The sequence below is a fragment of the Triticum urartu genome, chromosome 1A, assembly GCF_056163025.1.
Source record: "Triticum urartu cultivar PI428250 chromosome 1A, HENAU_Tu73, whole genome shotgun sequence".
Taxonomy (NCBI): Eukaryota; Viridiplantae; Streptophyta; class Magnoliopsida; order Poales; family Poaceae; genus Triticum; species Triticum urartu.
The window spans coordinates 9,122,762-9,194,850 of NC_141873.1; the positions used below are offsets into that span (position 1 = coordinate 9,122,762).

A 72,089-nucleotide genomic window follows, 5' to 3' on the forward strand; every position below is an offset into this window, starting at 1 on the left:
TTTGCATGTTTTACGTGGCTGCTATGGGTTTCTAGCAAGAACGTTTCTTACCTACGCAAAACCACAACGTGATATGCCAATTGCTATTTACCCTTCATAAGGACCCTTTTCATCGAATCCGATCCGACTAAAGTGGGAGAGACAGACACCCGCCAGCCACCTTATGCAACTAGTGCATGTTTGTCGGTGGAACCGGTCTCACGTAAGCGTACGTGTAAGGTTGGTCCGGGCCGCTTCATCCCACAATGCCGCCGAATCAAGATTGGACTAGTAACGGTAAGCATATTGAACAAAATCAACGCCCACAACTACTTTCTGTTCTACTCGTGCATAGTAACTACGCATAGACCTAGCTCATGATGCCACTGTTGGGGAACGTAGCAATAATTCAAAATTTTCCTACGTGTCACCAAGATATATCTATGGAGAAACCAGCAACGAGGGGAAGGAGAGTGCATCTACATACCCTTGTAGATCGCTAAGCGGAAGCGTTCAAGAGAACGGGGTTGATGGAGTCGTACTCGTCGTGATCCAAATCATCGGAGATCCTAGTGCCGAACGGACGGCACCTCCGCGTTCAACACACGTACAGCCCGACGATGTCTCCCATTCCTTGATCCAGCAAGGAGAGAGGGAGAGGTTGAGGAAGACTCCATCCAGCAACAGCACAACGGCGTGGTGGTGGTGGAGGAGCGTGGCAATCCTGCAGGGCTTCGCCAAGCACCACGGGAGAGGAGAAGGACTTGGGAGAGGGGGAGGGCTGCACCAAAGGCAAAGGTAAGAAGTCCTCCATCTCCCCACACTATATATAGGGGGGCCAAGGGGGGGGGCGCCGGCCCTAGGAGATCCAATCTCCTAGGGGGGCGGCGGCCAAGGGAGGAATCCCTCCTCCCCAAGGCACCTAGGAGGTGCCTTCCCCTTGTGGGACTCTTTCCTTCTTGAACCCTAGGCGCATGGGCCTCTTGGGGCTGGTTCCCTTGGCCCATGTAGGCCAAGGCGCACCCCCTACAGCCCATGTGGCCCCCCGGGGCAGGTGGCCCCACCCGGTGGACCCCCGGGACCCTTCCGGTGGTCCCGGTACAATACCGATGACCCCAAAACTTGTCCCGATGGCCGAAACAGGACTTCCTATATATAAATCTTTACCTCCGGACCATTCCGGAACTCCTCGTGACGTCCGGGATCTCATCCGGGATTCCGAACAACATTCGGTTACCACGTATATCTATTCCTTATAACCCTAGCGTCATCGAACCTTAAGTGTGTAGACCCTACGGGTTCGGGAACCATGCAGACATGACCGAGACGTTCTCCGGTCAATAACCAACAGCGGGATCTGGATACCCATGTTGGTTCCCACATGTTCCACGATGATCTCAACGGATGAACCACGATGTTGAGGATTCGATCAATCCCGTATACAATTCCCTTTGTCTATCGGTACGATACTTGCCCGAGATTCGATCGTCGGTATCCCGATACCTTGTTCAATCTCGTTACCGGCAAGTCTCTTTACTCGTTCCGTAACACATCATCCCGTGATCAACTCCTTGATCACATTGTGCACATTATGATGATGTCCTACCGAGTGGGCCCAGAGATACCTCTCCGTTTACACGGAGTGACAAATCCCAGTCTTGATTCGTGCCAACCCAACAGACACTTTCGGAGTTACCCGTAGTGCACCTTTATAGCCACCCAGTTACGTTGTGACGTTTGGCACACGCAAAGCACTCCTACGGTATCCGGGAGTTGCACAATCTCATGGTCTAAGGAAATGATACTTGACATTAGAAAATCTTTAGCATACGAACTACACGATCTAGTGCTATGCTTAGGATTGGGTCTTGTCCATCACATCATTCTCCTAATGATGTGATCCCGTTATCAATGACATCCAATGTCCATGGTCAGGAAACCGTAACCATCTATTGATCAACGAGCTAGTCAACTAGAGGCTTACTAGGGACACGGTGTTGTCTATGTATCCACACATGTATCTGAGTTTCCTATCAATACAATTCTAGCATGGATAATAAACGATTATCATGAACAAGGAAATATAATAATAATCAATTTATTATTGCCTCTAGGGCATATTTCCAACAGTCTCCCACTTGCACTAGAGTCAATAATCTAGTTCACATCGATATGTGATTAACACTCAAGGTCCCATCCCCATGTGACTAACACCCAAAGAGTTTACTAGAGTCAATAATCTAGTTCACATTTACCATGTGATTAACACTCGATGAGTTCTGGGTTTGATCATGTTATGCTTGTGAGAAAGGTTATAGTCAACGAGTCTGAACCTTTCAGATCCGTGTGTGCTTCACAAATCTCTATGTCATCTCCTAGATGCAGCTACCACGCTCTATTTGGTGCTATTCCAAATAACTGTTCTACTATACGAATCCAGTTTACTACTCAGAATAATCTGGATTAGTGTCAAAGTTTGCATCGGCGTAACCCTTTACGACAAACTCTTTTACCACCTCCATAATCGAGAAAATTCCTTAGTCCACTAGTTACTAAGGATAACTTTGACCGCTGTCCTGTGATCCATTCTTGGATCACTCTTGTACCCCTTGACTGACTCATGGCAAGGCACACTTCAGGTGCGGTACACAGCATAGCATACTGTAGAGCCTACGTCTTAAGCATAGGGGACGACCTTCATCCTTTCTCTCTATTCTACCGTGGTCGAGCTTTAAGTCTTAACTTCATACCTTACAACTCAGGCAAGAACTCCTTCTTTGACTGATCCATCAGGTGCGAAAATAAACAAAAAGCTCGAAAGAGCTAAAACCCAAAGCCACAACCGGCTGGCAAACACAATAGGAGCACTACATGCCTATCCTATTACATGACCGCCATCCAAACCGGTTGAAAATATCCCGCGCTACCATCTTCCGTCGGGTAGGCGCAGTAACCAAACGATCCCTGGCCTCCGTCGGAGTGAGTAGGGACCACATACGGATGAACGCCATGGCCCTGAAGATAACCTGCAAAAAGTGAATGTTTGTTGATCTGTTAAATACTAAATCATTTCTGCAGTTCCATATTGCCCAAAGTAAAGCACAAACGCCAACACGAATGTGTCTTGCAGTATCGGAATCAACCCCATCAAGCCATGCTCCAAATAACATATTGATAGAGGTGGGCTGATTAATATTAAACGCAATATGAATCGACCGCAACAGAATCTTAGCCAACAGACAATCGAGAAAGAGGTGTTGGATGTTTTCGTTATGATCGCAAAAGCTACACCTAGAAGAGCCCATCCAGTTGCGTTTTGCCAGGTTATCCTTAGTCAAAATGACTTGTTTATGCACAAACCACATAAACATTTTGATTCGTAAGGGAACCTTTACTTTCCAAACGTGAATCGAGGAAGGGACATGTCACGACCGGTTTTCCAATAAAAATATTTATTGAGAAACCAATCTTCTGAGTCCAGTTTGAGAGAAGACCTCCTCACTGGTAGACAAATACTTGATACAATAAGCCAGTAGCATAGAATATATTACAGGGTTGAGCTAGGGCTGCTCAACAAATTATTACAAGCGCGCCAATAATTATACATAATGGCGGATATAACACAATGGTGTGGTGGCATACTACTGACTCGAGGATAAAGTGATGGTGGAATAATACAGTGGGGAAGTGTGATAACATGACCCTCAAACTGTCATCTCATCGAGCATCGAGGTGAGGCTCGGTGAATTTATTCGGGTTGCGGAAGCGGATATAATACAGTGACCAAATCCAGGGTCGCACGAGACTGACTGGGATTCCTCTAGGCGTCGGACTCACTATCGAACTCTTCATCCATGAGATCGCCTTCGTCAGCATCTGGCCAAATCAACAAGCCAGTGAGTACTTTGAAAGTACTCGCAAGACAGTTCGGACGTAAGATATAACAAATGCATGCATGAATGCGTCATAATTAATTTTTCCAATGCACATTCAAAATATTAGCATAACGAAGTAAGTTAAAGAGAATCGGCGGTAGTCCGCCTGAAATCCCATCAAAATATAAATGGAAACTGATCGGGTGTCTGAAGCGACGCCTCGAAAGGTGAATAAATAAATAGAAGAAAATGATGCCACAGTCGGGCGTCTTAGCGACACCACATAAAGGGCTTTAAAAGAAATGCCACAGTCGGGCGTCTTAGCGACACCACATAAAGGGCTTTAAAAGAAATGCCACAGTCGGGCGTCTTAGCGACACCACATAAAGGGCTTTAAAAGAAATGCCACAGTCGGACGTCGGGGCGACATCACAGAAAGGACTTTAAAAGAAATGCCGCAGTCGGACGTCTGAGCGACATCATAGAAAGGGATTTTATTGAAAGTAAATAATAACAATGCCACAGTCGGACGTCTGAGCGACATCGCAGAAAGGGCTTTTAATTCACAAGAAAATAATATTCATAATAAATATTCAATCCATGATAATAAACGGGTTAGTCCATCCACAAGAATAAACATCTAACCGGACATAGCACTCATGTGATTCACCGGAGTCTCTGTCATCAAACTGACACTGTTAGGCCAAGATAATACGAATTTGGACATGGAATAGATGATTCAAAGGAATGTATGACTCTGCAGAGTTTGTACAAAAATTTTCCCACGGCCAACGGATTACCGTAGTCACGAAGGACTAGTTCCGTCTACGGTTTTTCGGAAGAAAACACAGCTAACCAGTACACACCCATTCTACCTCTCGATGCCGGGACTCACCCTAGACATCGTCCAAGAAAAACTTTTGAGACGGGGAGATCACAATCTCGAATAGCATGGGATCAAATTTATATACGCGCGCTCTAAGGGGTGCCCCCCTCTCGGTCCCAACCGGAAACACCCATGCCCCCTGACCGGATGACTGGCTTTAATCCAGGGCCATGGAACCATCATCCCGGCCTCTCCTTTTTGGTGTGTACCAGGAAAGCGGTTTGCAACTTACTAAACCATATCCCTTGCGAGAAACATGTGGTAGTACAGGGAAGAAATTGGGAGGAACTGGAACGATACAGTTTGACATTGAAGTCATATAGTCTGGCATAAGACTGGCATGCTACAACACTGCCATCTTACCCATCCTCATGCCAACACATGGCCATGCATACTCACATCCATCAACGTATGGATCATCGAACTCACTTGCCTCAACAATGCATGAAAATAACGTTCATCGATATGCTCATCAACATGCCATGAAACTAGCATCAAAATGCAAAACATGCCAAGACACTCATCATATCAAAAGTTCAAACATGCTTCCCTGGTTCAGAGTAGTCGGAGCCTAGCTCGGTGAAGTTCGCGGTTCCATCACCTCCTTCGGTATCTACGGTATAAAGAAAACACATGTGCTAACGTAAATACTGAGAGGTGCACAAAAAGTATTCCAAATATTTTTCAAATAAATCTGATAAAAAACTAGACAAAATTTTAAAGAGGACAGAAAAGAATCAATCAAAAATACTTTTCTGTTTAAAAGTTATAAGGGTTTTTGTCCAGGGACTCATCTGTAATGAAACAGAAAGTTTCCAGGGGCTAGCTTATAAAAACAGAAAACGATTCGATTGGAAATACGCCGGCCCAGAGGGAAAACGTATTCGGCAGAAGACGCTTTCAGAAAACGGTTCGTTTAAAAGAACTGAGAGGCTGACGGGCGGGTCCCACCCGTCAGGTTTGAATTTTCAAACGGGGACGAAGCTCGTCGGCGCCCGAGAGCCGCGGTGGTCGCCGGCAGCGATCCATGGCGAGGCAGGGGGATCGGAGAGTACCTCCGTGTTCAGGGCGCCCTTCCGCGTGGATTGGTGGTGGTGGTGGTTGCCGGCGAGTACCACGTCGACGGCGAGCCTTGCTCCGGCGGACGGCGGTTCGGGTGGTCGTGGGCCTCGTCGGAGAGAGCTGTGGAGATCAAATTGGAGTGGGGGTTAGACTCTTAGTTGCTCGAGAGGGTTGTGGACGAAGTTGGGGCGCCGGGGACGGCCTCACCGGAGCGAATCGAGGTGGAGGCCGAGGCGGAACGAGGCGGCCGGAGTCGGGGGAGGAGACCTCCTCGAGGTCCTCCTAGTGGCCTGGCTGGGTGTCTGTGGGGTGCAGTGGTGGTGCGTGCTCGATGGCGAGCTCGGGGTCCCCTTTTATAGGCGATCCGAGGCGGTGGCCGTGAACGGGGATCTCCGGCGATGGTTACGGTGGCGCAGTGCTTGGTCGGGGGAGATTAGGGAGTTGGGCGTCATCGTGTAGGTCCACTGGTTCCACTCCGATGCTCAACGGACTAGGATTAGAAGCTTAGGGCAGGCTTTGTCGAAACAGGACGGCGCGGGTCCGTCGGCGGCAAAGAGCGCGCCCAGCGCTGTCGGGCCACGGCGACGGTGCAGCGGGGCTGCGCTGGCATGCCTGAGGCCACGCGGAGAGCTAGGGAGCAAATGGCGGCGCGGAACGGCGTTGCAATGCTGGTGCTGCCGCTGTTGGCCGCTACGGGTGGCACGGCCACCGCAGAAGCCGCCAGCTCCGGCGATGCTTGTCGCCTCCGACGCCAGGAACCAGCCAAGTGCGCGTGCGGCGCTCTGGACAGCGAGGAGGGGCTGCGCACGTCGCGCCACAGCGCACTGTCGACGCGTGACTGAACCCTGACGAAGAGAAACGACACTGACTCTGAATTTTTACCGAATTTACTGAAAGTGCAAGTAAACAGTGCATGCAAGGTGTTCGACAGAATGATACTGGCCTCTAGGGATTTTTCCTTGAGCTGAAACTTGGTGGAGTGGCTTCTCATTGCTCCAGTAGGCTGCCTGATTTTTGGTGAAATTTTTGGAGAAGTGTAGATATGAATTTCACCAAATTTGGCAAATCTGGTCCAAACTTGCAGAGACTGAAATTTGAAAAATTTGAAAAGGGGAGGAATGGATCAAGATGGTTTTGGGTTGTGGATGCTAAGGACAATCCAGAGGAGTTGGTTTTAGGTCAAAACTCAAATGCAATGGGGTACTTGCTTTGAAAATCACTCAGGCTCCAAATAATAGACAAAAATGATTTGAGAGGTAAAATAATTGGAATAAAATCCAAAACTTGTTTGGATTTGTTGGGACAGAGAACTTAGGTTGTTTACAAGGAGGAGGGGAGGTTTTGGAGGGGTTTTTACCACATGGGCAAAAATACAAAGCCATGGGTGGTTTTCAAGATATGAAAATCCCCAATTTTCATAGAGTTTCTTTTTAAAAGAAAAAGATTAAACTCCCAAAAATATAATTTGAGAAGGGAACCAACAGAGAAGAAATTTTGAATGATCAAACACCATAGTTGAAGGAAATAAAAAAAAGAAAATCCTTGCCAAAGAAAAGGTAGTTTTTCAAGAGGAAGGATTTCTGGAAAAGAAATTTTAAATGCCCTCTTTTAAAATCTAAAAAAGTTTTTGATGAAAACCCAATAAAAATTTTGGAGTGTCACAACACCAACCCCCTTAGGAAAAATCTCGTCCCTGAGATTTCAGCTGATCCTTAAATAAGTGTGGATGCTCTGTCCGAATAAAATCCTCTCTTTCCCAAGTTGCTTCACTGTCGGTGTGATTGCTCCACTGGACTCTAAAAAACTTGATGGTCTTCTGTCGGGTTCTCCTTTCAGACTCCTCTAATATTCTTACTGGATGTTCCCGATAAGTGAGGTCTGGCTGCACGTCAATGTTCTTATGGGATACTTGTTTCTCTGGGTTGCCTACGCACTTCCTCAATTGTGAGACGTGGAACACGTCGTGCTTATCTGATAGTTCCTTAGGTAAGTCTAGCTGGTAGGCTACCGTGCCTCTTCGTGCCACTATACAGAATGGCCCGATGAATCTTGGTGCTAGCTTTCCATTTATCCTGAATCGTTGTAATCCTCTCATAGGGGATACCCTCAGGTATACGAACTCTCCGGGTTCGAAGCTGACCCCACGATGTTTCTGATCATAATAACTCTTCTGTCGACTTTGAGCGGTCTTAAGTCAGTCTCTGATTAGCTTGACCTTTTCCTCGGCTTCTCTGAGCATGTCTGGTCCGAAGATGCGGCTGTCTCCGGTCTCTGACCAATTTAACGGGGTACGACATCTCCGTCCGTATAAAGCCTCAAATGGTGCCATTTGCAGGCTGGCCTGGTAGCTATTGTTGTACGCGAACTTGGCGTATGGCAGGCTTTCTTCCCAACTGGTTCCATATGTGAGGACACATGCTCTCAGCATGTCTTCTAAAACCTGGTTTACGCGTTCCGTTTGTCCATCAGTCTGTGGGTGGTATGCGGTACTGCAGGCTAGTTGGGTTCCCAGAGCCTGTTGTAAATGCTCCCAAAATCTCGAGACGAACTGAGTGCCTCTGTCGGATATTATAGTCTTCGGGACTCCATGCAGACAAACTATACGGGAGAGATAAATCCTGGCAAGCCTCTGAGTGTTGTAGGTTGTCTTTACTGGAATGAAATGTGCCACCTTGGTTAACCTGTCAGTGATGACCCATATGGCATCATTCCCGTGTTGTGACCGAGGTAGTCCGACAATGAAATCCATCCCTATTTCATCCCATTTCCACTCAGGTATTTTGTTCGGTTGCAGTAGTCCGGCTGGTCTCTGATGCTCAGCTTTTATGCGTTGACATGAGTCGCAACATGCAATGAAGGTGGCTATGTCCCTCTTCATACCGTGCCACCAAAATCTTTCCTGAATATCTTTATACATTTTGGTTCCTCCAGGGTGGATCGAGTACGGGGCGGTGTGGGCTTCAGCTAAAATTTGCTATTTAAGGTCTTCTATGTTTGGCACGCAGAGTCTTTCTCTGTACCATAATATCCCTCCATTGTCTATGACGAATTCCGAGGCCTTGCCCATACTCACCTTTCTTTTGATGCCTTTGATGCTGGGGTGACCAGGCTGAGCTCCTTTGATTTCTTCCACAAGGTCGGGTTGTATTTCCAAGTTTGATATGGTGCCTTTTGCTACCATTATCAAGTTGAGCTTGGCAAATTCTTGTTGGAACTCGGGTCTCAAGCTTTGCAGACTGTTTTCGTCGGAGCTGGGGTTCCGACTAAGAGCATCGGCCACTACATTTGCTTTTCCTGGATGGTAATGGATACCAACATCATAATCCTTTACCAATTCCAACCAGCGTCGCTGCCGTAAATTTAGTTCTGGCTGCGTGAAAATATATTTGAGACTTTTGTGATCCGTATATATTTCACATCGATTCCCAAGTAAGAAATGCCTCCATTCCTTGAGTGCATGAATGACTGCTGCCATTTCTAAGTCATGAGTGGGATAATTTTCCTCATGCTTGCGAAGTTGCCTTGAAGCGTAGGCGACAACCTTGCCTTCTTGCATCAATACGCATCCGAGACCCTTTCTGGACGCGTCACAATACACTTCAAAATTCTTGTGTATGTCGGGTACAATCAATACCGGCGCTGTCGTTAATTTCCGTTTTAGCTCTTGGAAACTTTTCTCGCAGGCCTCTGTCCATTCAAACTTCTTGTCTTTCTTGAGTAACTGGGTCATAGGCTTGGCTATGGTGGAGAATCCTTCAATAAATCTGCGGTAATATCCTGCCATTCCCAAGAAACTCCGTATGTCCGTTACGCTGGCGGGTGATTTCCAGCCAAGTACGGCCTTGACTTTCTCCGGGTCCACTGCGATACCGTCTTGGGTCAGTACGTGGCCTAGAAAGCATACTTGTCTTAGCCAAAATTCGCATTTGCTGAACTTGGCATACAATTGGTGTTTTCTGAGCTCTCCTAGTACAATCCTGAGATGTTCCACGTGCTCTTCTGGTGTCTTGGAGTATACCAGAATATCGTCGATGAATACCACAACGAACTTGTCCATAAACTTCATAAATACTTTATTCATGAGGTGAACAAAATATGCAGGGGCATTCGTTAATCCAAATGGCATTACTGTGAACTCATACAGTCCATATCTGGAGGTGAAGGCTGTTTTGGGAATATCTTCTGTTCGCACCTTTAATTGATGGTATCCTGACCTCAAGTCAATTTTTGAGAATACCTTGGCCTGAGCGAGTTGATCAAACAAATCATTTATCCTTGGCATCGGATATTTGTTCTTGACTGTGACCATGTTAAGTGCTCGATAGTCAATACACAATCTCAGTGTTCCATCCTTCTTTTTGGCAAATAAAATTGGTGATCCCCAAGGTGAGGAGCTGGCTCGAATGTATCCTTTGTCTAGCAATTCCTTTATTTGTTTCTTCAATTCAACCAACTCGGATGGTGCCATTCGGTATGGTTTCTTGTATATGGGGGTGGTTCCTAGTGCGAGCTCAATGCTGAATTCTATCTCTCGGTCTGGTGGCATGCCTGGTAGCTCTTTGGGGAATACGTCTGGAAATTCACACACTACTGGAACCTTGTTTAGCTCAGAAACGTCCACCTTATTCAATCTCAGTTGCCGGGGTATTTTTCCTTCCTTGGCTGACACTCTTATTGTCTTCCCTTGGTGGTGTGTAAGAATTACGGTCCGGTTGAAACAGTTGATAAAACCCTTGTTGGTGGTTAGCCAGTCCATCCCTAGGATGACATCCAGTCCTTTATTTTCCAACACAATAAGATTCGCGTGAAACTCCAATCCTTCGAACTCAATGACCACATCCTGACAGTAATTCTGAGTAACTTGCTGAATCCCAGGGGACTTGATGATCATGGATTTCTCCAAAGGAAGCATCAAAAAATTATTTTGCAAAGCAAAACTTTTCGAAATGAAAGAGTGAGAAGCTCCAGAATCAAACAAAACCATTGCAGGTATTGTGTTGACAGGAAACGTACCGAGTACGATATCCGGAGCATTTTGTGCCTCCTCTTTGGTTACGTGGTTCAGATGACCCTTCCTGTGGTTGTTGTTGGGATTGAAATTGTTTCGCTTGGGTGCTGAATTATTGCCGCCGTTGTTCGGCTTTGGGGTTGAATTTCTAGGCTTGGGACACTGCTTGGCATAGTGTCCTTCCTCTCCATAGGCGTAACAAGTAACGCCGGGGCGATATGTGAACTCCTTGTCCCTTGCATGAAAATTCTTGATTGGGCGTGAGACATTGGATGAGGATTTGTGCGTCCCACCCTTTTGAAAATCTGTCTTGCTTCGGTGATTGCGAGCATGGTTAGTCTGGTCCCTTTTTCGCTTGCGGATATCTTCCAGGCTGCGTCTCTCATTTTCCAGAGTAATTGCTTTGTCCACCAAGGTTTTAAAATCTGGAAAAGTGTGCACGACCAGTTGGCATTTAAGCGCGGGTGCCAGACCGTCAAGGAATTTTTCCATCTTCTTGCTTTCAGTCATACGCTCTTCATTGGCGTAGCGAGACAATAGAGTAAATTGACCGTTGTAATCTGACACTGTCATGTTCCTTTGTTTGAGGTCATCGAACTCTCTCTCTTCTTGATTTTAAAAAATACTCTTAGGAATGTGTGCACCACGGAAACCTTCCTTGAAATCATCCCAGGTTATATCATTTTCGTTGGGATGCATGTGCAGAAAATTCTCCCACCATGATGCGGCTGCTCCCGTGAGATAGTGCGGAGCATACAATACCTTTTCGGGGTCTGAACATTTTGCAATAATTAATTTCCTCTCCATATCTCTAAGCCAGTCATCGGCTTCAAGAGGCTTGTCAGTATGAGAAAATGTTTGGGGACGTGTCTTCTGTAGCTCAGATAACTTGGAATGCTGCTGATACTGCCCATGGTGATTCCCCATGTTGATGATTTGGTTCATCATTTCACGATGTTGTTGCTGACTCTTTTCATAAAGGCGGCACATTTGGGAAAGTGCCGTTTCACTGTCCTGTTGACTCGACTGCCCTCGTGTGAAATTGTTGCCTGGTTGAGTGTCATAATTTTCCTCTGGCGGAGTAGGCATGGAGCGAGTCCAAGGACGAGACATTTTCACTCTGGGGATATATTTTGCAAAACTCATAAGAAAAGCGAAAATGGTCGCAAAAACAAATCCAAAAAATGCACAAGGATAGCAAATAATTTAAATGACCAAGATCACTTAGGAAAACAAATCGATTTGCGCACGGAGAAGGATTGCTCATTACATATCTTACACGCGGGCGATAATTATACAATACATCACTCAGGATATGCGTACATGATCCTGACATGTTATTTAGGCTAGTCCACTTCTCCAGTTCCTACATGATGCGCAAACAAGCTACTCCTCACAACCTATGTACATATCTTACAAGGCGGCACATCGCATGACGGGCAAGTGCACTCAGCCGGAAATGTTGACGATCTCCTTGGCCCTGCCAAGGGTGAGGCGCAGTGAGGCTGGGGACTCGACCTCCTCCTCACTAATAGGCTCCATATGTGAAGAGTTGCGTCGAGTAGATGGAGCGGGTGCCAGGGGCGGAGCAACACGAATAGGAGTGGGCACAACGGGTGGTGCAGTGCGCGCCGGAGTGGGCGCAAAGGCCTGGTTGAACTCTTCGGTGGAAGGCAGGCGACGAGTAGGTGCATAAGATGCTGATGACGAGACAAAAGTCAGTGGCGGTGCGGCGGGCAGGAGCTCCCTCCTGTTGGCGGCACAGCCATGGACTGAGTCCATGCCGGCAGCCACGAAGTCGTCCACCAGGTTGTCGAAGGCTGCCTCCAGGGCCCGGAGATACTCAATAAGCATCTCAAAAGCCTCGTCTCGTTCTCCTCTGGGACAGGAGAATGCGTAGTGACAGGTGTAAGGCACATGCCATGGAAGATAGCGGTAACGACGAGTCTTCATCGCGGGAAGGACATCCCTGAGGCGAGCTATCGCCTCACGGGCTGCCATCTGCATAGCATGCCTCTCCGTAGGCATGGCTCTTCCCACGAACCGGAAGCGGCGTAACTCACCACGCCCTCCCCAGAACTGCACCGTGGCCTGGTGCATGGTCAGACTGTCGTTGACCTTGTGCTGGTAGAGTGTGAAGACTGGGCGCACAGACGGCCCCATCACGACCTGAACGATGAAGGAGAGAAGCTTGACGAACCCATCGGGCACGTTGGCGAAGGTCTGAGACTCGCAGCTGTTGTCGGCCATCTACAAAAGTAGGCAAAAATCCTGCATGGTCAGATCATAAATTTATGCTGACTGTCAGAAAATGACTACAATTGCAAAAATATAAATTAGCTCTATTATGCTAATAACCGATTAGCGATCGCACCTAGTGGCTTCCTACAGTCAGCCTGGCTCTGGTACCAAGCTTGTCACGACCGGTTTTCCAATAAAAATATTTATTGAGAAACCAATCTTCTGAGTCCAGTTTGAGAGAAGACCTCCTCACTGGTAGACAAATACTTGATACAATAAGCCAGTAGCATAGAATATATTACAGGGTTGAGCTAGGGCTGCTCAACAAATTATTACAAGCGCGCCAATAATTATACATAATGGCAGATATAACACAATGGTGTGGTGGCATACTACTGACTCGAGGATAAAGTGATGGTGGAATAATACAGTGGGGAAGTGTGATAACATGACCCTCAAACTGTCATCTCATCGAGCATCGAGGTGAGGCTCGGTGAATTTATTCGGGTTGCGGAAGCGGATATAATACAGTGACCAAATCTAGGGTCGCACAAGACTGACTGGGATTCCTCTAGGCGTCGGACTCGCTATCGAACTCTTCATCCATGAGATCGCCTTCGTCAGCATCTGGCCAAATCAACAAGCCAGTGAGTACTTTGAAAGTACTCGCAAGACAGTTCGGACATAAGATATAACAAATGCATGCATGAATGCGTCATAATTAATTTTTCCAATGCACATTCAAAATATTAGCATAACGAAGTAAGTAAAAGGGAATCGGCGGTAGTCCGCCTGAAATCCCATCAAAATATAAATGGAAACCGATCGGGTGTCTGAAGCGACGCCTCGAAAGGTGAACAAATAAATAGAAGAAAATGATGCCACAGTCGGGCGTCTTAGCGACACCACATAAAGGGCTTTAAAAGAAATGCCACAGTCGGGCGTCTTAGCGACACCACATAAAGGGCTTTAAAAGAAATGCCACAGTCGGGCGTCTTAGCGACACCACATAAAGGGCTTTAAAAGAAATGCCACAGTCGGGCGTCTTAGCGACACCACATAAAGGGCTTTAAAAGAAATGCCACAGTCGGACGTCGGGGCGACATCACAGAAAGGACTTTAAAAGAAATGCCGCAGTCGGACGTCTGAGCGACATCGCAGAAAGGGCTTTTATTGAAAGTAAATAATAACAATGCCACAGTCGGACGTCTGAGCGACATCGCAGAAAGGGCTTTTAATTCACAAGCAAATAATATTCATAATAAATATTCAATCCATGATAATAAACGGGTTAGTCCATCCACAGGAATAAACATCTAACCGGACATAGCACTCATGTGATTCACCGGAGTCTCTGTCATCAAACCGACACTGTTAGGCCAAGATAATACGAATTTGGACATGGAATAGATGATTCAAAGGAATGTATGACTCTGCAGAGTTTGTACAAAAATTTTCCCACGGCCAACGGATTACCGTAGTCACGAAGGACTAGTTCCATCTACGGTTTTTCGGAAGAAAACACAGCTAACCAGTACACACCCATTCTACCTCTCAATGCCGGGACTCACCCTAGACATCGTCCAAGAAAAACTTTTGAGACGGGGAGATCACAATCTCGAATAGCATGGGATCAAATTTATATACGCGCGCTCTAAGGGGTGCCCCCCTCTCGGTCCCAACCGGAAACACCCATGCCCCCTGACCGGATGACTGGCTTTAATCCAGGGCCATGGAACCATCATCCCGGCCTCTCCTTTTTGGTGTGTACCAGGAAAGCGGTTTGCAACTTACTAAACCATATCCCTTGCGAGAAACATGTGGTAGTACAGGGAAGAAATTGGGAGGAACTGGAACGATACAGTTTGACATTGAAGTCATATAGTCTGGCATAAGACTGGCATGCTACAACACTGCCATCTTACCCATCCTCATGCCAACACATGGCCATGCATACTCACATCCATCAACGTATGGATCATCGAACTCACTTGGCTCAACAATGCATGAAAATAACGTTCATCGATATGCTCATCAACATGCCATGAAACTAGCATCAAAATGCAAAACATGCCAAGACACTCATCATATCAAAAGTTCAAACATGCTTCCCTGGTTCAGAGTAGTCGGAGCCTAGCTCGGTGAAGTTCGCGGTTCCGTCACCTCCTTCGGTATCTACGGTATAAAGAAAACACATGTGCTAACGTAAATACTGAGAGGTGCACAAAAATTATTCCAAATATTTTTCAAATAAATCTGATAAAAAACTAGACAAAATTTTAAAGAGGACAGAAAAAGAATCAATCAAAAATACTTTTCTGTTTAAAAGTTATAAGGGTTTTTGTCCAGGGACTCATTTGTAATGAAACAGAAAGTTTCCAGGGGCTAGATTATAAAAACAGAAAACGATTCGATTGGAAATACGCCGGCCCAGAGGGAAAACGTATTTGGTAGAAGACGTTTTCAGAAAACGGTTCGTTTAAAAGAACTGAGAGGCTGACGGGCGGGTCCCACCCGTCAGGTTTGAATTTTCAAACGGGGACGGAGCTCGTCGACGCCCGAGAGCTGCGGTGGTCGCCGGCGGCGATCCACGGCGAGGCAGGGGGATCGGAGAGTACCTCCGTGTTCAGGGCGCCGTTCCACGTCGATTGGTGGTGGTGGTGGTTGCCGGCGAGTACCACGTCGACGGCGAGCCTTGCTCCGGCGGACGGCGGTTCGGGTGGTCGTGGGCCTCGTCGGAGAGAGCTGTGGAGATCAAATTGGAGTGGGGCTTAGACTCTTAGTTGCTCGAGAGGGTTTTGGACAAAGTTGGGGCACCGGGGACGGCCTCACCGGAGCGAATCGAGGTGGAGGCCGAGGCGGAACGAGGCGGCCGGAGTCGGGGGAGGAGACCTCCTCGAGGTCCTCCTAGTGGCCTGGTGGGGTGTCTGTGGGGTGCAGTGGTGGTGCGTGCTCGAGGCGAGCTCGGGGTCCCCTTTTATAGGCGATCCGAGGCGGTGGCCGTGAACGGGGATCTCCGGCGATGGTTACGGTGGCGCAGTGCTTGGTCGGGGGAGAGGGAGTTGGGCGTCATCGTGTAGGTCCACTGGTTCCACTCCGATGCTCAACGGGCTAGGATTAGAAGCTTAGGGCAGGCTTTGTCGGAATGGGACGGCGCGGGTCCGTCGGCGGCAGAGAGCGCGCCCAGCACTATCGGGCCACGGCGACGGTGCAGCGGGGCTGCGCTGGCATGCCTGAGGCCACGCGGAGAGCTAGGGAGCAAAGGGCGGCGCGGAACGGCGTTGCAATGCTGGTGCTGCCACTGTTGGCCGCTACGGGTGGCACGGCCACCGCAGAAGCCGCCAGCTCCGGCGATGCTCGTCGCCTCCGACGCCAGGAACCAGCCAAGTGCGCGTGCGGCGCTCTGGACAGCGAGGAGGGGCTGCGCACGTCGCGCCACAGCGCACTGTCGACGCGTGACTGAACCCTGACGAAGAGAAACGACACTGACTCTGAATTTTTACTGAATTTACTGAAAGTGCAAGTAAACAGTGCATGCAAGGTGTTCGACAGAATGATACTAGCCCCTAGGGATTTTTCCTTGAGCTGAAACTTGGTGGAGTGGCTTCTCATTGCTCCAGTAGGCTGCCTGATTTTTGGTGAAATTTTTGGAGAAGTGTAGATATGAATTTCACCAAATTTGGCAAATCTGGTCCAAACTTGCAGAGACTGAAATTTGAAAATTTTGAAAAGGGGAGGAGTGGATCAAGATGGTTCTGGGTTGTGGATGCTAAGGACAATCCAGAGGAGTTGGTTTTAGGTCAAAACTCAAATGCAATAGGGTACTTGCTTTGAAAATCACTCAGGCTCCAAATAATAGACAAAAATGATTTGAGAGGTAAAATAATTGGAATAAAATCCAAAACTTGTTTGGATTTGTTGGGACGGAGAACTTAGGTTGTTTACAGGGAGGAGGGGAGGTTTTGGAGGGGTTTTTACCACATGGGCAAAAATACAAAGCCATGGGTGGTTTTCAAGATATGAAAATCCCCAATTTTCATAGAGTTTCTTTTTAAAAGAAAAAGATTAAACTCCCAAAAATATAATTTGAGAAGGGAACCAACAGAGAAGAAATTTTGAATGATCAAACACCATAGTTGAAGGAAATAAAAAAAAGAAAATCCTTGCCAAAGAAAAGCTAGTTTTTCAAGAGGAAGGATTTCTGGAAAAGAAATTTTAAATGCCCTCTTTTAAAATCTAACAAAGTTTTTGATGAAAACCCAATAAAATTTTTGGAGTGTCATAGGACGACGCTAGAGTTAATGACATCCAGATACATAGATTTAACCGAGAACACACCGGTCTTAGTAAGTTTCCAGTACAGCTGATCTGGTTGCTGGGACAGCCGTGTTGGAAATATGCCCTAGAGGCAATAATAAATTGATTATTATTATATTTCCTGGTTCATGATAATCATTTATTATCCATGCTATAATTTTATTGATAGGAAACTCAGATACATGTGTGGATACATAGACAACACCATGTCCCTAGTAAGCCTCTAGTTGACTAGCTCGTTGATCAATAGATGGTTACGGTTTCCTGACCATGGACATTGGATGTCGTTGATAACAGGATCACATCATTAGGAGAATGATGTGATGGACAAGACCCAATCCTAAGCATAGCACAAGATCGTGTAGTTCGTATGCTAAAGCTTTTCTAATGTCAAGTATCATTTCCTTAGACCATGAGATTGTGCAACTCCCGGATACCGTAGGAATACTTTGGGTGTGCCAAACGTCACAACATAACTGGGTGGCTATAAAGGTACACTACAGGTATCTCCGAAAGTGTCTGTTGGGTTGGCACGAATCGAGACTGGGATTTGTCACTCCGTGTAAGCGGAGAGGTATCTCTGGGCCCACTCGGTAGGACATCATCATAATGTGCACAATGTGATCAAGGAGTTGATCACGGGATGATGTGTTACGGAACGAGTAAAGAGACTTGCCGGTAACGAGATTGAACAAGGTATCGGGATACCGACGATCGAATCTCGGGCAAGTATCGTACCGATAGACAAAGGGAATTGTATACGGGATTGATTAAGTCCTTGACATTGTGGTTCATCCGATGAGATCATCGTGGAACATGTGGGAGCCAACATGGGTATCCAGATCCCGCTGTTGGTTATTGACCGGAGAACGTCTCGGTCATGTCTGCATGTTTCCCGAACCCGTAGGGTCTACACACTTAAGGTTCGATGACGCTAGGGTTATAAAGGAAGTTTGTATGTGGTTACCGATTGTTGTTCGGAGTCCCGGATGAGATCCCGGACGTCACGAGGAGTTCCGGAATGGTCCGGAGGTAAAGATTTATATATGGGAAGTCCTGTTTTGGTCACCGAAAAGGTTTCGGGTTTTATCGGTAACGTACCGGGACCACCGGGAGGGTCCCGGGGGTCCACCAAGTGGGGCCACCAGCCCCGGAGGCTTGCATGGGCCAAGAGTGGTGAGGGACCAGCCCCTAAGTGGGCTGGTGCGCCTCCCACAAGGCCCAAGGGGCAGCAAAGGAGGAGAAGGGGAAACCCTAGGCTTAGATGGGCCTAAGGCCCACCCTAGGGGGCGCCCCCCTCTCCCCCTCTTGGCCGCCTCCCCTTTCCCATCTAGGGCTGCCGCCCCCCCAGGGGTGGGAACCCTAGAGGGGGCGCACCCTCCTCCCTCTCCCCTATATATAGTGAGGCCTGGGGCTGCCCATAACACGCGATGAGATCTCTCTCTTTGGTGCAGCCCTACCTCTCTCCTCCTCCTCTCCCGTGGTGCTTGGCGAAGCCCTGCAGGATAGCCACGCTCCTCCATCACCACCACGCCGTTGTGCTGCTGCTGGATGGAGACTTCCTCAACCTCTCCCTCTCTCCTTGCTGGATCAAGGCATGGGAGACGTCACCGGGTTGTACATGTGTTGAACGCGGAGGTGCCGTCCGTTCGGCACTAGGATCTCCGGTGATTTGGATCACGACGAGTACGACTCCATCAACCCCGTTCTCTTGAACGCTTCCGCTTAGCGATCTACAAGGGTATGTAGATGCACTCTCCTTCCCCTCGTTGCTGGTCTCTCCATAGATAGATCTTGGTGACATGTAGGAAAATTTTGAATTTCTGCTACGTTCCCCATCAGTGGCATCATGAGCCAGGTCTATTGCGTAGATTCTATGCACGAGTAGAACACAAAGTAGTTGTGGGCATTGTTTTTTTCAATATGCTTACCGTTACTAGTCCAATCTTGATTCGGCGGCATCGTGGGATGAAGCGGCCCGGACCAACCTTACACGTATGCTTACGTGAGACCGGTTCCACCGACAAACATGCACTAGTTGCATAAGGTGGCTGGCGGGTGTCTGTCTCTCCCACTTTAGTCGGATCGGATTCGATGAAAAGGGTCCTTATGAAGGATAAATAGCAATTGGCATATCACGTTGTGGTTTTTGCGTAGGTAAGAAACGTTCTTGCTAGAAACCCATAGCAGCCACGTAAAACATGCAAACAACAATTAGAGGACGTCTAACTTGTTTTTGCAGGGTATGCTATGTGATGTGATATGGCCAAAGGATGTGATGAATGATATATGTGATGTATGAGATTGATCATGTTCTTGTAATAGGAATCACGACTTGCATGTCGATGAATATGACAACCGGCAGGAGCCATAGGAGTTGTCTTTATTTATTTATGACCTGCGTGTCAACATAAACGTCATGTAATTACTTTACTTTATTGCTAACTGTTAGCTGTAGTAGTAGAAGTAATAGTTGACGAGACAACTTCTAGAAGACACAATGATGGAGATCATGATGATGGAGATCATGGTGTCATGCCGGTGACAAGATGATCATGGAGCCCCAAGATGGAGATCAAAGGAGCTATATGATATTGGCCATATCATGTCACTATTATTTGATTGCATGTGATGTTTATCATGTTTATACATCTTATTTGCTTAGAACGACGGTAGTAAATAAGATGATCCCTCATTAAAATTTCAAGAAAGTGTTCTCCCCTAACTGTGCACCGTTGCTAAAGTTCGTCGTTTCGAAGCACCACGTGATGATCGGGTGTGATAGATCCTTACGTTCACATACAACGGGTGTAAGACAGTTTTACACATGCAAAACACTTAGGGTTAACTTGACGAGCCTAGCATGTACAGACATGGCCTCGGAACACAGAGACCGAAAGGTCGAGCATGAGTCGTATGGTAGATACGATCAACATGAAGATGTTCACCGATGATGACTAGTCCGTCTCACGTGATGATCGGACACGGCCTAGTTGACTCGGATCATGTAATCACTTAGATGACTAGAGGGATGTCTATCTGAGTGGGAGTTCATAAGATGAACTTAATTATCCGGAACATAGTCAGAAGATCTTCGCAAATTATGTCGTAGCTCGCGCTTCAGTTCTACTGTTTAGATATGTTCCTAGAGAAAATTTAGTTGAAAGTTGATAGTAGCAATTATGCGGACTAGGTCCATAAACTGAGGATTGTCCTCATTGCTTCATAGAAGGCTTATGTCCTTAATGCACCGCTCAGTGTGCTGAACCTCAAATGTCGTCTGTGGATGTTGCGAACATCTGACATACACATTTTGATAACTACGTGATAGTTCAGTTAAACGGTTTAGAGTTGAGGCACCGAAGACGGTTTTTTGAAACGTCGCGAAACATATGAGATGTTTTGAGGGCTGAAATTGGGATTTCAGGCTCGTGCTCACGTCAAGAGGTATAAGACCTCCGACGATTTTCTTAGCCTGCAAACTAAGGAGAAAAGCTCAATTGTTGAGCTTGTGCTCAGATTGTCTGAGTACAACAATCACTAGAATCAAGTGGGAGTTGATCTTCCAAATGAAATAGTGATAGTTCTCCGAAATTATTTCCACCAAGCTGCTAGAGCTTCGTGATGAACTATAATATATCAGGGACATATATGATGATCCTTGAGATATTCGTGATGTTTGACACCACAAAAAGTAGAAATCAAGAAGGAGCATCAATTGTTGATGGTTGGTAAAACCACTAGTTTCAAGAAGGGCAAGGGCAAGAAGGGATACTTCATGAAACGGCAATTCAGCTGCTGCTCTAATGAAGAAACCCAAGGTTGAACCCAAACCCGAGACTAAGTGCTTCTGTAATAAGGGGAACAGCCACTGGAGCAGAATTACCCTAGATACTTGGTAGATTAGAAGGCTAGCAAGGTCAATAGAAGTATATTGGATATACATTGTGTTGATGTGTAATTTACTAGTACTCCTAGTAGCACTAGGGTATTAGATACCGGTTCGGTTGCTAAGTGTTAGTAACTCGAAATAAAAGCTACGGAGTAAATGGAGACTAGCTAAAGGTGAGCTGACGATATGTGTTGGAAGTGTTTCCAATGTTGATATGATCAAGCATCGCACGCTCCCTCTACCATCGAGATTGGTGTTAAACCTAAATAATTGTTATTTGGTGTTTGCGTTGAGCATAGACATGATTGGATTACGTCTATCGCGATACGGTTATTCATTTAAGGAGAATAATGGTTACTCTGTTTATTTGAATAATACCTTCAATGGTCTTGCACCTAAAATGAATGGTTTATTGAATCTCGATCGTAGTGATACACATGTTCATGCCAAAAGATATAAGATAGTAATGATAGTACCGCCTACTTGTGGTACTGCCACGTAAGTCATATCGGTATAAAACGCATGAAGAAGCTCCATGTTGATGGATCTTTGGGCTCACTCGTTTTTGAAAAGTTTGAGACATGCGAACCATGTCTATTGGTGTACATGCATGAAGAAACTCCATGCAAATGGACCGTTTGGACTCACTTGATTTTGAATCACTTGAGGCATGCAAATCATACCACATGGGCAAGATGACTGAAAGCCTCGGTTTTAGTAAAATGGAACTGGAAAGCAACTTGTTGGAAGTAATACATTTTGATGTGTGCAGTCCATTGAGTGCTGAGGCGTGTAGTGGATATCGTTATGTTCTTACTTCACAGATGATTTGAGTAGATGTTGAGTACATTTACTTGATAAATCATGAGTCTAAATTATTGAAAGGTTCAAGTAATTTCAGGGCGAAGTTGAAAGATTGTCGTGACAAGAGGATAAAATATCTATGATATGATCATAGAGATGAATATCTGAATTACGAGTTTTGGCACAGAATTAAGATATTGTGGAAATTGTTTCACGACTAATACAGCCTGGAACACCATACTGTGATGGTGTGTCCGAACATCATAACTGCACCCTATTGGATATGATGCATACCATGATGTCTCTTATCGAATTACCACGATAGTTTATGGGTTAGGCATTAGAGACAACCACATTCACTTTAAATAGGGCACCACGTAATTCCGATGAGATGACACCGTATGAACTATGGTTTAGAGAAACCTAAGCTGTCATTTCTTAAAAGTTTGGGCTGCGACGCTTATGTGAAGAAGTTTTAGGCTGATAAGCTCGAACCCAAAGCGGATAAATGCATCTTCATAGGACACCCCAAAACAGTTGGGTATACCTCCTGTCTCAGATTCGAAAGCAATAAGGGATTGTTTCTAGAATCGGGTCCTTTCTCGAGGAAAAGTTTCTCTCGAACGAATTGAGTGGGAGGATGGTGGAGACTTGATGAGGTTATTGAACCGTAACTTCAACTAGTGTATAGCAGGGCACAAAGAGTTGTTCCTGTGGCACCTACACCAATTGAAGTGGAAGCTTATGATATTGATCATAAAACTTCGGATCAAGTCACTCCCAAACCTCGTAGGATGACAAGGATGCGTACTACTTCAGAGTGGTACGTAATCCTGTCTTGAAAGTCATGTTGCTAGACAACAATGAACCTACAAGCTATGGAGAAGCGATGGTGGGCCCGGATTCCGATAAATGGCTCGAGGCCATAAAATCCGAGAGAGGATCCATGTATGAAAACAAAGTGTAGACTTTGGCAGAATAGCTCGATGGTCATAAGGCTGTTGAGTACAGATGGATTTTAAAAGGAAGACGGGCAATGATGGTAAGTATCACCATTAAGAAAGCTCGACTTGTCGTTAAGATGTTTTCCGACAAGTTCAAGGAGTTGACTACGAGGAGACTTTCTCACCCGTAGCGATGCTAAGAGTCTGTTGGAATTATGTTAGCGATTACTGCATTGTTTATGAAATCTTGCAGATAGGATGTCAAAACATTGTTTCCTCGACGATTTTCTGGAGGAAAAGGTTGTATGTGATACAACCGGTAGGTTTTGTCAATCCTGAAAGATGCTAATAAGTATGCAAAGCTCCAGCAATCCTTCTAAGGACTGGAGTAAGCATCTCGGAGTTGGAATGTATGCTTTGATGAGATGATCAAAGATTTTGGGTGTATACAAGGTTTATGAGAAACTTGTATTTCCAAAGAAGTGAGTGGGAGCACTATAGAATTTCTGATGAGTATATGTTGTTGACATATTGTTGATCAGAATGACGTAGAATTTCTGGAAAGCATATAGGGTTATTTGGAAAGTGTTTTTCAATGGAAAGCCTGGATTAAGCTACTTGAGCATTGAGCATCAAGATCTATAAGGATAGATCAAAACGTTTAATGGTACTTTCGAATGAGCACATACCTTGATATGATCTTGAAGGTGTTCAAGATGGATCAGTCAAAGAAGGAGTTCTTGCCTGAGTTGTAAGGTATGAAGTTAAGACTTAAAGCTCGACCACGGCAGAATAGAGAGAAAGGACGAAGGTCGTCCCCTATGCTTAAGACGTAGGCTCTACAGTATGCTATGCTGTGTACTGCACCTGAAGTGTGCCTTGCCATGAGTCAGTCAAGGGGTACAAGAGTGATCCAAGAATGGATCACAGGACAGCGGTCAAAGTTATCCTTAGTAACTAGTGGACTAAGGAATTTTCTCGATTATGGAGGTGGTAAAAGAGTTCATCGTAAAGGGTTACGTCGATGCAAGCTTAACACCTATCCGGATAGCTCTGAGTAGAGATACCGGATACGTATAATGGAGCAACAATTTAGAATAGCTCCAAGTAGAACTGTTATTTGGAATAGCTCCAAATAGAACGTGGTAGCTACATCTAGGAGATGACATAGAGATTTGTAAAGCACACACGGATCTGAAAGGTTCAGACCCGTTGACTAAAACCTCTCTCACAAGCAACATGATCAAACCCAGAACTCATTGAGTGTTAATCACATAGTGATGTGGACTAGATTATTGACTCTAGTAAACTCTTTGGATGTTGGTTACATGGCGATGTGACCTGTGAGTGTTAATCACATGGCGATGTGAACTAGATTATTGACCCTAGTGCAAGTGGGAGACTGTTGGAAATATGCCCTAGAGGCAATAATAAATTGATTATTATTATATTTCCTTGTTCATGATAATCGTTTATTATCCATGCTATAATTGTATTGATAGGAAACTCAGATACATGTGTGGATACATAGACAACACCATGTCCCTAGTAAGCCTCTAGTTGACTAGCTCGTTGATCAATAGATGGTTACGGTTTCCTGACCATGGACATTGGATGTCGTTGATAACGGGATCACATCATTAGGAGAATTATGTGATGGACAAGACCCAATCCTAAGCATAGCACAAGATCGTGTAGTTCGTATGCTAAAGCTTTTCTAATGTCAAGTATCATTTCCTTAGACCATGAGATTGTGCAACTCCCGGATACCGTAGGAATACTTTGGGTGTGCCAAACGTCACAACGTAACTGGATGGCTATAAAGGTACACTACAGGTATCTCCGAAAGTGTCTGTTGGGTTGGCACGAATCGAGACTGGGATTTGTCACTCCGTGTAAGCGGAGAGGTATCTCTGGGTACACTCGGTAGGACATCATCATAATGTGCACAATGTGATCAAGGAGTTGATCACGGGATGATGTGTTACGGAACGAGTAAAGAGACTTGCCGGTAACGAGATTGAACAAGGTATCGGGATACCGACGATCGAATCTCGGGCAAGTATCCTACCGATAGACAAAGGGAATTGTATACGGGATTGATTAAGTCCTTGACATCGTGGTTCATCCGATGAGATCATCGTGGAACATGTGGGAGCCTACATGGGTATCCAGATCCCGCTGTTGGTTATTGACCGGAGAACGTCTCGGTCATGTCTGCATGTTTCCCGAACCCGTAGGGTCTACACACTTAAGGTTCGATGATGCTAGGGTTATAAAGGAAGTTTGTATGTGGTTACCGATGGTTGTTTGGAGTCCCGGATGAGATCCCGGACGTCACGAGGAGTTCCGGAATGGTCCGGAGGTAAAGATTTATATATGGGAAGTCCTGTTTTGGTCACCGGAAAGGTTTCGGGTTTTATCGGTAACGTACCGGGACCACCGGGAGGGTCCCGGGGGTCCACCAAGTGGGCACCAGCCCCGGAGGCTTGCATGGGCCAAGAGTGGTGAGGGACCAGCCCCTAAGTGGGATGGTGCGCCTCCCACAAGGCCCAAGGGGCAGCAAAGGAGGAGAAGGGGAAACCCTAGGCTTAGATGGGCCTAAGGCCCACCCTGGGGGCGCCCCCCTCTCCCCCTCTTGGCCGCCTCCCCTTTCCCATCTAGGGCTGCCGCCCCCCTAGGGGTGGGAACCCTAGAGGGGGCGCACCCTCCTCCCTCTCCCCTATATATAGTGAGGCCTGGGGCTGCCCATAACACGCGATGAGATCTCTCTCTTTGGTGCAGCCCTACCTCTCTCCTCCTCCTCTCCCGTGGTGCTTGGCGAAGCCTTGCAGGATAGCCACGCTCCTCCATCACCACCACGCCGTTGTGCTGCTGCTGGATGGAGACTTCCTCAATCTCTCCCTCTCTCCTTGCTGGATCAAGGCATGGGAGACGTCACCGGGCTGTACGTGTGTTGAACGCGGAGGTGCCGTCCGTTCGGCACTAGGATCTCCGGTGATTTGGATCACGACGAGTACGACTCCATCAACCCCGTTCTCTTGAACGCTTCCGCTTAGCGATCTACAAGGGTATGTAGATGCACTCTCCTTCCCCTCGTTGCTGGTCTCTCCATAGATAGATCTTGGTGACACGTAGGAAAATTTTGAATTTCTGCTACGTTCCCCATCAAGCCGAACCTCCATTAAACGTCTAACAAGGTGGAGCCAGGCCTCCCAACGATTTCCAACTAGCGTCCTCCGAAAACTAATATTGAGGGGAGTGGACTATAAAACAGTTGCAACGTAGGCTTCTCTACGTCGCACAATGTTGTACAAAGTAGGATATTGAAGTGCAAGGGGAGTCTCCCCAAGCCATGTATCCTCCCAAAACCTCGTAGTGGCACCATTCCCGACAATAAATTTTGACTTGTTGAAAAAAAGTTGTTTGACTCTCATCAAACCCTTCCAAAAAGGTGAGTCGGAAGGCCTCACATTTACCTGGGCCAAGGTTTTAGCATAAAGATACTTATTACGCAAAATCTGTGCCCAAGTAGCTTCCGTCTCAGAAGACAGTTTAAATTGCCACTTACTAAGGAGACATATGTTTTTGACTTCCAAATTTTCAATACCTAGACCCCCTTGGTCCTTCGGCCTACAGATTATATCCCACTTAGCAAGCCTATACTTTCGTTTGAGCTCATCATTCTGCCAAAAGAATCGAGATCGGTAGAAATCTAACCTTTTCCTGACTCCCACCGGAACCTGGAAAAAGGATAAGAGAAACATAGGCATACTGGTAAGGACCGAATTAATCAGAATCAATCGTCCTCCGTATGACATGAGCTTCCCTTTCCAACAGCTCAGTTTCTTTTCAAAGCGATCCTCGATGCATTTCCACTCAATGTTAGTCAGCTTACAATGATGAATGGGTATACCTAAGTACGTAAACGGTAAGGAGCCCAATTCACATCCGAACAATTGTTTATACGTGTCCTGGTCATCCTTTGCTCTTCCGAAGCAAAACAATTCGCTCTTGTGGAAGTTAATTTTGAGGCCAGATAATTGTTCAAATAAGCATAACAACAGCTTCATGTTTCTTGCTTTCGCCAAGTCGTGCTCCATAAAGATGATAGTATCATCAGCATACTGAAGAATGGAAATCCCTCCGTCAACTAGATGTGGGACGAGGCCACCTACCTGCCCTGCATCCTTTGCCCGACCTATTAAAATAGTCAGCATATCAGCCACTATGTTAAACAGGATCGGTGACATCGGGTCTCCTTGCCTTAGCCCCTTGTGTGTCTGGAAATAGTGACATATGTCGTCATTCACTTTAATCCCTACACTCCCTTTTTGCGTAAAGGAATCAATCTGGTTTCTCCAGGCCGGATCAAAACCTTTCATACGCAAAGCTTGTTGAAGGAAAGGCCATTTAACTTTATCATATGGTTTTTCAAAATCCACTTTAAAAACTACGCCATCATGTTTTTTTGAGTGGATTTCATGGAGCGTTTCATGCAAGACAACAACCCCTTCAAGGATATTTCTATCAGGCATGAAAGCAATCTGGGACGGATGAACCACAGAGTGCGCAATCTGCGTAAGTCTGTTCGTCCCGACCTTGGTGAAGATTTTGAAACTCACATTAAGCAGACATATAGGTCTGAACTGCTCAATGCGAACAGCGTCTGTCTTCTTAGGAAGAAGAGTTATCGTTCCAAAATTCAGCTTAAAAAACTGAAGTTGTCCCTCAAAAAACTCCTGGAACATGGGCATCAAATCTCCCTTAATAAAATGCCAGCACTTTTTGTAGAACTCCGCCGGAAACCCATCCGGTCCTAGAGCCTTATTATTCTCCATTTGTGCAATGGCGTCAAACACCTCTTTCTCAGAGAAAGGAGCAGTGAGGAGCTCATTCTCGGCAGTCTCAAGTTGAGGAACATCCTCAACCCTAGACTCATCTAAGGACACAAAATTCTCTTCCGGAGGACCAAACAACTGCTTATAATAATTGGTAATGTAGACTTTCAGATTGTCTTGACCAACTATCGTCCCTTCATCTTGTTCTAGCTAGAAAATTCTCTTTTTATGATGCTTCCCATTAGCAATCATATGAAAGAATTGAGTATTGTCCTCGCCTTGTACTATTTTGCGAACCGTAGCTCGCAACGCCCACTTCAATCCTCCTCGCGAAGAAGCTGTTTAAGTCGCATCTCCGCCTCTATCTTTGTTTCCAACTCACTGGAATCTAAGATAGAATTTTCAGCTTTAACTTCAAGGTTTTGAATACGTAGAAGAAGTCTCTCCTTCTCCGCCTTATAAATACCATGCGTGTGCTTAGCCCATCCTCGAAGGAACCTTCGGAGATGACGAATCTTGCATTGCCATCGCTCGATAGGCGTCCTTCCTCCTGAGTCTTTAGCCCACTCCCGAGCTAACAACTCGAGGAACCCTTCTCTTTCAAACCAGGCAAGTTCAAACGAGAAAATGTTCTTGTTACCTACAAAAGTTTGAACTCCTGAATTGACTAGTAACGGTGTATGATCAGAGACACCTCTTGTCAATGCCTGCACTGTTACCAAAGGAAACTTCTGTTCCCATTCGACACTTGCTAGGACACGGTCGAGTTTCTCAAATGTTGGGACCGGTAACGAGTTAGCCCAAGTGAATTTCCTACCCGAAAGCTCTATCTCTCTGAGATCCAAGCTTTCAATAATAGTGTTGAACATAAACGACCATCGGCCGTCAAAATTGTCATTATTCTTTTCCTCCTTCCTACGGATAATGTTAAAATCCCCCCCCCCCCCACTAAGAGGGGGAGCTGTTCGTTACCACAAATACGAACCAGATCCGCCAAAAAGTCTGGCTTGAGCTCTGGTTGCGCAGCTCCGTACACCGCCACCAAAGCCCAATCAAACCCATCTGCCTTCGTTCTAACTCAAAACTTGACAGCAAAATCCCCCAAAACTACACTCCGAACTTCCAACGTTTCGCACTTAACCCCAAGTAAAACCCCACCGGATCTTCCTCGAGGGGGGAGGCAATGCCAGTCAAAATCTACCCCCCCCCCCCGGACAAAGTGGCAAGAAATTGTGAAGTGAAGTTGCTTCTTCCGGTCTCAGACAATGCAATAAAATCCAAATGATGTTCAAGAGAAGCCTCCGCTAGAAATCTTCTTTTAGCCAAGTCTCTAAGACCTCTGCTATTCCAGAAAATGCCTCTCATAATTCATCATGAAATTTTTTTGCAGTGCGGATCCTAGCGCTCCTACGCGCTGCCGAGACGGGATAAACCTTCCGTTTCCACGACCGTTTTGGCTTAAGGTGACCATCAGCCTGATCAGCACAGTCAATCTCTGCTTCTAGCGCCTCGGGCTCATCTACATGAAGAGACACCTCAAGAATGGTGTCCTCCTCCATCTCGGGTAATGCAGGGTCAAGATCGGCACACAAGCCATCAAGAACCCTAACCCCCAGCGCATCTATCTCCGAGTCGTTCATAGGTTTAACAGCAGCAATGTGACGGATCATATCTACCGCACGATCAGCTTCCAAATCAAGAATGTCATTAACCGACCTAGATATCTCAATATCATTATTACCAAGTGAAACTCCTATTTGATTTGCATTATGAATAATTTCATCATCAGTAAAATGAAAAATGGAATTCGACTTATTAACCGACATACCAGTGGAGGTCTCGACGTCGCGCAACTTGGCAGCTCTCAAAGCACACCTCAGCTGCATGTCATCAACGTCCGGCTGCTCCTGCAGCCTCCTGCTGACCCGCCTCCCCTGGGAGACAAGATCCGGGATACCGCCAAAGGCGATGACCTCCTCGCGAGAAGCTCTGCTAGGGGAAAGGCTTCCTGCCCGTCCCCCAACAGCGGCACCCCGGGCCGTAGCCACCGGGGCGGGAGAGCTGCATGGCGACGACTCCCGCGGCCTGTCCACGGGCGACCCGCCGGCAACAGGGACCTGGGAGACCCTTGCACGGTGTTCCGGGGAGGAAGCCGGTGAGGCGGGCGCGTCACCTGACCCTCCCACCGCAACGGGGCAAAGAATGACGGCGGCCTCCTGCATAGCCACCACTCCTCCCGAAAAAACATAACCTGTGGAACAATCCGCTCTTGAGATAGAGAGGCTAAAGAAACTGTCAATGGGTTCTGGAATTCAAAAAAGCTTTTCGAAGTGAGTATCTAAGAGAACAGTCATTGGAACCACTGGCAGACACTCTATTTTCAATATGAGGAGTCAATACAGATAGGTGTGAGGAGTCAATATATATAGGACTTCCATACATCTATATTCTTAGTTAGCTCTTGTTATGAAAACAAAATAGTGTTAGCATGCGATAGGTGTGAGCAAGCCATTCAGGAAATATTTGTCATGTCATTTTTGTGAGTACACTGCAGAATCATGTGACCATTTGAGTTGCATGTTCAGTTTTCGATCTCAGGAACAAAGTGAACGGAAACATTATGTTTGGCTAGAGGAGAACTCACACTAAAAGAGCTGCGAGAAGAGCATAAATCTGTGAGTAGTTGAATGACAACTGCATCTACAAAACAGTTAGTCTTGAATGATCCGGAGTCAAGTCACCAACTTTCAAGAAGTAGAGATTAACATAATTTTTTTGTCAACTAGTTGTGGTCACACGTGAGTGTCACCACTTGATCGGCAAGGACGAAGAGAATAGTCCAAGTCCATTGAATCATGAAAAACAGGTGAAATCGAAATTGCTCACATTTATCTAAGTTTTAAGCTCCCATCAAATGGCATTCACTTGAAGAAGATGCACACCAATTGTGAACAGATATTCATTTTCTTATCTTTATTCATTGTTCATTGCCGCCCGCCTGTTCTTGAAAGTACTGAGTAGTCTTAAAACTATGATTGCATAAGGACAGAAGATACATTCACTTACTGTGTTAACAAAAATAAAAAAAGTGCACATGAGTCCCACAAAAGCTATGTTCACTTACATATTTACGGAATTAACTCTCTACACATGGTGACAGCTGCACAAGCCCCCAATTTTTATCTCTCATTATTTTGGTAAATTATTTTGGACCATAAAAAATAACTCTCTAAAGAACATATTTATCTCGAATGATGGTGCCAAATTAAGATTGCATCCCCAGATTCAGCTGGACGGAGAACTCGCCAAAACTCAAACTAAGATCCCCTGTTTTGGATGCCCTGCAGGGGTGAATCACAACATTCGGATTGCTGCACCTGTAGTGTTTACCTGGACAATTCCAAGTTAATTTCAAGTCCTACATTGTAGAGAACTACTGCTCCTTGGTGCTTCGCCCCCTACTTGGAATCTCAAAACACCCACCAAAAGCGAAATTTTGGAGTGATCCTTCCTAATCAGAGGTGTATGACCAACCTCTTGTAATTCTGTCTGGAAAGTACTCAGATCCAAATGGATGACTGTAACCTACAAATACAAATTAATTTTGTATCATTGCTTCACTTAACAGTGCTAAGAACCAGAAAAAGGAAGATGGTAAGTGTGTGGCACGAATGTTCCAACCTCATCAACCCTTGTCCCTTCAGCTCAATCATCTCTTGAGCTTCATCTACACTAGCATCCACTCAGTTGATCCTTCTAGCTAGATGTCGTTTCGTAACCTGAATAATGAAAAAACAAAAACGTATTTTCTTGTAAGACAGAGGAAAAAAGATTGAAGTATAATACGATTATGCTCTACTGCACTTGGAAGCACAACAGTCCAAGCATAGTGCTAGTGAAATGGGTCCAAGGGCAATAGACTTACATCGGCAGTGACTGAAACTACATTAAGACGGCTGCCAGCCACATTGCAAGCGTCAGATTGTTGTTGATTCTGAACCCACATTGTGTCACTAAGTTCCCAACCCTATAAATTGTTGCAAAATATCATCTAGTGCAGCAGAGGAAAACTAAAATATCGATCAAATCAATTCTGTTCTCTAAAATAACTCTTTGGAACAAAAACCGAATTAAGCAAGAGATTACCTGAGGTGGTGGGAGCAGCTGCAGGGAAGTTGACTGTAGTAAGAAAAACATTAACCATAGTCAAGCACAAGCATTCTAAATTCATTTGGTAAAGATTAAAGAAGGAATTGTTTTCGGATAAGAGGTTTGAAGAACTATAAGTAACATGCCACTAAGAAATCACTAATCGGCTTTGAAATTGACAACATTTTGTTCAGTGAAGCTATACATATATAATCACATTCTTACCATGATCTTTTGTTTTCCTCCAATATTTCAAACAGATTGACAGAAACAGAATAGTGCATACAGTAAATATGGAACTTCTCATATAACACTCACTTCTGCATCCTAGCTAAGACAAGTCATGTGATCGAGTACATACAGGCCTGGCTTATATATACTGCAGTCTTCGTTAGGATCTTGTTACATCCAGGTATAAGCGTGTGACATGTGTTTCCTGTTAAGCATGAATTCAGGAGCCGTTATCATTTCTTTGTCATGTGAGTACGCAACAAAATTGTGACACATAGTAGAGCTACTTGCAACAAAATGGTTTACTGGAAAAAATATCATGAATAGCTTTGGAGTTGGGCGACGATAACTGCATGACGAAGAGTAGATATGGTCTTAGAAAATGATAAATAGGTGTACCAAGAAGCCTAAGATGCTAATGTCAAAAATGAAGAAGCGTAAGATATTGGAAAAGTATAGTACGCAAATGCATGGCTCTAGGGATGTGTCCTGTGCCCAACCTTCAAGCCACTGCTGCATTATTCAGAATGAAACAAAGTCAATTCTAGCTGCAGCTCTCAAACAACAACACTACATTACATTGCTAAATACATAAGAGGTTGATTAACTGAAGAAACAAGGATATAACCTGACATTAACTAGCTGCCCACATCCCAGGCGGCGGCGACGGCGAGTTTGTGGAGCATTACAAACAATGCTATAGAAGCAGAGCACTGACTGGCTACATGAGCCTGCAAAGATAATAAACACTACAGAAATCCTTGGTAAGAAGCCATTTACCCCTGCTTAATTTCTGTATGCAAACCATAAACTGAAGCCGTCAGTTCTACTGCTGCATTATTCAGAGTGAAACAGAGTCAGTTCTGAACAGCAGCATTTCATTCCTGAAACAGCCATTTGATTCAAATAGAACGCCATTCGATTCAAATCTGCAACAACCAAGCAAAACTCACCTCACCAGCCAAGCCTTTCTCTTCCAGCGACAACGAGAAACACTTCAACGGAAGCCTGAATTCGCCAGGCCGCAAGTAATCAATCTAAAAATCCAAATCGCACTGTCAGTTCTACAGTTCTACTGCTGCATTACTCACAATGAAACAAAAGTCAGTTCTAAACAACAAGATTCGATTGCTAAAACAGCTCATGAAAGAGACCACCATCCAATTCAAGTCTACAACAGCCAGGCAAAACTGATCTAGACAACGAATCTATCCACGGTTCAGCTGTGTACATATGAGAGGCAGAGTAAGTAAAGGTTCAGCCTCCCTTGACACACGTGCTCTCGTAAAGACGCTTACATGCTAATTGTCATCAGACAAACATATGTACTTGTTAATTCTCAACAGGGAATCCCAGGGTTGGGTTCTGCAGCTATGAAGCCAAAGGGGTACCAAACCACAGCAGTACTGAATGTTCATTCCCAATGTTAACAGCTATGATTAGTGATGTTAACCCACTGCATGCTATGCTGACTGTTCAGTCCCAGTTTAAATTGGTCAGTACACCACAGCTAGCTGGTGCCCGACACATACACTTCCTGCATACATATGGCACAACATGCAACAAGATCTATAATGAATATTCTGGGGTGAAGGGCGTTACTAATAACAGCGTTACTAATAACAGTAATTAGTTTATAAAAAAGGACTCGCTGACTACCTACAGGAGGCTGTGAAGAGACTTAAGAAACAGTGGTAAATCAACTGAAGCTGCACCAAAAGTAACCAAAGGACACAAAATCTGACATAATACTAGAACCGAATGTCCATTGCTTCTTCATTGAAATGCATACTTTCTTTCGGTTCCTGCACCAGCATGCATGCCCTCCCTCGTAAGCAAGCCAACAAATTATTCAGATATCTACAACACTACACTGGGCTACAGCAAAGAACATGACAGAAACTGCTGCTGACCCAATTGACCAGCAGAAAACCAAATCCAGAGCAGATGGTGTCGGCTGGGATATGGGATGTGATTCAGCAATGCTCGTCCTGACGCCTAGCAGTTGATGTTGATTCAGAGATGCTTGACTCGACGCCAAGCAGTAGTCGCCCTACACCGCAGGCCCCAACAGTTCTCGACCGAGAGCGACAGCGGCACAGTTAAGTTGTAGAAGCAAACATAGACCATTCCCCTAGCAGAGCAGAGCAGAGCAACAATCAGAGATCAGGCCTATCACCCAAGAAAATCCACAGTTGAAAAAGTTTATTGAACACGTTAAAGGCCGGTGTCTTCTCAGTTAACTAAGCAAAGCAAAAACTGATAGATACATAGATAGCTCACAGACACACATGTGTATATATTATCCTAACTTCTACTGAACCGGGGAGATTCGTTTGATTCACATTACAGATATCTCAACAAGGTTGAGGCCAATGCTCAACAAAGCCAATTATAAAATGGTCACAAATTTGAAAATTATGGCAGGCTTTAAAAAGAGTTCGTAAAAGTTGAAAAGAGTTCTTGGATTTGAAAAAAAGTTCACGGATTATAAAAAAAATCACGAATTTGAGAAAATGTTCACGAATTTAAAAGGTTCACAGATTTAAGAAAAAAATTACAATTTAAAAATAGTTCACGATTTGTTTTAAAAATAGAATGGAAAAAAGAAAATGAAAGAGAAAAATAAGAAAACAGAAGAAAAATCACGGTTTATTCCTGGATGTTAAGTTTAAATCTCCCTGGTATTGAAGCAGAAAAAATCATCACTGTTTTAAAAAGAATGTCGACAAGTTAAAGGCCAGTGTCTCCACTATGCACCAATGTGAGTCTATCAGCTTCTGCTAACACATGACCATATGGAGTTGACAAATGTGAGGCTTTTTCCCAACTTTCACTTAACATGGAAAAGCATATAGGAATGTGATCATGGCCACTGCTGCATTGTTCATAACATAAAACAGATCCCAAACAGCAACATTCCATTGCTAATTAAACAGCTCAAACAGATCACAGAATAATGTCTCACCGCATCTTCAGTTTATTGTTCGCCAAACCTTCCTCTTCCAGCGACACCAAAAATCACTTTCCATCTCCTGATCACATGGGCGGGATAACAGATAAACAGGGGTCTCGGTGGTGAAGGTCGCTTCCCATGGCGACAGCGACGGACTTTGTGGAGCATTGAAAACAGCGGTACAGAAGCAGAGCGCTGACTGGCTACAGGAGGCTGCAGAGGTAACAAACACTAAAAAACTGGATATTTTCCCCCTCTGAAATAGAACAGAAGAAATCGGATTAGGAACATAATTCTGACCACCACCACAGCGTAGCAATATCAGAACCAAACAACAACAACCTATTACTCTCAATCAGAGAATGATATGCAGGAACACAACTGAGATCAGCAGCTCATCCCATCTCAGCTGTCAAAATTAATTCAGCAGCTCAACTGTACAGTTTAACACAAAGTATCTGAACAAGTTACAGCCCAATCTATGAACCAGTAAACGACACTGAAACTAGATATATAATAGTAGCTCACAAACATGAGTATGCATCACAACCTGTACCAAACCTGGGAATTAAGCTAGCTACCAGCAGAGCAGGAGGTGCTTGTTTGAGCCTAATTCCTAAGTAACATGAATCTCGGGTGAAGGGCATTACCAATAATAACACTAGTCTATAAAAGCAGAGAAGTGCCTGATTGACTACAGGAGGCCCTAAAGAAACATAAGAAACACAGGCACTAAGAGAAAGTAAATCCTTGAGAAGAAGAAGAGCATGCAAACCATCAACCGAAGCTGCACCAAAAGTAATCAAAGGAAAGGACACAAAATCTTACATAATACTCCCTCCGCCTAGAAGTAGCTGTCGCTCAAACAGATGTATCTGAACATCCGTCCATTGCTTCTTCATTGAAGTGCATACTGAGCAGGCTCTTTCGGTTCCGGCTGCAACACCCATCGTAAGCAGCAGCCACCAAGTTATTCAGATATCTGCAACACTATATACTGGCTACGGAGAACACTGGAAAGAGGAAAGGGAAGCCAACACTGCTGCTGGCCCTATTGTGCACACCCACCAAAGGACCAGCAGCAAACTAAACCCAGAGCAAATCATGTCGGCCGGCCTGGGATGTGAGTCAGCGATCCAGCTCGACTCTGACGCCGAGCACCCACCCTACACCGCAGTCCGCAGGCACCAAAATTCTCAATCTAGAGCAACCGTAGCACAAAAGTTCAGTTGCAGAAGCAGTCCAAGCCATTCATTCCGGTAACTAAATAAATGATGCTGAAACTAGAGCAGAGCAATAGTTCACAAATTCTGAAACTGAAACATTCATTCCTCCACAGGCAAACAGACAGTTTTGCAGCAGAGCAGAGCAACTCAACTGTTTTGATAAGTCTCTCAACTGCACACACACAGGGCCATCACATTCACCAAGTGACGGCCTCACTAACACCGGCTGCTGCTGCTGCTTAACCATCTTACATACAAATGAGAAATGCCTCTCTCTCATGCAGACGATCAAACTGTGCTTAACTTTATATTATATATATGTCGATAAAACATCGCGTCAAGCAAGCAGGACCAGAAAGCTCACACAACACCTGAGCCTTTCCCAGCTTGTACTTGATCTGGAAATGGTCTGAAACTAGATATATAGCTCACATTACAAGTACCCCAGCTTCTACCAAACCTACCAAGTATTTGAACCTTGAACAAGATAAAGGTCAGAGTTTAATGGACCAGATAACAATCATGACATAAATTGGTACAATTTCTGAAGCAAAATAAAATAAACTAAAATGCCCTTTCTACATTGTTTCTTCACTGCGTTTCCTCGCTTGACCGGGCAGCAGCAAACCAGATCAAGATGAGATCGTCTCGGCCTAGTTTGTTGATGCAGAGATGCTCGACACCACGCCAAGCAGTAGTCACCCTACACCACAGGCCTTGACAGTTCTCGACCATGAGCGATTGTGGCACTGTTAAGTTGTAGAAGAAATCACAGGCCATTCCCCTAGCAGAGTAGAGCAGAGCAACAATCAGGGATCAGGCCTATCATCCAAGAAAATCCACAACATCCAAACTGCAAACTGCAACCAGCACTGCCACGGTATCCAAGCAGATAAAGCCACAGTTGAAGAAGTTACTTCTCAACAAGTTAAAGCCAGTGTCTTCTCATCAGTTAACTAGCAAAGCAAAAACAGATAGATACATAGGTAGCTCACAGACACACATGTGATTGTATTATCCTAACTTGCACTGAACTGGGGAAATTCTTCTGATTCGCCTTACAGATATCTCAACAAGGTAGAGGCCAAAGCTCAACAAAGCCGATTGACTACAGTCACGACATAATCTTGTACGTACTACATTGTTCAGAGCAATCAAAATCCATGCCCTTTCTACGTGGTTTCTGACCTGTTTACTCCCTGACTTCTCGAGCGGCCTTCCTCCGCTCACGGACTAGCCTTGGCATCTCCTTCCATGTCTTTGGTTTAAGTGCCATCACTGCACATATCACAAATGCTGTCAGATTAACAAGCACGTACAAACTAATGTAGCATGAATTTTTTTACCATATGCATGACAGTAAAATAATGGAGAACAAACTTGTACAAACATGTTGGCATGCTAGATTTAATGGGACTGCATCTGTTGGTTAAATGTGGCAAAGATGGAAGGACGTGCTGCAAGCATACCTTCATAATGGGCATCTAGTTTTTCGCAGTTGATGCTGCCCAGTTGCTGCTGCAGGCATCTAGGGAGCTTCTTCATAGCTGGACAGCCTGTAATTCTAAGAAAGTTGAGAAACTCGTATACTTGCGGTTCGTTCGGCAGGAATGCTAGGGTACTGCAGCTTTCAAGATCAAGGACTTTCAGCGATGGGGGGTGCTCTCCCAACAGACACTCCAGTGATGTCAACCCTCTGTTACCGATAATGTCCAGTCTCTTGAGGGGCGCAGGCAGACGGAGAGTCCCCCCCAACATGCCAGCACAATCCCGTATTACTAGAACTTCGAGACGGGGAGGAAGTAAATGCTCTACTGCAGTTGTTGTTGTTGTTGTTGTTGTTGTTGTTGTTGTTGTTGCTGTTGGTGCTGCTGCTGGTGGCTCTGGCATGATAGGACTTCTACTTATGGAGGTAGTGACTTCTGGTTTCTGGAGCCCACCCACCTGGCATGTCAGAACTTGAATACTGGTGCAGTCGGAAATAGATATGGTCTTCAAGGATGGAGGCAGATTTAGAACTGCTGGTAAAACATCACATCCAGATAAACAGATATATGCTAGGCAAGGACAAAAGTGATTCATGGGTGAGGACGACAATTCTGGTACAGCTGTGGGCACGATTGCCTCACTGCAAGAAGATACTTGGACTAACTCCGGGATGCCCTGCTGCTTACCGAATATGGACTCAAGCTTAATGCACCCATCAATATCCATATTCTTGAGAGATGCCGGGACGTTGAACATCTCTACTAAACTTGGGCAATTTTTTAAGCAAAGAGACTCCAGACCTCTCAGGTACTGACTCCTTTCGGACGCCAATGGCTCAAGAGGAGTTTGTCCATATCCAGTCAGATTTTTGCAGTAACTAATCACTAATCTTCTTAAGGATACCAAGCTTTGGAACACTTTCTCTGGCCAGTGGACGAGCACATCGCATCTATCAATTTTCAACTCTTCAAGATGTACAAAATAGTCACATGGCTCTAATGCACCTGATCCAAAGAACAAGTTGCAGAATCTTAGCTTCATAACTTCAAGAGGGGATTTCTGGTTCCATTTCTCCTTGCTGTCCACCCGTACAATTGAAGTGCACTCAACCTCTGATGTTGTTTCTCTGTTTTCTAGCTTCAGTATCAGATTGGTCAATGAAGGCAAATATCTATCTACAAAATCAGAGATCTCTTGCTTTCCATCTTTAATTTTTAAGACACTTAGTTTTGGTGCTTCGGGTAAATCTATCATCCTTGGGCATCTCTGGACTGATAGTTTCTCAAGCCGAGGAAACAATGTCCCTTCGACCGCATCCCATCTTTGAAACCTCTCTAAGCCTTCCATTTTGAGCACTTTTATGGCAGGAAACGCTGAGCGTACCAATCTATAACCACCTTCAATACATGGTTCTTGAAGCAAGGGTGCTTCAGGTAATGCTGTCAGCTTTGGGCAGTTCTCAATTGATAGTTCCTCCAGACAAGGAAACAGTATGTGTTCTCCTTGAGTCTCTTCCACTGCAGCCCATCTCTGAAAGCTCTCCAAGCTTTTCATTTTAAGTACCTTTAGGGCAGGAAAGGCTGAGCGTACCAATGTATAACCGCCCTCACCGCAAGGTCCTCGCAGCAATGGTGCTTCAGGTAATGCTACCAACTTTCCACAATTACTAATAAACAACTTCTCAAGCACAGGAAATATTGTCTGTTCTTCTTGCCTCTCATCTATTTTCCACCATCCCTCAAAACCCAACAGATATTCTAGCATAAGCACCTTCAGTTTTGGAAAAGTGAAGGTTGTACTGGATCTGAACAAAATTTGTAATCTTTTACAATTATAAAGATGGATCTCAACCATGTTTTGCAACATACCCATGCACTCTCCTCCATAGGAATATATCTTCAGAACCTGCAGCCCATCATGAGGTTCGAAATTGTCAAGCACCTTGCTGTCACAATCAGAATTCCATCTTAATGTCAGTTCTCTGAGATCCTTCTTGTTTCCAAGGTTTGCCACTTTTGCCTCTGCTTCTATAATATTCTCTATCCGACGCAACTCTAACTGGCCACCAAGGTTTAAATTCTGCAGCTGAGCAATATCACTGCAATTCGGTCCAGTGACTGCTGCTGCTACAAAGCATGTGAGTATCTGCAAGTCAGTGAGTTTTCCGAGTTCTGGAGGCATGCTCTTCAACTCCGGACATCCATGAGTGTAGAGGTGACGGAGGGAAGTCATATACTTCAGTTGCATTGGTAGTCGATCAAGAAAAGAGCAGTTGGAAAGGTCCAATGTTTGCAGATTATACATAATACTTATATCTTCAGGAAGTGCTTCAATAAGACTTTCTGAGAGATCAAGGTACCTCAGGTGATGCAGATACTTTGGTTTCAGAAGAAATGATCCTGTGCCTCTGAAACAAAGCTTCAAGGCATGCAAAGAGCTATATCTTGATAGATGCTTCAATGAGCTTCGCATAGGACTATCACATATCAATGTTTGAATGGCAGGGGATTTTTTCTCCAAAGAATCATTCAAAATACCTTGTGTTTCTTCACATGACAAGAACAAATGCCGAGCAGTATCCGAAAGCCACTCGATTTGACTTGGTTCCTTAATTGCAACGACACATTCCTTTCCCATAGCATACATCGCAATATCATGCATAAGATCATGGATTTTGCATGTAGTTCTGAAACAATACTCCTGATTTCGTATGTTGCCCTTAAATTCCTCTATGTCCACAAAGAATGACCTTGATGCTAGCTCACTGAAAATATTTTTTCCAATGGTTTCAAGACTATCTTCTTCCTGTTCCGGAATAAAGCCATTTGCTATCCATAGTTGGATAAGCTTCTCCACATTAATCTTGTAATCCTTGGGAAATATTGCACAGAAAGCAAAGCACTGCTTCATGTGTGCAGGCAAATCGTTGTAGCTAAGCTTGAGTATTGGCAAAATTCCAGTTTCCTCAGTGCAAATGTTGCTTCTGGATGATACAGCCTTCCATTCTTCCACACTGGTCTTGGTGCGAAGTACAGAGCCCAGTGCAGTTGCAGCCAAAGGAGAGCCAGAACATCTCTTCACAATCTCATCAACCATCTTAACTAGCTGATCAGGCTTCTCTTTCTCCGAATCAAATGCTCTAGCCTCAATAATTTCTTTTATGAAGTTATCCTTCAAAACCTTGAGATTGTAGGTTTTATCTGCACCCATAATTTCAGCAACTTGTTTATCACGGGTTGTTGTCAACACTGCACTACCCATGCCACCATGCTGAAGACAGACCTTCAGCCTTTCCCACTTATGGACCTCTCTGTTCCAGACATCATCTAATACAAGGAGGTACCTCTTTCCACTGACCAATTTCTGAAGTCTATCTAGTGGTGGTTTGTCTGTATCTACATTCTTCTTGGGAGTTGCTTCAACTATATTCTTAGCCAGGGAGTTCACATCAAAGGTATCGGAGACACAGACCCAGAGCAACAGCTGGAAATGATTCTGAACTTCAGGTTCATTGTATATGAGCTGCGCTAATGTTGTCTTGCCAAGGCCCCCCATTCCAACAACAGGAACAACTGCAAGATCTATATTATTGGCTTGACGAAGTAGTGTATCAACAATATTCTCCTTCTCTTCCTTTCTGGATCTTCTGGCAATTTTTTGTGGGTCGATGATAACATAGTCCGTCTGCCTCCACTGCTTGGAAACCGGCGGCTGTGGTCGGTACTTGAACCTAAAGGCGTGCATCTCTGCTATGAGGACCTCAATGGCCTGTAGAATCCTGCAAAGCTTGCGACCCATTCTGCAACGAAACTCAACACGGTTGTGAGTAGGGAAGAGCTTAATTACATGAAAGCCAAGCTCTCTGTAGTGCCCCTTCTTCCTGGCTTCACGGCGGAGTGCTTCGTACTTGAATTCGTCGAAGACTTCATTTGCCTCATAGGCCACTGTCTTGAGCTCCTGGAGCCAGGCTTTCGCCCCTTCTCTGTGGGTTGTCGCCTGCTCCTCGGCGTCAGTGATGACGTCGAGGATGGCCGGAAGCTTGCGTTTTAGAATCTTGTGCTGGTCCTCCATTCCCTCCATCACCTTGTACTGGTCGAGGAGGGAGCTGGACGCCTTGCTCATCAGCATGGACACCAGTGGCCGGATGGCCATGGCGGCCACCATCTCCGCCATTGGAACGCTCAGAGCAAAACACACGTAGCACAGGGAGACACAAGTGTAGTGTAGAATGGAGAAGAGAATGTTGTGAGTAGTGAGCAAGACGTGTATAGTATTTGCAATGGAGAATGTTGCTGAACAGCAATACAAACTAAACAATTACCTCCACTGACTAGACATGTGACAGGACATGACACCTACTCCCTGAGTACCTGCCGCCAAGGAAGAACAGAATAGTGGTTGAATCTGAATGTATCACATACTTGGCTCCAAAGCAAGGGAAAAGAGAGAGTGAGAGTAATATGCAGTGCATGATTGGTGGTCAGTGGGTTTCACACTTTGCTTTTCTAGAAAAAAAGGGAGTTTCCCATTGCAGCCAGCGATGCACGGTGCGCGCACAAACCATGTGGGTATCATTAACAATGCAGGTTCTGAGTTAATCAAATGGCTACACCAACCGCCGTATGCGCTTGAATTACAGAATGTCCACTTGCAGGTAAGAAAATAGTTTTCTTTCAAACAAAGTTCAATGCACCACCTTAACAATTGCATGTCTGTCATGAACGAGACTAATATGCAGTGCACGATGGGTGGTGAGTGGGTTCTGTTCAAACTTTGCTTTTGCAGAAAAAAGGAACTTTCCCATTGCAGCCGGTGTGTGAACAAACCAAGTGGGTGTTATTAACAATGCGGGTTTCGAATGAATCAAATGGCGACAATTACAAAACGTCCACTTGCAGGTAAGAAAATGATTTTTCTTTTTAACAAAGTTGGATGCAGCAGGTGAATAATCACATGTTTGCCGCTCAAGACGTGGAAGAAAGTGGTTCGCACAATGACCATTGTGCAACTTTCTCTGCTGTGAATGAATATTGTGCTTTCAATATAATGTAGATGCAGAAAAGTGCAAGGCAAAATGTGGAGTAGGTCAGAATTTCAAAACGCACTACCATTACAGCGCGAGGGTCGTAGACGTGATGTCAGTGTACAATAACTAGAGCAAAAGCTAAAATAAAAAATTGTAACAGATGCAAAGGGGAACAGATTTGAGCAGAGTGGAGGAGATTTGGGGGTGCAGAAAAGGGGAGGGGAGGGGAGGGGAGCAGGTGAGTACCTTGAGTGGCGCTGCGCTAGTGGGGGGGGGGGGGGGGGGGGGGGTGGGGGGCGAGATTTTGCCTCTAGTGTGGAGACTGTTAGAAAAACATACATCGATAGTAGGCTAGGTTGATGAACTAAATCTTACCGAAGAAAATTGGTGTGGGCTATGCAAAATTCAATTTTAATCAAATTCAAATGTTTCCACAAATCAAATGCAAAAGCAACATGTATGAACTAAATATTTCCACTATAGAAGGGGATATGGAGAATGACAGAAAGAGAACCTAGAGAATTTTTCTTGCCTCGTGATTCTGATGCTTGCTACGCGGCCGGACGATCGGACGTGCGGCGGCGTAAGCTGGATCTCCTTCGCTACCTTAGCAATTCTGTTAGATTGGATGCTGCACGATCGATTGAGGCGGCTGCGACCAGGCGAGGCGTCGATCGTTAGCCGCCACGAAAAGTAGCCCCGAGTCTGCAGGTGCGTGCGTGCGCGCGCGTGACTGACCTAACCCCTTTTTCTTTCACGTTGGGCCTTCTATTTTCTTTTGGGATGGGCCTACAGTGTACTGCACATGGGCTGGGCATAGCAAGTTTCTTCACCTACTTTACACAGAGGGACACATAGGGGGGCGAAACACGTCAGAGTAGGCCTGATTATCCAAAACCCAATCGCTATTACGTGGGAAAACTGCATCGTTAGGGGGGGTCTCGCCCCCCCCCCCCCCCCCTCGTCCCCCCTTGCCTCTGTCCCAGGAGGACGCGGAAGGTGGTGCCGCAGGAACTCGCTGCCGCCGTGGTCGTGCTAGAGAGGCGTCCGGTGGTGGCTGCCGCCATGGACGGATGGGATCACGGGAGGCCGGCCGACCGGCGAGCTCGCGAGAACCGCTGCACCGCCGGCCGCCAGCAGCCGCAGCACAAGGCGGCTCGGCCGGCCTTGGAGGGGGATGGTGGTGGCCGGCCCTCGGAGACGTCGTCTCCATTCCCACTCCAGTCGGCGGAGAGAAAGTATAGAGACGATGCACACCGCCCAAGAGCAGCTTGAAGAGGATGAAGCCCTCCACCGATCGCAGTCCACCGCTCAGTGAACACCAGGAAGGCCTTGAGGAGACACAACTAGTAGATTGGAAGTAACTAGTAAGATGCCCGTGCTACGCTACGGAATCACAAAAGATCAAGTGGAACATTATTTTGAAGTCTAGTGAACAATAAAATATGTACCAAGACATTGGTCAAAATGATGCCATATTTACACATTGAGCAAAATCATACATATGATTTCCAACTGATAAACCCCCTTGTCCAAGCAAACATTTATTATCTCCATTTTCACCTTACATAAGACTGTTCTCCCTACCCAATTTTCTCATGACTCTTCCATATTGAGGGGACAAAGAACAAGATATGTTGTTACCTTTTATTCAAGGATTCAGCAATGCTAATTTCATGCTAGTATATTAGGCAAACCAGACTAAAATGTGAAGAAAAATGGCAGAAGTAGATATATCCAAATAACATAGCAGTACATAATATATCCTGAGCACACAATTATAAATGGTCCACAAGAAAGAAACAAGAACGAGTTAAAAGTGCCTTGACTTAATACACAAGCACCTACAGTATATTCTTTTTTAAGGGAAAGCAACAACTATATTACTAATACTTAGTAGGCATTTTGCCCACTGCAACGGCTGGCACAAGGGCAGATACATTGGAGTCCCACCAGAGGGTCTCAAGATTACAATGATGGCCTGGCCTGGCAAGTTCATGTGCAACATGGTTTGCTTTTCTTTTACATACCAAAACTCTGCATCTAGAGAACCACAACCTCATTTGGAACTTTACATCCTCGATGACAGCAGCATAATAAGGGGGAAGAATCAGCACGTCGAGCATCTAGTGCTCCTATCTACGCCGTCATATTGACATCATTGGAAATGGCGAGAAGCTCTGCCCCAAATGCATCGTGGATATTATCACCTGTCCTAGCCCGTGATAGGATCACAGCTCTTTCTTCATCACGAGGAACAACCCCCCATCCAGCAAAGGAGCCGCCTGATGTAAATGCCCCATCAATATTAAATTTGATCAAATCTTGTACAGGCGGTTTCGTGAGACAGAGTGCGCCCGATCAGTTCATGTGTGTCCAGCATAGTACACTCTTTTAGTTGTTTGCTCAAAACATATGTGCTAACAATGTTGGCCCTCGAGCACTGGCTTCATCCATCTTCTCACCTAAAAGGACATCAGGTAATCAGTATTACATATATATGATAGTCTGTAGTATATTTAGACAAAGGAAAAAACAAGGAGACTATAGGGGGTATGTACTCTGTAGTATATTTAGGCAAAGGAAAAAACAATGAACAACACTTGTAGTACATTTTGTACAGGAGCAAAGAAATAAAATGCAAGTTAAATATGTTTTTGAATCATATGTATATAGAAGGGGTGAGTGCACATGTATCTATGTACATACAAAAATATTAATACTGGACTACTTGTAGCTTTCTTACATCAACCAGGTTTCTGCAAAGAAAAAAAATCGCCAATAACAGACAGAAAGGAAAGAAATAGTCAAGTGTGGCCTGAAAATTGGATGTGGAGCTACCAAGCAAACGAAATGCACTGATGACAAAGCAACCTGCTGTCGGCGTCGTCTGTATTTTTTGAACAGAGGGAGTAACAAAGACAACTACTAAAAAACAATTCAAACACACATAAATTTTTTTACAAAAAAAACATGAACACTAAAGCAAGTATCTAGGTTGTCTTTCTGTAAATCCTCCACATAACCCTAGTTAGATAGATGTAAGTTTTAATTGTACTTGAGTGATTCATACCTTGGGCTACATGCTGAGAACTTCTTTGTAGACTATGTTCTTTGTAATATTTGCAATGGAGTTGGACTGGCCATCCTTTTTCTTATCCGGGAGAGAGAGAATCTTCATATTACTTCTAGATGTAGCTCTAGAAAGAGCAACATAGAGCTGCCCATGTGAAAATACCGGCTCAGGGAGGTATACACCAACATTTGGTATAGTTTGTCATTGTGCCTTGTTAATGGTCATAGCAAAGCTAAGTCTAACTGGAAACTGCTTCCTCTTGAACCTAAACGGAAACATCTCATCGTCTGATGGGCAAAGGGGAATTCGAGGAAGGAACACCCTCTTACCAGCATGCTGGCCCAACACAATCTCAGCATCGATTGCATTCCTCATGAATCCCCGGACAATCAACCTCGTCCCATTGCACAAACCACTCGCTGGGTCAATGTTTCGTAACAATATAATAGGGCAATTAATTTTCAGCTTTAGGATATGGGGAGGTAGCCCATTAGGTGTTAATGAATTCAAGAATTCTGCAGGATAGTAATTGTGTGGATCATCATCCGCGCGATCAAAACTGTAGTATATCATCTCTTCCCCAGGAAATCTCTCAATCATACTCATGTTAATCTTGTCAACGTACTCATTCCGAGTTGACAAAATTGCTCGGGATGTTATGTAATTTGGATCCAAGAGGTTTTCATCTACAGTCATCCAGAAAACACTTTCAATAAGCTTATCAATATCAGTGGCGTCGCCGGTGTATGGTACACAAATCTCATCTGGAAGCCGTATGTAATCATCATCCACGGTATCTTCAGTGCCATTCCCGACACGGAGAAGGTAATCAGCAAACCAGGGATCACTCTGAGCCCTCATATTACGGGCAAGTCTTAGTTGTCTCATATTCTCCCAAAGGTAAGACTTGCGTAGCGTCGCATCAGTTATTTGTGACCTTGTTCCCTTACGAACAACAGGAAGCACTTGTCTAAAGTCTCCCCCAAACACAACTGTCTTTCCACCAAACGGCAGGTCAGGTCGATCCATGATGTCCCTCATGCTATTGTCAAGGGCCTCGACCACCTGCCGCTTTGTCATGGAGGCCTCGTCCCAAATTATGAGAGACGCCCTCATAAGAAGCTTACCTGTCCCACTTTGCTTGGTGAAACTGCAGACCCCATTGTCTTCGGTGTTCAATGGTATTTTAAACCTTGAGTGTGCAGTCCTCCCTCCAGGCAAGATGGATGCAGCAACGCCTGATGTTGCTGTTGCAATAGCTATTTTACCCTCAGCACGTACTTTTGCAAGTAGTGCTTTGTACAGATAAGTCTTCCCTGTGCCTCCGGGTCCATCAACAAAGAACACACCTCCTTGGCCACTATTGATGGCCGCAAGTATCTCGTCATATGCATATCTCTGTTCTGGGTTTAGGAAAGATGACAAGTCAAGGTGTTCTAGGTCCACCTCTATCGTGGACTCCTCTATGATCTCCCTAGCCTCATTATCTGAGGCATCATATGACTCATCAATTTCTGGGAGAGGGAATGATGATATGTCCTTGCCCATCGATTCAAGCATATTTTTTATATCTAATAACGCCATCTGCTCAACTACATGGGGGCACATTTGGGTTAGTCGATAGTCTTCTGTCATAGCTTCCAAGTGTCTGTCCCATAGGCCACGCACATTGCTGGGCTCACAAAAGACCAATATAGTGGCAAATAGCCTCCGAAGGGAAGATGGCATCTGAAAAGCCTCAGCTTCCTTAAGACACACATCGATAGTATTATCTGACTCGATAAGACCCCTCCTTTCAGCAGCTTCACGGAATGTCGGGTAAACAATACCATTCACTGTTCTAAGCTCTTCGAAGGATGTAGCACCTGTGACATGGTTTAGAAGCACTCTAAGATAATACCTCTCCCCTTCAGCTGGATGTGCAGACACAATTCTCCCAATCTGTGCGTGTTCATCCCTCCTTTTCCAATACTTTCCACCTGACATCCAAACAAAATATGATGGGAAATCCTTATATAAAATTCCTCGAGCCAACTCATATTTCTTGTTTGCCTCAAAATACTCAGTTAGCATGGTCTTGGAAGCTCCTTCTTCAGAGAGGACATCATTCAGATTTGCGCCCGCTTGAAATGACACCATGTGCATATTAGGGAGGTGGAGTTGGAGTTGTCTAACAGATGGAAATATCTAACTAAGGTTAAAACCATATATCCTCCATAATGCTTCTGGTGGCGTAACCCACCTGGAATCTCTGTATTGCTTTATCTCATCAATGTTCCCATCACTATCCACCTCGTCGATAGAAACAGATGCTCGGTCATGCCCTTATATATGTATTTAAAGAGGTACTTTACAGCTTTTATGCTTGAGCAAACCTCGACATTGATGTGGCAATTATACCTTCTTAGTAGGTAAGGATTGTATGGAACAACCCACCTATTGTCTAACTCTTGGCCACGTACCTTTGCACGGCGTCCATCATCTCTCCTCCTATATATGGGATATGAGTCCTTTCCTTGAAGGGTTGATGCATTAAATGGTCGTGGATAGTAGTTCTTGCAGCTACCTTTCTGCATGCACACGTTCTTGGGGTTTAGGACTCCACAAGGGCCATGCATCATGTGCTTGACGACCATTTTGTACAACTCAGGGTACTTGGATTTGTCTGGCAATTCAGCAGATATGAGACAGTCATATTGCTCTGGGCATGTTAGCTTGTACCTCCCCTCCATGATTAGGAGGAAATGAGCATGTGGTAGACCTCTTTTCTGGAACTCAACGACATATACATATGCTGCCACCTTACCAAGAATGTGCCTTTTAAAAAGTTGTACCTTGAGGTCTTCCAACTTTGCTCGAAATACTCTTACAATGAGATCAGGACGATCCTGTGGAGTTTGTCCGGGCTCTAGCTCACTAATTATTTCATCCCAATTAGGGTTGCAAGTCATGGTTAAAAAAATGTCTGGCTTCCCATACTTTTGAACCAAGGCCATGGCATCAAGGTATCTTCGTCTCCTATCTCTTCTCCCTCCAATAAATGATGAAGGAACTATAGTCCGTTTGCCCACTGCATCCGCACGGTATTCCCAGCTTGAAGGCTATCAACAACACCTTGGTATAGATCAGCACGTATTTGTTTCTGGTGTTTTTTTATATAGTCCAGTCTTGAGGTTTCAACCTTGATGTACATATCAACCACATATTGTTGGAATAGTCGTTTACCGTATAGCATGGTGTTAAATACACCACGACGCATTTGAAACTTGTAGCAATAGTAGTCTCTAACGGAGATGCATAATTGACTATTTGTACATGAACCTACAGAATGAGAGATAACAAAAGGACAATATTGGGAATTAGGAAAAGTAAGCACAATGAGGATAAACAAAATGAACACATGTTATTTTTGTTATATGAATTACCAAGACTCTGTCGACCACTGCGACGGGACTGAAGTATCTCATTCAAGCCGACACCATTCTTTGGGATGTCAGGATGCCAACCAATCTCCCCTCTTGGGAAGAATAAAGGGTAAGACAATGGATCATAACATCCATAATATGGTTGGATGCTATATCTCGTGTTGTTGTTGCCGAACAATACTATGCTACGATCAAAGTGCTTACAGAGTTCACTACCCTCAACCCAAATAGCTGCAACCTCTGATGATATAGGCACATTATACCTCCGTTGATCCAACCTCATGTCGGTGTTCGGTTCAATACGGTATTCCTCAAGGTCATCGACTCCACCTAGATTCCTAAATGTTTCAGAATAAGGATTATCCTTGAGGGTGTCAACAAGCTTTCGAATGACATCTCGGTCTAGGTTCGGGGAGCGCCGAAACCTATGTTGTAAACCGGGATCGTCATCATAGAAGTAGAGTTCCAAATGCTTTGGCCCATCTTGAGTTGGACCAAATGAGAAGATGTTGTGGTAAATTTGACCGTGAGCTCGAAACGTATAGACTCCCGACTTCATGTTTGTGTATCTGTTGTCCAGGCTGACTCCAAGGGTGGTGAATGAAAAGTGTCCATTGAAGTATCGAATGTTATCCCTAAAATGCACGGCATTGGGATCTGAACTTGTGTACAACATTTTAAGTTCCAAGGGTGGTTCTAAGTGTGCTAACTTAACTTTTCCAGACCGGCAACAAAATCCATTTGACTCATACTGGAACCTCTTTGCACCACAATGCTTGCAATCAGGTTTAGGTGCCAGCGTGTGAGTACTTACTGGTATATTCTTGTAGACATCATCATATGGGTCAGGAATAATGGTATCTACTTTAAATGCATCTATCAGGTCATCACAGTCTTCATCATCTCCTACATATACATGAGATGAATAGTGTTATATAGGTCTTGCAGTTTTTGTACTATAATACATGTGTAGGAAAGTAAGGCATCCACGGCATTAGCAATACCTCTGCCAGCAAATATGAAGTACTCGTCATCTTCTTCTTCAGACTCATCATCGTCCGTAACAAAGCTTTCTGTTGGGGAACCTACATATGAAACCAATGGGAGCCAATAATGAATTGTCCATTCCAAGTTATAAGGATGGTTCTGAGTGTGTGTTATAACATACTTAGTAGAGAAAAGAAGGCATCCATACCATAGCATACCTGTGTTAGTGTAAACTATGTGATCCTCTTCCACCGCTTCAGGTATGCTTTCAAGATTACCTGGTATTTTGATGATAGTGTAAAATACCGGCAACACCTTCGGAAAAATTGGCGAGATAAAGGAATGTGTATGTGAGAATTACCTTGAACTGTAGCAGAAGTTTGTGCCAGCATAATTGGGTAGCTAAAGGCATAAGAGCTTGATGATAGTTGTCCTGCCAATGAACCTTTAGGGCACTGCAGTGCGACGGAATCCTTACAGAGAGTATCTCGTTTAGCTGCGTAGCTTTCTTTACGCTGAGCTAGGAGTGCTTGCCGCTCTTCGGGTGGTAGGCTTTTCCTACATGCTCGCTGGCGTGCATTCCTTTCTTGCCTTTCATCTAGCGTCAAACTTTGCCTACGTGCTCGCTGACTTGCATTCCTCTCATCAAGTGTCATACGTTGTCTTTTCTCTCTTCTCTATGCATTAATCCTTTCCTTCTCATTTGGTGTTAAACTTTGCCGACGTGCTCTCACACGTTCTCGCCTTGCTTGTATTTGTTCTGGTGTACGGCTAGCATATCTTATTGCTTCACGTGCACGCTTTCGCCCTATAGTATTTTTATGAGAAATTAATTAAGTGGGTAAACAAAATTACATAAACACACACTTTCGCCTTATAGACTTACCTTTGGAGCTTTCTCCTCGCTCCAAGTCCTCAATTGATGTGAGCAGACCATTATTAGTAGGAAAAATCGCAGCTGATTGGTTTGTCACTTCATCATCCGAAGAAGACGAGTAACTCAAATGTGTCACACATGTCGGCTCACATATAAATAGACTTGTCCGAGTTTGTGGCATGCCATTGGGGCCAGTTCTGTTGGACTTATTATTGCCGTAGACCACTGTGTTATTTAAAGTTGGACCAATAGTCAGATAATACAAATTGAGAAATATGCAAACAGATTGTTCCGCCAAGTGATAAGGGATAAGATAGCAACCTTTTTCTTTTCCTTTATCGCTTTGTTGGCACAAGGATTGTAACATTTGGGCGCAAGACCTGAATATTTCTCCCCAAAACAAAAGAGAGTATGAGGTTAGCCAAAAATGAATTAAAAGATCAAAACACAAAAGCCAATAGGAATGTTATATCTAAAAGAATATTATTCCTTGCCAAAAGCCAACTGGATAATTCATTTTAACCCAAGCACAGGTATGATAGATTTAGAGAAATTTATATTTAGATCCAAAAGTGCACATATGATAAATTTGATCATCATTAAGTAACAATATGAACAAAACAAATAATATGAACAGCAGCATGTACAAAACATGGAAGTATGAAACAGGGAAGTATGAAACAAGATGCACTCCTTATAAATCTCTAACACAACCACCAATCTCTGAATGAGTGCTCATACTGAATATTCATCCTAACTCAGCCAGTATGTCCTCACCTTGTGGTTCTTCAGTTTCACACCAAAATCCAAGGGTTTCTCCTGTAGACTTCTAATTTCTGAGCTTGTTGAGTATGTTTTGGACCTGCCATGTGGGTTGTCATTTCAAAAATCAGTGATTTAGTGAGAAACAAATCCAATTGTAGTTGCAGCCGCCACTGAGTATTTATGTGCAGATTTAGTACCAATGCATATTTGCTATTTGGTCAACTTAAGCAACAACTTCAAGATCTCAATTGTAAGCAATACCACAATGCATGTATAATGTGGTACTACAAAAGTATAAGATCAAGTGACAAGAATGTGGCTACCTGCGGTCCATCAATCTATGCCAATAGATGAACAAAAAACCAAACTAATATTCTATTCACTAATTATCAGTGCTAGCATTTATTGTGTAGCAATAATATTAGCATAGCAAATCTAAGGACAGTAAACTATTCCCCTTGTATTATAGGGAAAAGGTACCGGTGCTTGATCTCCTAATCGGATCAGCTATTTCTATCAAAGCACATATATGCGATTGCACAAGTAAGAAGATTCGCCCATACCTCCTTCACGAAGCAGAACAAACGGCGTAGTCCTCACAATCTGTTCAATCTGAAGATTTGTGTAACCAGCCTCTGGCTTCTTTGGGTGCAGCAGCGTGAGTCCCATATGCCTGCCCATTTGCTTTATATTCGTCTTCAAGAGTAGCTTCTAGACAGCTCCACCTTGGCGCGCGGATTTGAACTTGGTACGACAGAAAAATTGATATATATTGGTCTGCAAGGTTGGCTTCTAGACTGTTCCACCTGGGCGCGCGGGTTTGGCAGAAAAATTTGAATTTGGGAGGCGCCACAGGAGGATGGCAGTAGCCAAGAATAGCTCGCCGGTGGAGAAGGGGAAGGAGTAGTCGGCACCGCCGCTGAGGATGAGCATCTCGTAGCCGGCGGCGTACTTTGCGGCAGTCAGCGTTGGAAGGGAGGGGGAAGGGGGCGGATGAGACATCGAGGGGGGGGGGTCTACGGGAGAGGAAGAGGCGTCAGGAACGTACTGCGTCGGCGGCGGACCTGCGGCGACCACCGTCGGAGGAGACGGGTGAGCCGGCGGAGGAGACAGCAAGGAGGAGGGGAAGTGGCAGTGATGGTCTACCATAGGCCTTCTGCAGCAGAGGAGGGGGCAGTAGAGGCGTCGGTAGACGGACGGCGTGGTCAGCCTGCTTGCCGAGGTCGACATCAGATGAGATGGGGAAGGGGGCGAGGGGACGACGAGGAAGATGGGGTCGTGGCGGCGGTGGGAGATGGGGCCGAGAGAAGGCACAAGAGGGCTGGGGTTGGATGGCGCCGGCAGCGGCCAGATCGCCGGATCCATTCCAGCGCTGCCGGCGGTGGTTCGTACGGCGCCCCCTGATTCTAGATTTCTGGAGAAGATGGTCGGATAAGGTGTGGCAGGAGAGTTGAACGGGAGAGACAAGTTGGAGGGCTCATCTGCAAATGTGTGATGAATAGCAGGTGTTTCTTGCAAAATTTGCCACAGATTGCTTATGGTGCGTTGGATGCAGATCCAACGATCGTAAACGACAGATGGCAGGCACAACATCATCACCAACTCAGACTTTTATAGGAGTAGAGATACATTGTCGGCTGCATGGGCTGTGGCCAAAACGGATACGACCTCCTCCATCTCCAAAAAGGGCCTCCCTGCCCCCATAAAAGGAAAAAAAAAGTGGGTGTTTTGATCACACGGATCACACAGTTTCTGGAGAGCTCCTATGTAATGTCGAGTAATCACAAACATATGCACCACGTCAATGCTGGTGCATTTGGCGCTCAGGCGCTTTACCTCACCGTAGTAACTGATCCTCTGGTTTCTCCGGGTGTTTTCGGTGTTTCTATGCTACTAGTTTCCGGTCGGATTTTTATTATTTTGGTTTGGAAAACACAAACTATTTATATATTTTTAAAAGTGCACATTTTCCAATAAAAGAGCACAATCGATTGAAAAACACCAAATTGAACATTTTTCAAATATATTGTGAGGCTGTTAAAAAATTTCTAACCTTTACTAAAATTTGTGAAGATTTATTAAAATGTGAACAATTTTAAATTTTCGAGAACATTTCTAAAACAGCTAAATTTTTTGAAATAAAATAGAACTATAAAAAGAAATAGAAAAAAAAAGTCGGCAGAGTAAACAACAGAAAAAGGAAAAAAGAAACCAGACAGGAACCTTCAAAAAGCTTCCTAAAATCACGGAAATCTCACTTTGAACTTTCTTCAAACCAGACACAGTGTTTGTATGCAATTTAGTTGAGGTACAAGAGCCGATTTTTTTTTGTTTTCTCTCTGTTATCATTGTTTTCCATAGTCCATACACATTTTTGGTATATACTCCCTTTGTCTCAAAATAAGTATCTTAACCTTAGTATAACTTTGTACTAAAATTAGTAAAAAGTTGAGACACTTATTTTAGGACAGAGGGAGTATCTAATAATTTTTTCTAATACACGTTTATTTCTTTTTAAAGACAAGATTAACATTTTTTAATACCTATTCGACATTTTTCCTATACATATTTTACAAATTTTTAATGCTTGATTAACATTTTTTGAATACATGGAAGAACTTTTTTATATAGACATTTAAAATTTCAAATGCTTGATTAACATTTTTCAAATACAAGCTTTACATTTTTTAATGAAAAAAAATACTAGATTAACAATTTTCAATTACATGGAATACATTTTGTATATAGACATTTAATAATTTCAAATGCTTGATTAACATTTTTCAAATCAATATTTGCATTTTTGAATAAAATAGAAGATTAACAATTTTTGAATACATGGTCAATATTTTTTGAATAAAATAGAAGGAAACATGGCAATCCAAGAAGTATATATGAGGCGCTCACAGGCTCATATGTATGTAGTGTACATCTCAGCGACTAGATATTATCAAATTATACAGAACAACAGAGAATGACCATGTGCTTGTGGCATACTATCTAGTAGTACAATCAGTACAATATGAGTGGCAATGTCAACCCACTGAAATACTGAATGTTCGGCAGTTTAAACAGTGACCTCAACAACTTAAAGGCCGGTCACGTCTCCAACTCGCTGAAACTAGATATATATAGTTCACAAATGCAGGCGTATATCCCAGCTTGTACCAAATCTGATCTGGAGCATCTAATTCACAATACTCCTAAGGAACTCTTTTTCCTTTTTGAGGAATTGGCAGTGCACTGCCGATAGTATCTGAATCTAAATAAGATAAAGGTCAAAGTTCATCAGCAAGGCCGATTGATTACAATCATGACATGACCCTCTTTGGGAACACTTCTCACCAGGACAACCATCACAGAATCTGGATTAATTGCAGCGAACAGATTATTGACATGGCTGTTAAGAATATAAAAGTAGATTCGTACATACTTGTTCAAACAATGGTTTCTTTCTGGGAACCCTTCTCAACAGGCATCTTGGGACAATGCTACTGTATTCTCCTATATGAATTGTAATTGTAGGAGCTTCCTGCCCTTTCAAGGTTTTCCATGGGGAAAAAAGAAAGCTCAATAACCTTCAATCACTGTCGGTGTCGACCAGCCACTGCTCACAGACTAGTCTTGGTATTTCCTTCCATGTCTTCGGTTTCAATGCCATTACTGTATATATCACAAATGATGTCAGATTAACAAACTCTTACAAACTAATGAAACACGAAAATCTATACACCTTGGAATTGAAATTATGGAGAACAAACTTGTAGAAACATGTTGACGTGGTACATGGGATGGGATGGACGACTGCTTTGGTTGGTTATATGTGGCAAAGATAGAAAAACGGGCAGCATACCTTCATAACGGGCATCCAGTTCTTTGCCATCAATGTCCATGCTGCGCATTTGCTGCTGCAGGCATCTAGGGAGCTTCTTTATAGCTGGACAGCCTGTAATTTGGAGAAAGTAGAGAGCCCTGTATGCTTGTGGATCATTCGGCAGGGATGACAAGGTACTGCAGTTCTCAAGCCGAAGAGACTCCAACCATGGGGGGTGCTCTGCCGACAGGGACTCCAGAGATGTCAACCCACTGTTGCTAAGAATGCTCAGTACCTTGAGGGACGTCGGCAGACAGAGAATCCCCCCTGACATGCCAGGACACCACCATATTCTTAGAGATTGAAGACGAGGAGGAAGTGAATGCACTCGTGCTGCTGCTGCTGCTGCTGCTAATGGCTCTGTTACATTTATGGAGGTAGTCACTTCTGGTTTCTGGACCCCACCCAGCTGACATGATAGGACTTGAACAATACTACAGCGACAAATATGTATGGTCTTTAAGGACAGAGGAAGATGCAGAACCACTGGTAAACCTCCACAAAAAGATAAATCTAGATATTCTAGGCATGGACAAAAGTGATTCATGGGAGATGATGACAACTCTGATACAACTGTGCGCACGGTTATCTCAGTGCAAGAAGACCCTTCAACTAACTTTGGCAGGCATTGCTGCTTGCCCAATATGGACTCAAGCTTAAGGCACCTATCAATATCCATTCTCTTGAGAGACGGCGGGACGTTGAACATCTCCACCAAACTTGCGCAGTTTTGCAACACAAGAGACTCTAGACCTGGCAGGTGTTGAGTCTTTCCGGATGCTGATGGCTCAGGACGAGTTTCTGCATATCCAGTCAGATTTTCACAGTTTGTAATCACTAATCTCCTCAAGGATACCGAGCTTTGGAGCACTTCCTCTGGCCAGTGAACCAGCACATCGCATCTATCAATTTCCAACTCTTCAAGGTGTACAAAATAGTCCCACGGCTCTAGTGCGCCTGCTCCAAAGAATGAGTTGCAGCATCCTAACTCCAATACTGTAAGAGGGGATTTCTGGTTCCATTTCCCAGTGACGTCCACTGGTACAATTGATGTGCACTCGACCTCTGATGTTGTTTCTATGTTTTCTAGCCTCAGTGCCAGCTTGGTCAGTGAAGACAAATATCTGTCTACACAGTGAAAGATCTCTTGCTTGCCATCTTCAATTTCTAATACACTGAGTTTTGGTGCTTCAGGTAAATCTATCACCTCTGGACATTGCTGAATTGATAGTTTCTCAAGATGAGGAAACAATATCTCTTCTCCTTTGGCAGCAGCATCCCATCTCTGAAAACTATCCAAGTGTTTCAATTCGAGTACCTTTAGGGAAGGAAACGATGAGTGCACCAATCTATAGTCTCCACTGCATTCTTGAAGCAACTGTGCTTCAGGTAATGCTATCAGCTCTCCACATTTCCCAATAAACATCAGTTGTGCTTCAGGTAATGCTACCAACTTTCCACAATAGCTAATAAACAACTTCTCAAGCACAGGAAATATTATCTGTTTTCCTTGACTCTCATTTATTTCCCACCACCTCTCAAAATCCAATAGATGTTCAAGTGTAAGCTGCTTCAGTTTTGGAAAAGTGAAGGATGTACCGCATCTGAACAAATATTGCACTCTTTCACAATGAAAAAGATGGATTTTAACCATGTTTTGCAACATACCCATGCACTTTCCTCCATAATAATATATCCGAAGAACCTGCATCCTATCATGAGGTTCGAAATTGTCGAGCACCTTGCTGTCACAGACCTTAGCCCATCTTAATGTCAGTTTTTGTAAGATCCTTCTTATTTCCGAGGTTTGCCAATTTTGACTCTGCTTGTTGAACATTCTCTACATGACGTAGCTCTAGCTGACCACCAAGGTTCAAATTCTGCAGCTCTACAACATCGCTGCAATCAGGTCCAGTAACTGCTGCTACGAAACATGTAAGTGTCTGCAAGTCAGTGAGTTCTCCAAGTTCTGGAGGCATGCTCTTCAACTTCGAACATCCATGAGTGTAGAGGTGACGGAGGGAAGTCATATACTTCATTTGCCTCGGAAGTTGATCAAGATTGTCGCAGTTGGAAAGGTCCAGCACTTGCAAGTTATATAGAATACTTATATCTTCAGGAAGTGCTTTGATATTACTGTATGAGAGGTCAAGGTACCTCAGGTGATGCAGATACTTTGGTTTCAGTGGAAATGATTTTGTCTCTGGAGAAAGCTCCAAGGCATGCAAAGAGCTGTATTTTGATAGATGCTGCAATGAGCTCGAGACAATTTTATCGCATAGCAGTGTTTGGATAGCAGGGGATATTTTCTCCATAGAAACATTCAAAATATTTATTGTTTCTTCGCATGACAAAAATAAATGTCGAGTAGTATCTGCAAGCCACTCAGTTTGCCTTGCTTCCTTAGTTGCAACAACGCATTCCTTTTCCATAACAGATAATGCAATGTCATGCATAAGATCATGGATTTTACATGTAGTTCTGGAATAACACTCCGAGTCATCTTTACTTTCCTCTATGTCCAGAAAGAATGACCTTGAGGCAAGCTCGTCAAAAATATGTTTTCCAGTGATTTCAAGAGTATCTTCCTTGTGTTCTGGGATAAAGCCATTTGCGATCCATAGTTGGATCAGCTTCTCCACACCAATCTTGTAATCCTTGGGAAATATAGCACAGAAAGCAAAGCACTGCTTCATGTGTGATGGCAAATCATTGTAGCTAAGCTTTAGTATTGGCAAAATTCCAGTTTCCTCAGTACAAATGCTGCTTCTGGACGATACAGCTTTCCATTCATTCACACTGGTCTTGGTACTAAGTACAGAGCCCAGTGCAGTTGCAGCTAATGGAGAGCCTGAGCATCTCTTCACAATCTCATCAACCATCTCGAGTAATTCATTAGGCTTTTTTTTCTCCAAACTGAATGCTCTAGCTTCAATAATTTCCTTTATGAAGCAATCCTCCAGAACATTGAGATTGTAGGCTGTTGCACCCATAATTTCAGCAACTCGTTTATCACGAGTTGTTGTCAACACTGCACTACCCATGCCACCACGTTGAAGACAAACCTTCATCATTTCCCACTTATGGAACTCTTTATTGCTCCAGATATCATCCAATACAAGCAGATACCTTTGCCCGCTCAGCAATTTTTGAAGTCTATCAAGTGGTGGTTTCTCTGTATCATGATTCTTCTTGGGAGACGCTTCAACTATACTCTTAGCTAGGGTGTTCACATCAAATGTATCAGATACACAGACCCAGAGCAGCAGCTGGAAATGCCTCTGAATTGTAGGTTCATTGTAGATGAGCTGTGCTAATGTGGTCTTGCCAAGCCCCCCCATTCCAACGATGGGAACAACTGTGAGATCTGCATTGCTAACTTGACCAAGTAGTACATCAACAATCTGCTTCTTATCTCTATCTCTGGATCTGCTGATAATTTCTTGTGGGTCAATGATAACATAATCAGTCTGCCTCCACAATTTGGAGACCGATGGCTGCGGTTGGTACTTGAATCCAAAGACCTGCATCTCTGCTATGAGGACATCAATGGCCTGCAAAATCTGGCAAAGCCTGATACTCATTCTTTGACGGAACACAACACAGTTGTGAGTTGGGAAGAGTTTTATCACATTGAAGCCAAGCTTGCTGTAGTGCCCCTTCTTCCTGGCTTCACGGCGGAGTGCTTCGTACTTGAATTCGTCGAAGACTTCATTTGCCTCATAGGCCACTGTCTTGAGCTCCTGGAGCCAAGCTTTGGCCCCATCTCTATGCCCCGTCGCCTGCTCCTCGGCATCGGTCATGACATCAAGGATGGCCGGAAGCTTGCGCTTGAGAATCTTGTGCTCCTCCTCCATGCCCTCCATCACCTTGTACTGGTCCAGGAGGGAGCTGGACGCCTTGCTCATCAGCATGGACACCAGTGGCCGGATGGCCATGGCGGCCACCAGCTCCGCCATTGGAACGAACGCTCAGAAGGAACACACACGCACACGACACAGGGGAACACAAGGTAGAGTAGATCAGAATGGAGAAGAGAAAGGTGTGAGCAAGAGGTGTATACTGCTTGGCATCCAGAATATACAACAGTTGTGCACAGCTTGAGATCTGTTCTCGAACAAATCAAAAGTCAAATGTGTTAGCAGTAGCACTAATGACAGCAGAGATCAGTCAGCCATCCACACAATTAACGATGTGAGTTTAAGATTAATCAAATGGTTTGGCTACACCAAGGCACCGACAGCAATCTGAGACGATGTGCAGTTGAATTACAGAACCTCCACTTGTGGCTGTGGGTAACAAAATGGTTTTCTTTCAAGTATGTTGAATGCACCGACAGTATATATGTTGGAAATATGAGCAAATTACTACGAGATTTAATTCGAATAAACAGAATATAAATCATGACCACAGCAGCAGAGATTAAACTAATCATGCGAACTAGCATAGCAGATGAACATATCACATCTAGGGCACATACTAGAAACATGAATTCTACCACGATCTCGAACAGGAAGGATAGAATCACATATGGTGCAGCGGGTGCAGCACCGCCGGCGTTGATGTTGTCGCCCATGTCGTCGAGGATGAGGTTGCCGAGGTCGGGGAAGAAGTCATCGTTCGCGAAGTCGTCGCTGCCAGCAGTCGCGCGAGTGCGCTCCCCAAAAACCTGATCGCCCCTCTCCCGTACAGGATCACGAGAGGCGGGGTTCCGGAGGCCTGCTGTCCCTTCTCGCGGTGCATGCCGGAAGGAGGGATGGAGAAGACTAGCTTGGCGGCGTAATGATCTGCAACGGTGATGAGAAACCATACGAAGCGGCGGCTAGGGTAGACGTCTGCCTGACTATATATTGCGGGCCGGGTAGGTCGTGGGAGTAAACCCCACGTCCGAGTCATTACGATCCAAAAGAATCGGAAACGGTTCAGTAATTAACACGTCCGTTAATTATTAATTAATGACTCATTAATTTTCCCATGCAGCAAAAATATAGACAACGTGCATAGCTCTGTCCTCGGCTCGGCTCAATCCCGCAACCCGCGTCGCGTCGCGTCGGGACGAGGCGAGGCGAGGCGAGCGAGGAGGAGCAGCGCGCGTGTAGGTATCCTCTTCTCATGCTCATACAAGTGGTAGAAGAGCTCACCTTATAAAGAGGTGCAACTCTCTCTCAACTTCCAATGTGGGACTAAACTTTAGCCTCACTCACTCCACTCACATGTGTGTATGAATGGGCCAAGAGAATTTCAGAATTTTAGTTGGGCTTTGGGCCAAAGGCCTACTAGCAAAATTCCAACAATCCCCCACAAAGTCTCATTGGCACATCTCATCATTTAGTTCCAAAACATTGTTTTATATATCGGTGCTTAGTGGAGACTGTGAAGTTGAACTTCCACTTAGAAATTTATGCTACACTAAATCACAACTTGAATAGTGGACTATGCCTTGAACTACAAGTTTTATGTGAAACTAGTTTCACACAAATTCTTGACCGATACTGGGCTGTCGCAAGGCTTCCCCGCAGGTGGAGCGTATACGTCATACTCCAGGGCCTTTCATGAATTTATTAGAGAACACCCAATTCTCACAGACTGCGACGTTGACAGTCAAATTCATATAGGTGTGTTCCTCAGAAGATGTTCTGCAGGACAACATCTCTGCTTACCGAATAAGCCACTTGGAACACATTAAGATAATTATCAACCTGCCATGCAGATCAGGAGAGTATTGCATCTTTACGGAGTGGGATAATTAATATAGGGATACTCTCCTCCCAGCTGACCAACAGCTTGTCTCCCACTTCTACTTCACGGGATCTCCGATCACATAGAGTGGGTTACCACTATGGACAACTCATGCGGTGGGTCTCAAACCCATCTCCATCGATGCATTATCTATCACATTACGTGATAGACCCTTTGTGAAGGGATCTGCCAAGTTTTTCGACGTTTGGATATAATCCAACGTAATAACTCCGGAGTTCCTCAATTTTCTGACAGATTTTAGTCTCCTCTTCACATGCCTTGAGGACTTCATATTGTCCTTAGAACTGTTTATCTTGACGATCATAGTTTGATTATCACAGTTCATCAGGATAGGGGGTATTGGTTTTTCAACCATAGGTATGTCCATCAAGAGTTCACGAAGCCACTCTGCTTCAACAGTGGCAGTGCCTAATGCTGTGAGTTCTGCTTCCATAGTTGACCTCGTTAAGATGGTCTGCTTGCAAGACTTCCAGAAAACAGCACCACCACCAAGTGTAAAAACATAACCACTTGTGTCCTTAATCTCATCAGCATCAGATATCCAGTTTGAGTCACTATAACCCTCCAGTACCCTTGGATACCCGGTGTAGTGAATCCCATAGCTCGCGGTGCCTTTCAAATAGCGCATAACTCTCTCAAGCGCATGCCAATGATCATCTCCCGGTTTTGACACAAACCGACTCAGTTTGCTCACAGCAAAAGAGATGTCAGGCCTCGTGGCACTCGCCAAATACATAAGCGAGCCAATAATCTGAGAATACCTCAGTTGATCTCTAGCAATCCGTCGATTCTTTCGAAGCAACACACTAGCATCATATGGAGTTGGAGAAGGCGTGCAGTCGCTATACCCAAAACGACTCAAGACCTTTTCCACATAATGAGACTGAAGCAGTGTGATCCCACCATTCTCATCTCTCAACAGCTTGATGTTTAAGATAACATCAGCTACTCCTATATCCTTCATCTCAAAACAGCGAGATAAGAAATCCTTAACCTCCTTGATTAAATCAAGTTTGGTTCCAAAGATCAATATGTCATCGACATACAGACAAAGAATAACTCCTTCGCCCCCACCATAGCGATAGTACACGCACTTGTCACCATCGTTTACTACAAAGCCGGCAGCAGTTAATGTTCTTTCGAACTTCTCATGCCACTCCTTAGGAGCTTGTTTAAGGCCATATAAAGACTTTAATAACTTGCACACCTTTCCTTCCTAACCAGGTACTACAAAACCATCTGGCTGATCCATGTAAATTTCCTCCTTCAACTCTCCATTAAGGAAAGCCGTCTTAACGTCCATTTGATGAACGAGAAGACCATGTGAGGCAGCCAGTGATAGTAGCACCCGAATTGTGGTCAGTCTAGCCACGGGTGAGTAAGTATCAAAGAAGTCTTCACCTTCTTTCTGGGTATAACCCTTGGCCACAAGCCGTGCCTTGTACTTTTCAATCGTACCATCAGGTCTAAACTTCTTCTTGAACACCCACTTACATCCTACAGGTTTGCACCGATATGGACGGTCAGTGATCTTCCAGGTACCGTTAGCTAAGATGGAATCCATCTTGCTACGTACAGCTTCCTTCCAGTAGTCAGCATCAGGAGATGCATAGGCTTCTGAAATAGTCCTGGGTGTGTCATCCACGAGGTACACAATGAAATCATCACCAAAAGACTTTGCAGTCCTCTGTCTCTTACTCCTCACAGGAGTTCCATTGTTACCCTCAACAGGATTCTCAACGTGTTCCATCGCAATGGTGGGTTCAGTAATTACAGTGAATTCCTCACTAGATGGAGTAGGTATCTCCTGATTTGATGAACTCGACATATCCTTCATAGGAAATATGTCCTCAAAGAAAGTTGCATCATTTGATTCCATAATCGTACCAACATGCATGTCGGATACCTCAGATTTTATTATCAAAAATCTATAGCCGATGCTATGAAAAGCATAGCCCAGAAGAATACAATCCACGGTTTTTGGTCCAAGCTTGCGCTTCTTGGGAATTGGTATATTGACTTTCGCCAAACAAACCCAAGTACGTAGGTAAGAGAGTTTCAACCTTTTCCTTTCCCATTCCTCAAATGGAGTCATGGTCTTATGCTTTGTGGGAACTCGGTTTAGGACATGACACGCAGTCATTAGCGCCTCCCCCCACCATTCCTTGGATAGACCCGAAGTGTCTAACATGGTGTTAACCATATCAGTTAGAGTTCGATTCTTTCTTTCGGCTACCCCATTTGACTGGGGTGAGTAGGGAGGCGTCCTCTCATGGATTATACCATGTTCCGCACAAAACAGATCAAATTCATTGGAAAAATACTCTCCACCATGATCGGACCTAAGCCGTTTAATTTTTCGATCAAGTTGGTTCTCTGCTTCAGCTTTATAGTTTTTAAAGAAAGTCAAAGCCTCATCTTTTGATTTCAGAAGATACACATAACAATATCTAGTGGAGTCATCAATCAACGTCATGAAGTATCTCTTTCCACCTTTTGTCAACACGCCATTCATCTCACAAAGATCAGAATGTATAAGCTCTAGTGGCGTCAAGTCTCTTGCCTCTGCAGTCTTATGGGACTTGCGAGGTTGCTTAGCTTGCACACATACTTGGCACTTGGAGCCTTTGACAGTAGAGATTTTCGGAATTAAATTCATATTGGCTAACCGCGTCATGCAACCAAAGTTAATATGACAGAGTCGTGAATGCCAAATATCAGACTCATTATTGTGGCAAACATTATTAATAACTTTAGTGCAAATATCTGACAAAGATAGGCGGAACAAGCCTCCGCACTCATAGCCTTTTCCAACAAATTGTCCACACTTAGAAATTACAACTTTATTGGATTCGAAAACCAACTTAAAACCATCTCAACATAAACGGGAACCGCTAACGAGATTTTTATTAATGGACGGCACATGATGAACGTTCTTCAGACGCACAATCTTCCCCGAAGTAAACTTCAGATCGACCGTACCAACACCTCGAACGATGGCATGTGACCCGTTCCCCATCAGCACGGGTGAAGTCCCTGTTGCCTGGTAAGAAGAAAACATGGAGGCGTCAGCACAAACATGTACATTGGCACCGGTGTCAATTAACCAATCAGGGGATTGAAATACTGAAAGGATGGTAGGAAAAATACCGTACCCTGATTCCTTCATATCAGTACCACCGATGACAACATTAGCGGACTTGCCGCTCTTCTCATGTTCGCGCTCCTCAAAGCGGTTAGGACACTTTGGAGTCCAGTGATTAGGATCACAGCAGACATGGCAAAATCCCTTCCCCTTCTTATGAGAATTCTTCTTGAAGTTGGTAGAATGTGATGGCTTGTTCTTTGTATCAAACTTGCCTTTGCCCTGAGTTTTGTTCTTATTGTTTTTGTACTTGTTGGGCTGGAAGTTCTTCTTCTGTACCATGTGGGCACTAGAACCTCCTTCAGCAACTCGAGCACGTGTGTCCTTTGCTCTCGCCTTCTCTTCAACATCAAGAGTACCAATGAGATCCGCAACGGAAAACTCCTGTCTCTTGTGTTTCAGGGAAGTAGCAAAATTGTTCCACGAAGGTGGAAGCTTGGCAATGATGCCTCCGGCAACAAATTTGTCCGGTAACACACACTTGAAGTACTCAAGTTCTTTTGCGAGCGACTGTATCTCATGAGCCTGCTGTACAACAGGGCGCTCATCAGTCATCTTGTAGTCATAGAATTGCTCCATGACGTACAACTCGCTGCCGGCGTCCGAGGCACCAAACTTGGCCTCGAGCGCAGCCCACATGTCCTTGCCGTTGTCAAACGACATATACGAATCGACAATGGAATCATCAAGAACACTCGGAAGAGCGCCTTTAAAGAGGGTATCGATCTTCTCAAAAGCTTCCAGCTGTGCTGGATTAAGATCGCCCTCAGGCTTGCCCTTGGTGGCATCATAGCAGCCCATGGTCTGAAATCAGTAGACTGCTCTCGTGCGCCACCTCTTATATTGCGCTCCATTAAAGGCAGGCGGTTTCAGATGCGTAGCAAAACCACTCGGAGTAAATTGCCTATAATCAGGTTTTTGGATTGTTGGAAATATGAGCAAATTACTACGAGATTTAATCTGAATAAACAGAATATAAATCATGACCACAGCAGCAGAGATTAAACTAATCATGCGAACTAGCATAGCAGATGAACATATCACATCTAGGGCACATACTAGAAACATGAATTCTACCACGATCTCGAACGGGAAGGATAGAATCACATACGGTGCAGCGGGTGCAGCACCGCCGGCGTTGATGTTGTCGCCCATGTCGTCGAGGATGAGGTTGCCGAGGTCGGGGAAGAAGTCGTCGTTCGCGAAGTCGTCGCTGCCAGCAGTCGCGCGAGTGCACTCCCCAAAAATCTGATCGCCCCTCTCCCGTACAGGATCACGAGAGGCGGGGTTCCGGAGGCCTGCTGTCCCTTCTCGCGGTGCACGCCGGAAAGAGGGATGGAGAAGACTAGCTTGGCGGCGCAATGATCTGGAACGGTGATGAGAAACCATACGAAGCGGCGGCTAGGGTAGACGTCTGCCTGACTATATATTGCGGACCGGGTAGGTCGTGGGAGTAAACCCCACGTCCGAGTCATCACGATTCAAAAGAATCGAAAACGGTTCAGTAATTAACGCGTCCGTTAATTATTAATTAATGACTCATTAATTTTCCCATGCAGCAAAAATATAGACAACGTGCATAGCTCTGTCCTCAGCTCGGCTCAATCCCGCAACCCGCGTCGCGTCGCGTCGGGACGAGGCGAGGCGAGGCGAGCGAGGAGGAGCAGCGCGCGTGTAGGTATCCTCTTCTCATGCTCATACAAGTGGTAGAAGAGCTCACCTTATAAAGAGGTGCAACTCTCTCTCAACTTCCAATGTGGGACTAAACTTTAGCCTCACTCACTCCACTCACATGTGTGTATGAATGGGCCAAGAGAATTTCAGAATTTTAGTTCGGCTTTGGGCCAAAGGCCTACTAGCAAAATTCCAACAATATACACTATTCACGGCACGGCACAGCTTCTTTGCTATGGATAAGTATTGTGCCACCATTACAAATAAAATGTAACAAACTACAAATAAGAGTAAGTGCAAAGGGGAAATGGGAGGTCAGGATGTCAAGACGCGCTGCCATTACAGCAAGTGGGTGATAGATGTCAAATTATACAGGCTAGAACAAAAGCTAGATTAAATCTAACAAATCCAGAAAGCAGATTTGAGCAGAGTGGAGATTTGGGGGGCCAGTAAGGGGACAATGAATTGGCTAATAAGGATCCATACACAGTGTGCAACTAAACCAAGTGGGTATTACAGTGGATGCAGGTTCTAAAGTAATCACATTGGCTACGCCGAGGCACCGACAACCATATGGGACAATGCGCACTTGAATTACCAAACTTCCACTTGGTAAACGAAGAAGAAAGAGATTCATTTTTCCCAGGTGGACCAAAAACAGACTCTTCAGGACACAGCTTCTTTGCTATGAATTACAACAGATTGTGCTCTGCATACAAACAGTGTACAAAAAAGTGCAAGTGAAAAAAATGGAGGTCAGAACTCAGAATGCCAAGGAGGAGGGGAACGACTAGCTAGAACAAAAGCTAAAATGAATCAATCCTGACGAAATGCAGAAACAGATTTGATGAACGACTGAGATCTGGGGGCAGGCAGAGGAGGGGAACGACCGACCGAGTACCTACCTTGAGTAGTGGGCTTCGCGGGCTTAGGGGAGGCCAGTCCGGTGTCACAGGGCAGGAAGAAGCGGAAGTCGCTGTTGCTGTAGTTGCCCGCCGCCGCGCTGGCCCTGCTGATGCCGGTGGTCGCCGCCGCCATGGACGGAAGGACGGACGGCTGTACGGTGGAACTCGGGAGACTCGATGTGTCGGCGAGCGGCCGACACGCCAGCACGACGGGGTCCCGCCGGCAGGCCTTGGCGGTGGCGCGCGGCGGTGGGGGAGTGGCCTCGGTGTTGAGAGAGAGAGAGATCGGCAAAGTGTGGGCTGGGTTGGGTTGAACAGGTGTGGAGTGAAGGCCCATCTGAAAACATAACTCTACAGTCTCTTTCTTTTAGCTAAATATAAAGTTTTTTGCTGAAAAAGTAGAGCTAAATATAAAGTTATGCTAAAAAAACTAAATATAAAGGTCGGAAAGAGATGTTCATCTCTGCCGCTTGATTCAGCTTTAGTACTTTTTCCCTCCTATTTGGGTGTTTGTCCTCTCATCGGCTGGCTGGCATCGAGATCTACCCGGCCTTGGTAGTTTTTCTGGGACAAGGTGTGTCTCGTCATTTGTCTAGGCCAGGGATCAAAATCGTGAAGGATGGCGCACAGGGAAGTTCGCCTGCATCGGCCGACCAGATAATTCCGCTCCTCATATGGCTGGCTTTCTCGCTTCCTCCTATCCTCTCGCTTGATGTCCCTGGCTCCCAACACTTTTTTCTCGCCTTGCTAAAATTAGCTCGGCTCTTTTTAATGTACCACTCACTCAGGCCCGTATCTGAACAGGTGCAACCGGAGCAATGGCATAGGGCCCAACAAAATTGGGGGCCCCAAATTTTTTCAAAGTACTAGTACTATTATTTTCCTTAAAAAAACAGTACTATTGTTACTTAGGGGTTAATTGATTCTCAAAAATGGTCAATGAAAGTGTAACGAACCCTTAATCAGTACATTAGAAAGATGTTCGGATCGAACGATAGTAAAGTATATGTCATAGTACTGAAAATTTTATTTCTCAAGGTGCAATTCTTGAAAAACGTATGCAAACATAAGGACAATACATTTTTAGGCTTTTTCACCCATGGGATTTTGCACAGGGCCCCAAGTTTTGGAGGTACGGCCCTGACTCGCTTATGAAAAAATGACTAGTAGTTTTTTGGCTTTGAATATTTTAGTGAAATAAAAAAATTCAAAAAAGTAAAAATGTTTGTGATTTCAATTTTTTTTTGCAAACCTTTAAAAATATTTAGGTATTTGAAAAATTTCACAAATTTGATAAAACATTTAAGAATTTATAAACTGTTTGGGAATTTTAAAAAAATTAATGAATTCAAAAATGTTCGTATATTAATAGAAAGTTAGTGGAGAAAACTCCATGGATATGAAAAGTTCATTGATTTGAAGAAAATCATGAATTTGCCAAAAAAAATGCTCACGGATTCATGAAAAGTCTGCGCATCTTAAAAAGTTCATGGATCTGAAAAAAGTTTACTGATTTGGAAAATTCTTTGAACTAAAAAAACAAGAATTTGGAAAAAATGTGGGAGAATTTAAAAAATGTTTGTGGATTTTCAAAGGTGTTCACAAATTTTAAGAAAAGTTCTTTGTTTTAAAATCTATTGAAGATTAAAAAATGTGAATAAATTTGAAAAAAGTTCATGAATTCAATGTGTGTTCACAAAATTGAAAATGTGCAACATTATGAAGAAATGATAGGAAATTTAAATATGTTCATATGGCAAATGTTCACAAAGTTAAAAGAATGATAAATTAAAATGTTCATTCTAAGAAGAACCAAAAAATGCAAAAGAACCTGGACTCAATTAAATATAACAGAGAAATTAAAAAAAAACTGCTTCCCAAAACCGGTTGAAGGCTTTGTTCATTTTTTCGAAGAAACTGGATGGAGGTGCATGGAAGCACTGTATTGAGCAATGATTTTTGTGTGTGACATCATGCTTACGTCTTCCCATGGGCGTACGAGAGCTCCTATTTGATGGCATGTGCGATGGATACTCAGCGAACGCGCACCCTCCTCCGTGCAAGACTTGGGCCAGCACATGTGTGGGTGTGTGGCACCCCTTATTTGGTTTTACTTCTTTCATTGTTCTTTTTTTAATTTGATAACTGTTTGATAAACAATGATTGGGATTTCAAAAAAAGTTCTTAATTTTAAAAACGTTCCGTATATTCAAAAAATATTCATGAATTTTAAAAGTCTTCAGAGTTTAAAAAATGTTCATGAATTAAAAAAATGTTAACGAATTCAAGAAATGTTCACAAAATCCATAATATTTGTAAAAAGATAAAAAAAATCCTGAGTTTGGAGAATATTCCTGAGCTGATCTCTAGCTACCGCAACAGCTAAACCACGAAGGGTTGTGTTTGAGACCCCGACGCCAACGTGGATTTTATTAAAGCCCACAGATGGTGCCCTCAACCTCCCCCCTCCCCCCCCCCCCCCCCGGGTTGCTGCTAACTGTCTTGCCAGATTACCTACCACTCACCTTTTCTCCTTTATAATTTTCAGATTTGACAAAAAGCAGCCGATGAACAAATGTGTAGCATGAATGTCGATGCGAAAACTAGCAGATCTCGGGTATGGGGTCCCAAACTGGTGATCTAGAAACAATGGTGATAAACATGCAGATCTTCCAAACACGTCTTGAATTGTACGTCAAGACTTCAGGAGTCTTCATCTTCATTACACCGAGGGCCAGGGCACGCAAGGCCCATTCTTCAGTTACTGCTGGGTTATTAGCTCGGCCCATGAACAGTAGGCCGACGTGGTGAGCACCCCTTACTCCATGACACCGTCAATGAGGACTTTGTAATATGCCCTCATGAATAGCTTTTCGCCTGGCCGCCCATGTTTTCCAGGGAGTGACTGAAACTTTAACAAAGGCTCCCTGAGAAAGGTTTTTGATCATCGAGAACAACCATTGTTTTGTACTTGATTCGGTAGTCGCCCTAAGATGCCCAACTAGTTCTCCATCTATGAGTGCGCATATACATCTGGACATGGAGCATTCAAGCAAAGAATGTCGCCAAGACCTCGGCCCCGCATAAACTGCATGAGCTCGAATCTGACATATTCCTATGAGACCTGACATCTTCCGTAGGCAAGCAATGCTTCGACAGACGCCAAAGAAACATTCAAACTTTTGCTTGGACTTGAGTGTTCCAAAGCAGCTTCCATAACCCCGATTCACTATCAAAAGATGTTGACACAACTGTCTTCTCTAACCATGCCTCCCTTCTCTGTCTAGTACTAATCAACAATGAGATATTTGCGTTTGGTCGGAGGGAACTCATTGTACAAGAATGATACGAAGTTCCTGAGTGAGTATTTGAATGACAATAATTGTATTTGCAGACAGGTTAGCCTTGGTTAATCCAAATGTGAGGGTAGAGTCCTAGTATGTTAGCATCTCTCGCGAAAAAGAAATGTGAGAATGGCATATTTATTGAGCAGAGCTATTCAAGAAGCACTTCTTGCATTTTGAAAGTACCAAATGATTCTATCATGTCAACTAACATAACATGCAAGTTAAGCTCTTTTTTCTCCTTTTTTTGCAAAATAAGCTCTTTTCAATCATGTGGCTAGACTGCCGAATCATGTGGCCATTCGAGATTAATCTTGAATGGTCCATTTCACCTAAATTTAGCTAATAGTGGTGGTGGTAGACTGGTAGTACTAGTATCAAGTGGTGATAATGGTAGTAGTGGTGGTAGCAGCAGCGCCACCACCATCTATGTTCAGGTCTTAAATCTGATATATAATATGAAACGGGAAACAAAATATGGTAAAATATACAAGGATCACATCACAGACGTGTTGTAGTTCCTAATGAAATTACCCAGAAGTTATTCTTTGCGAGGTATATTCTATAACAAGGATAAAGAAAAAGGTACAACTTTCTTTTCTTTCTTTTTTTGGAAGGAAGAGAAGATACAACTTTATGACAATCACTTCGTCATGGATCCATGCCATAGGTAAAATTAACAAAGATCACATGATTGTGATTCCAAATGAAAATTACCGGCAAGTAAATCTTATGACAAAGAGTAGAAAAAAGATACAACTTGTCAACTTCTTTATTTGACAGGAAGAAGAGGAACAACTTTGCAGCATCCATACTGTAGGTAGATGGTATGGATACATACCAAGAGGCCTAGCCAGACTTATTTGCCTTTCTGTTTGATATTCTTCACACGCAGGTGGCGGCGCACGTGCTGTTGCAGTCGCTCGTGCACTGCTTACCGGTTTGCCTCATGCAGTCCGCACACGAAGAACTGCCAGAGCAAGACCCTACACATGATCGGGTCACGTTGCCATCACAATCGCAGGCCCCGGCCTTGCACCTGGCCCTGCAGTCGCGGATCGCGGCGGACCGGCAGTCCTCACAGCTGGGGACGCCGCAGTACTGGCTGCACTTGGGGGGAACGGAGACTCTGCACATCTCCGTGCAATGCGGGCCACAATCGCTGCACCGCTTCGCCGGTGCCGGAGCCACTACTAGTTCTTCTTGGCCCAGCGACGGATAGCGCCCCAAGGAAGGCAGGACCAGCATGGTGAGGACAGCGGCGATGGTGGCCGCTTTGAGGGCATTAGCGAGAGTGGGTGAACCAACAGGAGCCATGTTGGAGAAGAATGT

The 72,089-nt window shown here is 44.5% G+C and overlaps 1 protein-coding gene, 1 long non-coding RNA gene and 2 pseudogenes across 3 annotated transcripts; all 4 read right to left on the minus strand.

Moving 5' to 3' along the window:
- Positions 1-31,029: 31,029 nt before the first annotated feature.
- On the minus strand, positions 31,030-31,878 carry LOC147988261 (uncharacterized). Its single transcript, XR_015616224.1, has 3 exons — positions 31,775-31,878; positions 31,531-31,628; positions 31,030-31,434 (listed from the first exon to the last, which is right to left on the minus strand). It is a non-coding gene; the product is annotated as an uncharacterized LOC147988261 (long non-coding RNA).
- Positions 31,879-36,694: 4,816 nt separating this feature from the next.
- On the minus strand, positions 36,695-42,599 carry LOC147988262 (putative disease resistance protein RGA4). 2 transcript variants are annotated; one of them, XM_087543737.1, is made up of 3 exons: positions 37,881-42,599; positions 37,600-37,689; positions 36,695-37,195 (listed from the first exon to the last, which is right to left on the minus strand). In XM_087543737.1, exons 1-2 carry the CDS (start codon positions 42,070-42,072, stop codon positions 37,604-37,606), a joined length of 4,278 nt encoding a protein of 1,425 aa, XP_087399863.1. In that variant the 5' UTR covers positions 42,073-42,599; the 3' UTR covers positions 36,695-37,195; positions 37,600-37,603. The 2 variants fall into 2 exon arrangements, with proteins under 2 accessions (XP_087399863.1, XP_087399858.1); XM_087543732.1 differs by having other exon boundaries at positions 36,695-37,689.
- A 3,405-nt stretch (positions 42,600-46,004) lies between these two features.
- Positions 46,005-46,889, minus strand: LOC147988263 (uncharacterized; annotated as a pseudogene).
- A 9,603-nt stretch (positions 46,890-56,492) lies between these two features.
- On the minus strand, positions 56,493-59,957 carry LOC147988264 (disease resistance protein RGA2-like; annotated as a pseudogene).
- Between the last annotated feature and the right edge of the window lie 12,132 nt (positions 59,958-72,089).

Bases quoted from the DNA above. Each gene is read 5' to 3' on its own strand.
- LOC147988262 (XM_087543737.1), bottom strand. From the start codon at position 42,072: ATGGCGGAGATGGTGGCCGCCATGGCCATCCGGCCACTGGTGTCCATG. The intron at 37,690-37,880 runs GTATGCTTGCAG...TGATATGTGCAG, and splicing joins ACTAGATGCCCATTATGAAG to TGATGGCACTTAAACCAAAG.